Raw genomic sequence first — 56,853 nt, forward strand, 5'->3', positions numbered from 1 at the left:
GCAACTAATCCTGGAAACCGTTTCCAGGCACGTGAAGGATGATAAAATCATCAGGAGGCATCATGTGGCCTCACCAAGGAGAAGTTACGCTTGACCAACTTGATAAACGTCTACAATGCAATGGCTGGTCTCATAGATGAGGTGAGAGCAGTGGCTGTTGTCTACCTGGTCTTCAGGAAGACTTTCAACACTGTCTCCCATAAGATCTTCCTAGAGAAGCTGTTTATGTATGAGTTGGATGAGCAGTGAGGTGGGTTGTCCACTGGCTGAACATCTGCAAATTTTCCAGTGCCACCAAACTGGGAGGAGCAGCTGAGACACCAAAGGGCCCTGTAGCCACCCAGAGGAACCTCAACAGGCTGGAGATACGGGCTGACAGAAGTCTCATGTGCTTCTACCAAAGGAAGCGCAAAGTCCTTCCCATGGGGAGGGACAACTGCCAGGATCAGGACAGGATGGAGACACCTGGCTGGAAAGGATCTCTGTAGAAAAGGTCCCAGTGGACACCAAGTTGCCCATGAACCAGGAGCCCTTGCCGCAAAGGTGGCTCATGGCGGAGGGAGGTGGTCCTTCCCCTCTTTTCTGCTGAGGCCACACCTGGAGGACTGAGTCACAGTACGAGAAAGACATGAACATACTGGAGAGACCCCAGGGAAGATAATGAAGAGCCTGGAGCATCTGGTTGTGTGGCTGGTTTGAGCTTCCGTGATCATGGGTCTACCTTTGAGAAGCCCTTGGGAGCTGATGAGATTCACCTGACCAAGTGGGTCTTCACCAACAAGCTGGCCAGACTTCAGGAGAGCTTTAAACTCTCCTTCTCCTTTGGGAAGGGCCACCAAGATGATGATGTGACTGGACCATCTTCTCCTAGGGGGAGAGGCTGAGGGCACTGGGATGGTCCAGCTTGGAGAAGACACTGGGGGAGATCCCATCAATGTCTATAAATACCTGTAGGGTGTGGAGAGCATGGAGGCTTGGGCATGGACTTCCTTCCCCAGGAACACGGAGGGAAGGAGCTCACCACACAAGTCAAACCCTTGGGGACACTGGGGCACACTGGGACCACTGGGGGCAGCTCCAGGCAGGGTGGCCTTTCTTGGCACTGGCCAGTTGTAGAGACCAGTGTGGGGAGGCTCAGGCTTCCAGCTCCTCCAACGCCGCCTCTCTGGAGGCCCCTTGAGCCCCATGGTGGCCCCTAGAAGGTCCAGTCACACCCATGACACGAGGTTGGTCCCCTCCACCACCATTTTGGGAACAACTCGAAACCAAGATGGGTTCTTGAGCGTTTAATGATGCGGGAAGGGACAGGAGGGACAAGGCAGGATGAAGGCCACCAACGATGGGCACAGGACACATAGAAGCACCCCTTGGCCAGCACTGGGGAGGTAGAGGGGCTCCATCACCTCGCACACCACTGGGGCTGCCAGGGGGCAGAGCTGGCCATCTGAGGACAGAGATAGTGGTGTTGGGAATGTGTCCACAGGGATATTTTCCAGGTTCCTGCTGTGGTTTGGCAGGGTTGGTGGGGAGGGGATGCTCGGGGTTCTCATGGGGGCAGTGGTGGGTCCAGGTGAGAGCTTCTCACCCAAGTTCAGGCAGTGGGAGAGCAGGATTTGTGGGGTTCAGCGGCTCAAGCTGCTCCAGGAGAGCTGGGATTAGGGGACAGATGTTTCTTCTGTGACCATGGGGACAAGCCACCAGCAGGGTCATTGTGAGAAGGGGGCTAATGTCTGCCTTGGGCTGGCCTCTCCTGGCTGTGGGCAGGGACATTGATCTTGCTGGTCTTCGCAGCCGTCCTCCAGACGGAGAGGATGTTCTTGACAGGAATGTCTGGGTCCAGGGCATCTGTGATGGTGGCCACAGAGGTGGCAGGGACTTGGTTGTCTTCCAGGAAGAATTTAAAGGCGTCCTTCAGCCTGTGGGTGAGGTAGAGTGGGGGATGTGAGTGGGTGGAGATGGGATGGATGTCCCACCACCCTCAGCCACGAGCCATGGCTGTCAACAATAAGAACTGTCTTAATCAAGGTTGCTGGTCAATGGTGGCTCTCAATGGTGGCCTAGATTGCTGGTTAACAATGGCCAACGCCTCCTGCAAGAGGTCACACCAGTATGTCCAGCAGCATCAGGAATCAATGGGGCAGCTGCTGGTTGGGCATCAGCTCTCTTCCCATCAGGGGTGATGCCACCTTGGGACGAGCATCTCCAAAGACAGAGATCCACTAACACGCAACCAGACGAGGCCTTGAGCAACCTGCCTGGGGCAGGATTTGGACCAGAGACCTTCCGAGGTCCCTCCCCAACCAAACCCTTGCAGGAAGCTGCAACTTCTGCCACCGCTCTGGTTGTCCCAGGATATGATCTGGACTTACTCATATTCAGGCTCAAATCTGGACAGTGCCACCATAATCATCTCGTGAAGCTCAAGGAGGAAGATGTCGAGGTTGGTGTTGGACAGTGCAGAGGCCAGGGCTTTTGCTTCCCTTGCATCCAGCTCTTCTTGGAACTGCCTGGGTACCAGGCAGAAGGGATCCTGCAAAGACCACCACAACCCTCTCGTGTCTTTGAACCTCGTATCAGGGCCAGAGAGCTTCCAAGACATGAGCCAGTCTTGAAAGTGCCCAGGAGGAGTGGATTATCTTCAGGCTGGGCCAGAGACCTTGACTTTCCCCAGGGAAGGGAGAGGGATGTCAAAAGTGCTGCTTGGCTGCAGTGATGTGGGTTTCCTTTCTCCTCCCAGGGGAGCAAGCCCTATCTACTCCCGCAACCTCCTCGCCCTCACCTGGTTCATTTGTACCAACAGCATGGACCTGCGAGCTGCCAGGACCTGCCACAGTGACAGGAGGTGCTTCAGACGAGTGTTGGGCACCACCTGAAGAAGGACAGAGGCACAGGCATTCAGCTCCTTGGAAAGGTCATATCCACACTCAACTTCAGCATGTCCTGCAGGACACATTGGGCCACCAAAATCCCCTGATGGCTGCACCTCAACTGCCCAGTTCAAGCATCCAGGCCAGCTCATCTACCAACCCTTGGCTCCCACATCACCGGTGTCCCCCACAGAGGTGCTCTGGGATGTCCACAGTGCCTAAGGTGTTCCCCAAGGTGTTGGTGGCCCCAGCATGAAGACCTGGCACCACTCAGCCAAGCTTTTAAACCCACATAGGTGCCCAGGACCTCTTTGCTCTGAGCAGGGAACCCCCAAACCTTCATGGACACCAGATCTGGGGACCTTAGAGTATGTGAAGGTGGTGGGAGCCACAGGGGACGTGAAGCCCTGCCCAGAGTGGCAGGCGTGGCCATCAAGGGGAGAACATGAGGGTCCCATTACCCACTTGCCCCTCACCCACCGGCACGTCGTGGAATTGTTTTGCATCAGCATCCATCCTTAGGTCCTGCTGGACGTACTCGGACAGCAGGCGCTCCGGGTCACCACCTGTCACTGCCAGGAATTCAGCAGCCACCTTCAGGGTGGCCAGGGCCTTGGAGAGGGCATTGACTGAGCGGGCCTCTTCCATGATGCGCTTCTGCTGGTTGACACTGAGCGGCTCCTGGCAGTAAGAAGGGCATAGAAGTGACCCAGAGAGGGCTGGGACCACCACAACATGATGCCCTCCCAACCTGCTTGTCCCCCCCAGCGCAGGAGAACTGGGTCCTGCTAGGTGTCCAGCCTCCTGATTGAGGTGGCCATGGGTCTTCCCACATGTCTGCCCGGTCTCTGTGCGCCCATTGTGTCATGGGACTTGAAAGGAGACCTCAGAGTCTGGATGGAGGAGAAGACCAGCAACCCATTTCCTACCTGGAACAGCTGGTTCCTGACTTTCATCTTGGTGGCCTGGAGGGTCCTAACATTGTTGAGGGCGATGGATGGAGCCGTCTGGAAAGGGTTTGGAACAGATGGTTAGGAACATGCCTGGTGCCACTTAATGGGGGCCAGCAGAGAAGCTCAGCTGGGCACATGTGAGCCCATGGGATGTCCCCGAGGGTTCTGCAGGAGGTGATTGATGGCCTCCTGGGGCCACTGTGGGGTTGTGGAGATCAAGGGGTGTCCAGACGGCTGGAGGAAGGCATGTCCGTGAAGGAGGACCTGGGGAACTTGCAGCCTCACCTCCGTCTCCAGCAAGGTGATAAAGTCCTCTTGGGAGCTATTCCCAAGGACCAAAAAGGTCCTGGGAACAGCCAGCATGGACTGATCTCCACCTTTAGGAGTGCACGCACACACCAGTTGCTGCAGGACAGCCTGGTTCTAGTGTCCTCAAGTCCTCTTTTCCCACCAGCTCCAGGCTTCATTTTCACAGAAGGGAGACCAACAACCCCAGCCAAAGATGTGCTCCTCCAAGGTGATTCAGAGTCCCACGTGGGACCATACGTAGCCCTGAAACATGCCTCTTGAAGTTCTTTGGACAGCTACCAACTCCTCCCTCATTCTCAAAGAAACAAGGGTGGCTTCCCCTTCCCAAAAGACAGGGCTGTAGGTCTTCACGCTACCTTTCAGGCCACCATTTCATGACCACAGAAGTGGTTTCTGGCCATGGCAGTCCTTCAAAACCCGAGGAACAGAGACAGATGCACAACAGGCATCTGCCAATGCCTTCAGTTGAGTCTGCTGACTCCCGAAAGGCACATAGAAGAGGCTGGGAAGAGACCCCAACCCTACCGCTGAACTGGGACAAGCCAACCTGGCCGCTGCTGAGCTCACCTGAGCCTTGATGATGGGCTTTCCGCTGATGAAGCGATGAACCACTTGCCGCTGCAGCATTTGGAAGTCAAAGTAGGTTGTCTTGGTGCCATCTTCATCTATCTCGTACTGCAAGTTGGCGAGCGCCATGGTTACCAGATCACTCTTGGTTATGGCCAGTACCGAGGAGGGCTTCACCTCTTCTGCGGAGATGGATCTGGGAGAGAAAAGGTTGCTCTGTGTGGTTACAGAAACTCTGGCCTCGTCCTACCCTGCCATCAAGGACCTGCTTTGCTGAACACCAAGCCACCAGGACCTTGTAATGGCATTGCCTGGCCACCACAGCTCCCTGCAAACCCCACACCAGCCCTGAAAACCTTTCATGGAAACTTTATGGAGGCTGAAGGAGATGGAGAAGCCCTGGGGCAAGTGGCTCCAGACCCACCGTTGCCTCTCCCTGGTCACCCGCGCGGCTGTGTCAATGCAGCTGTTTTGCAGCTGGATGAGGAACGTGGTCACCAGATGGCTGATAGATGGTTGGGTGGGGAGGAGATGAAGGACAGCGGTGTTGGTGTTGATGTTGTTCGGCGAGAGGTCCAGCAGGATGGTGATGCCTATAAAAGAGTTGAATGGTCTTCCACTGGATCCCAGGGGAAATTCACCCTTTCATTGGAAGGGTTTTTTATTAGCTTTTGTATTTTCAGGAGGGTTTTTAATTTGTTTTTAGGTGGTGGAAATCGAGCAATCTCAGCACGTTTGTGAGGAAGGGCAGCTGCAGAAGTAGCTCAGCTTGCGAGCATCTCTAGAAGAAATGACCAAGGAAAGAGGGACATGACATCCCTCTTTCTTCCCAGAAGACGAGCACGTACCTGAGCTGGATGGGTTCATTTTAATATTGCTCCAAACTTTCCGTATGGTCTCTATAGCTCTGCTGAAAGCCAAACGCTGGTCCTCTGTGGGCACAGAGAGAGGAGAAAATGGCCCTGTCAAAGCATCCTCCCAGGAGACATGTTATGTCAAAGGATGTCTCCAACCGACATATCATTGGACATGTCACAGCAAACCATGCTCTGAGCTGGCTCAAGCTGGGCTGTGTTGGACCACGTGTGACATCAATCAACCAGGCACCGTGACTTAGGAGCTGAAAAGCCTGTCTCACCCATCCTGCTTGCTCATGGTGGAAGAACTTCGCCAAGCCCCAAATGCCCCAGGAGAAAGAATCTGCCCTGGATCCATCTCGATTCCTCAGACCCCCACCCTCCCCTAAATTCCCTCCCCAAACTGCTCCCGCAGAGGCACGCTCAGCCTTGATGGGCCGCTCTTGTGTTGGCCGAGTTGGCTCCATCACACAAACTGTGGCAGCAGCTTCTCAGCGGAGCATCTGTGTGCTGAGGGGTGGCTAATGCCTGTGTCCTGGGCATGATGGAATTTCATATGGCACCTGAAAGTTCAGGCTGGTCCAGGAATTGCCGGACTGTGTAGTCTTCCCCTTTATGGCTGCTTTGGAAGAAGTGGATCAGGGCATTCTGCAGACGGAAAATGTCGGGCAGGTGTCGGACATGTTGGATGTTCTCAAGCTGGAAAAGAAAATTCAGTGTGATTCAAGGGACAGGAATCCCATTTGGCACCACAGGGTAACCTGGAGGAGGACTTGTCTTGCTTGGATGCTCCAAAGAAACATGGAGGGGGGAAAAATTACCCCAGTGCCCCATGGACACCAACCAGGCTGAATCTAATCCATTTGCTTTGGTAGTGAGGGGATGTTCCTAAAGCCAACCTTTGACAGGAGTTCCAGTAGAATGGGGTACGGGTTTCCAGTGCCCTCTCCAACTTCCTGCTGTAGGAAATGCATCAAGGTCTGGATGGTCGTCTTCTGTTCAAATCTCCACATGCAGGGCTGGTTGATCAACCCCTGACTCGGCAGGTCTTGGAAAGGTAGTGTCTGGCCAGAAGCTATTTTCAGGAGAAGGCTGGAGCCATGAGGACCTTCACTCATCCTCTGCTCCTTGACAGAATTAAGGCTCTGCTCCAGTTCCTGCAAGAACCCAAGGGTCATTAGGAGCCACCCCTCCTTACCAAAGCAGCCTGAGGGGATTCATGGGGTCTTAGGGCAAAGAAAAGCAATGAGGACTCTGGAGATGTGGGGAGCATGGTGAGAACTTGACACCAAAGAGACAAGAACAGAACTGTCCGGGGAGAAACCCACAGGTGATTTTCTCCAAGGGAAGAAACACAACTGGTTTCCAAGGAGGATCTGAATCGGCATATAAAAAGCATCCAAGAAGCCAGCTCTCTGCAGGACACCACACCAGGACTAGGTCCTGATCCAAAACTGAGGGGACAAATCTCTTTTCTTGGACGTGGGAACACCTTGACCTCAGCAGATATGTCTGGGCATGGACATGACCACCAGCAAAGCAGCACTTTGGGTACATGATACCTGTGAGCAGCAGCTGGCCACAAGCATACCTAGCAGATATGTTTGGACATGGACGCGACCACCAGCAAAGCAGCACTTTGGGTACATGATAGCTGCGAGCAGCAGCTGGCCACAAGTGTACCTGGAAGAAGGGCTGAGCCAGGGCTTTGAAAGAGGTTTCCCATTCTTCTCGGTCCTTTTTCTCATGCAGGATGCTCAAGGCTACACTCTTGTCTGTAGAAGACACAATGGAATACGTGAGCTTTTACCCTGTAGACCCTGGGGAAGCCTGGAGTTCTGTTGTGTTCCTTGACGGCAAGGAGTAAGATGATGTAGAAATAAGAGGGACCAAGGGATGACACAGATGCCTACTTGGAGCAAACTATCTCCTAGTCTGCTCATGCCCTCAAGCTGGTCTGGGCTGAGTGCTTTGGATGAGCTCACTGCCCTCATGGTCCTCCCTGTCCTCTCACCAGTTTCCTGGGATGGAGACTGTCCCGGGAAGGAGGAACCAATGACACCGGTCCCGGATAAAACCCAACCACTGCAAGCCTGCTGGTGACCTCCCAGAGCTTCCCAGCATCCCCCTACCTGCTGGGTTGTCATTGCTCAGGTGCTGTAGAAACAGATGGACAGTCAACACAGCATCCTCCGTGTTCCTGCTGAGCGCCTCTGCCAGGCACGCCATGTCTTTCTGAAGGTGGCCCCAGAAGAACTCTTCCACATCCTCCGGTTCCTCTTTCATCAGGTCTAGAATTGCCTGTGAGACAGGGCAGGTTCCTCCGTTAGGCTCTCAAGAAGATCTCCTCCTCCCAAGCTAGGCTGAGCCATCACGGCATGGTGGTTGCTCACCTTTTTGTCAGCATGGACCCCTAGAAGGAGGGATGAATGGAGCAGAGCTCTCGCAAGACTGACACAGGCGGGTGACAGGCACCTCTCCAGCTCATTCCTCTGTGAGAGAGGGCTCTCCAGGATGTACCCTTTCTCCGTTTTGTCCTTGGTGCTGCGTTCAGAAAGAGCAATTACCCACCACGTCTTTTGTTAGGTTCCATGGTGGGACCACGGGACGCAGAGACCTTTTCTTTGGCCAGCCGCGGCATTTTCCCTGTGCCCATAGCTCTGCGGGAGGGATGGGTGGACAGTTGAAGCCCTCCGGGGCTGCGGAGCTGGGAGGGTGGACTTACATTTCCTTCTGCGTGAAGCCTGTCTCAGGTTTGTGGTTGGTTCCCCCAACGGTGGCACCACACTTGCATTTCTTCACTTCCATGGGAAGTCCACACTGCATTGGGACAAGAAGGTTGGAAGCCCACCCAGGTGCTGAAGGTATCTAGCAAAAGCTGAGGGCACCCAGGGGGTTTACATGTCCTCCTGGACTTTGGCTTTCTACATGGGAACATTGCAACAGCTAACGAGCAGCAGGAGGGGACGTGTGTCTATGAGCAAACATCTCCAGGCCGACCTGATTCTTCCTACCATTGGCAGGACACATCTAGGCATCAATTTGGGTAACCAAGAGAGTAACCAAGACCTGGAAGCACCCGCTTTGCTCCACTGCTCCCGTGGGGAGATACAAGTCCCAGCTCCACTTAGCTTAGTGCCTCGCTGGGGGAAGACCCCAGCCAGCTTGGAGAAGAGCCAGCTGGCTTGGAGAAGAACCCAGCTGGCTTCTGAGCCTTGCAGCTAAAGGACCACTTGGCACGGAGGTGACATTGGAGTCCACATTAGGAGGGGAACAGAGCAGCAGGAGGAGCACCTACACTTGCCACCCAGTAGAAACAGCTGGCCCAAGAGGCCAAGATGTATGATTCTATGTGTTTCAAGATGGTGCAAAGGTGACGGGCAACTCTGGGAGCCAGAAGAAGACCCGAGAAGCTCATCCCAAGCCTGTCTTTTTCCCATGCAGGTGACAGAGATGCAATGAGAAACGCAAGACAGAGTTGCAAAGACCACCAGCCAGAAGGGGACACTTACATCGGTGACAATCCAGTACGAGCCACACTGACAAGCTACGTGTGAAAGAGGAGATGGTTAGTCAGTCGTCTCCCACAACAACCTACATGATGGCCAGATGCTCACCAAGAGGGTGACAGGCCTGGCTTCCACCTCCCGGCATCCAGCCCCACCATGTGCCTCTCCCAGAGCCTGTCAAAAAGGGACCCAAAATTGCTCCACCAAGGTGGAGGTCAAGAAGGACTCAACAGAAGGACAGAGATGGCCTTCAGGAGTCTTTAATCCCTTCCCTCCACCCCCTGGCCAGTCTCAGGCGGCTCCTGGTGGGTCCCCCACATGCACGGGCGGAGAAACATTCCCCCAGTACTTACTCCAAATCTTCTCTCTTGCACCAATTTTCCAGTTCTCCACATCAAAAAGCAGGTCTCCAGGCATGGTGGGAAGGTAAGACCCCTTGGAAAGGAACCGCGATACAAAGTGAGGTGTGGGGCAACCATCTTCCTGGCTCACATCACACCTATCCAAGGAACAATTCTGCTTCTAAAGCAAACAGTGGGGAGGAAGGGTCCTCCTGCACAGCCACTGTCACTGGGGAGAAAGTTCTGGTGAGGGAATGGGGACTAAGTGAGGGAGCAAGGTACATCAGTCAGGGAGACGTGAGGCTGGAGTCACCAGATGTGAGGAAAGTCCCCAAAAGTCCTAATTATTTATGAGTTTTGATTCTGGAAACTGAATGCCCCATGGGCCAAACACGGCCTTGGTGGGAAGGGAGAGGATCTAGAGGTGGCTGTTGCTTTCACTTCCAAGAAAAGCAGCATGATGTCCTGGTTGCTTCCTGCAGCCCTCAAAGAAGCGGAACAACTCAGGCATGGACAGACCTGAGGGGAAGCCCAGCTCAGGAATGAGTGTCTTCATCATCATCTGAGTGACGGAAGACCTTTGGCAGAAGGAGGATGCTCAGGCTGGCCTTCAAACCACCTAATCTCCACCAATAAAGCTCTGCCAGGTCCTCAGCTCCCCTCGAGTCAGAAGACAGATGGGCTTTTCCCAAAGACCATACATCTATCTCATCCACTTTTGAAGAAGACCAGGCTGGATGGTCGCAGTTACTTCTCAGCCCAAGGAACAAGAAGGAAGAGGAACATTGATCTACAAAGCAACAATCTGACCGAAACAAAGCCTATCTGCCAGGAGACCTTGCGCTCGGACTGTGGGGTGGAGAGAGCTGTGCATCTCGGCCTCGTGACTCACCTTCACCACTTCAGGCTTGAAGCAGATGTTCTTGAGGAGCTGAGTGATGTGGCCTGGATACAAGGCCAGACTGAGCGCAGTGTGGAAGACCACCTCCAGCAGGCCTGGGTCTTCACTGTCACCCAAAGCATCCATGATCTTCTTCAGTTTGTCTTCCAGCAGCTCATCTGGGATAGGTGGCAAGTGGAGGATGTTCTCCATTTGTCTCATGACAGACTACAAAAGTTGAACAAAACAGATGTAAGTGAAGGCAACTGGCATGGCACCTCCCTGTGAGGAGTCTTCTGGCTTCACCGCTGAGCTTCAGTGTTCATGCTAAGTCCCATTTGTGTCCCCTGACAGCAGGGAGCTGCCGCAGCCCTCCGTCAGCACAGACGGAAACCTGTTTCCAAGAGGTTTCAGACCAAATAACAGTTCCAGACCAACCAACGATTCCAGACGAAAAACCATGGAAACCTTCTGTTATAGAGACGATGGATACTCACAGTCAAGCTCTGATTTTCAGTGGAATCTTTGGGTTTTAGCTGCTTTTGTGCTTTGTCCAGCACTGAAAACATCAGTGTTGTATTTGACCAGGTGCTTCTATCCTGAAAAACACAGATGGACATTGCTATTGCTATCCTAAGAAGCAAGTGGAAGGGCATGAAGAGGAGGTTGACTACACCTTACGGGGGCCTGTTGTTCTCCTCAACTGGAAGGGAGCCGCGTGAGTCAATTTAAGAAGGCTTGAGCTCGGCAAATCCTACCCTCCTCAACTCAGCTTTGGCACAAGGCTCTCAAGAAATAACCCACCTGCGAAATTTCTACTCCTTGGGGTAAAATCCACTTCTCCACCTGGAGGATCTTCCACATAGAGGCTAGCCCATAGATGTCACAGAGGTTTCTGATGAGGAACACCTGAGGCCATGGAGTTGGAGCCTGCACCACCAGCTTCTTCATTGCATTCACCAGGTCTTGCTCTTTCTCATTCCCCTCTGTGGCAGGCGCATTGGGATCTGCAGCTGGAAAGAAGGTTTTTCATTAGGCCAAGTCCCCAGTGGTGGAACGTCACATGTGTCCTTCACCAACACAGCTCCTACAGCTCTTTAGGTTGCAGTAGGATCTAGGTTGCAGGAGGATCTTCTCCCCACAGGCTGGAACATGGCTTCAAGCCAAGGTACAGAGGGTGCCTTAATACGTAGAGAAATACTTGGAGAACACAGTGCATTTGGGGACTGAAGACTTAGGAAGTTTGTCCAAAACAACTTCCATTTTCATAAAAACAGTCATTTTCCAGCCAATCCCTCCAAAACTAGACCTTCTGGGGGCTTGTTCTAGACCTCCTTAGGGGTAGGCACAGTTCTTCTGCTACACTAAGCAAAAGGACTCACCGGAAAGCATCCGTCTGCCAAGCACGGTGGCCACGTGCCTGATGGAGAGCCGGAGCTGGGCAATGAACTGGAGGGTGTTAATCCTCGAGACCTCGGGCTTGCAGAAAGCAGCCAGGTCTGCGGTGGAGAGGCAGTTTTCAGCAAGCTGGCTGACGTCTTCTTCAGAAGAAGGATACATAAAATCCTGCTCGAGAGAGGGGAACAATTTTTAAGAGTCTGAAGGTGGGTTATAACTGAGCAGCTCCTTGCGCCTTCTCGTCATCTTTCAGGTGAGCTCCTCCTTTGGCTCCTCACCCATAAAAAGATGTGGAGGGGGGATAATTAATGTGATTAATATGTTTTAGCTGGGGTGGTAGCTCCAAGTTATGGTGTTTGTTGGGATTCCCAGTGCATCCCAACAGGCACTCACCTCCAAACAGTGCACCACCATGAAGTAGAAGTGGTCCACGTGACTTTGGTTGGATAGTATCTTTTCCTCCATCTGGGACAGGTATTCTTCCAAGTGAACCTTGACGTTGTTGAACCTGTGGCAGAAAAGGACACAGACCATTGGCCTCCACGTGGCCGAGGGGTTCAGCAATGGGGTTTGGGAGCAACCTCGGGGCTGACCCGCATCGCAGCAGCAGCTTCAGGAGGGAGGACTGGATGGTAGGACTGCTGTCCATGCACTCTTCGAAGGGTGACAACTCACTTTTTGGCTTGTACACTAGGAAGGAAGGATGACACCCGTTATTTGACTTCCAAGAGTGCAAGGTCAGAGCCAGGTAGTGGAATCAGGCTCTTTTACCCTTTTTCCCTGCCTGATGCTCAGGGTTGGGTTTGCAAGCCACAAACTGTATCAGTCGCTGAATGATTTTGGCAGACGGTGCCTCTCTGTCTCCCAAAAAGTACATGGTGATGAACTCAACGAAGAAGGAATTGCATTTCCTCCTGAATTTGTTGTGACAGGCAACAGCTTCCCTGCAGGGAAGAAGAAAACCGAGACTCATGGTCAACCTCCAATCAAGGAAAGAAACAGCGTCCCTCTCTCTGCAGAGAACAGGACACAAACCAGGGAGATGATATGGCCATTTGTTCAGGCACCACAGAATCATGGAATCATAGAATGGTTCGGGTTGGAAGGGACCTTAAAGATCATCCAGTTCCAACCCCACTGCCCTGGGCAGGAACACCTCCCACTAGACCTGGTTGATCAACGTCCCGTCCAACCTGCCCTTGAACACATCCAGGGATGGGACAGCCACAGCTTCTCTGGGCAACCTGGGCCAGGGGCTCACCACCCTCACAGCAAAGAATTTCTTCCTAATATCTCATCTAAATCTCCATTCTTTCAGTTTAAAACCGTTCCCCCTTGTCCTATTGCTCCACTCCCTGATCCAGAGTCCCTCCCCAGCTTTCCTGGAGCCCCTTTAGGTACTGGAAGGGGCTCAAAGGTCTCCCCAGAGCCTTCTCTTCTCCAGGCTGAACTCCCTCCAACTCTCTCAGGCTGTCCTCACAGCAGAGGAGCTCCAGCCCAGCATCTTCTATCCCAATATTTAAAATGAAGGCACTTGAGACAGGCAGTTTTTTTGCCAGCACTGGGATACCTCGTGGCCTCTGAAGCTGTGGGTCTGTAATCCTCTGGGAATTCCTCTTTGCAGATCTTACACTGCTTGTTTGCCCACTCCAGGATGCAGGCAGTGCAGAAGATGTGGCCGCAGGGCAGCTCCGCCGGGTCAGTGATCTCCCGCAGGCAGCTCTTGCATTCCTTCACACCCTTCCTGAGGGACACCACCAAAAGAAGAGGCAGCTCAGTGTTGCTGCCAGATTTGAGGAAGGGGCGTGGGTGAGCTTCTGCCTAATGTCCACCTCGGGGTGGGGCTGAAGCTGGATGGGCACTTTTGCCTAGCCTCCCTGGTGAGGGGTGACCCACCACTGCTTCAAGAATCAGCTTTCCCCTACCCTTTACAAACATCACATCGATGGAGAAGGACCCTGAACTCAACTGGTTTTCAGCTCGGACTTACACCAGATACACAACATCGGCATTCTCATTGCATTTCTTCAGCACTTTTGTCACCAAATCAAAAGTCTTCTCCGGCTCAAATCCTGGGGTTGCATAGAGGCGCTGCAAAAAACCAAACATACAGGGTAAGTTCAGCAGAAACATCTCTCTGGTACATGGAGGATGTCACCACTGCAGGGACACAGGGTTGGACAGCAGAATTAAGCAGATCCATGCATGGATGTCTCTGTGAGGACCTCTGAGGGCAAATGACCTGGATCAGCTCTTTAAATTCTCAAGGAAGCCTTCCTTGATCTCAAATCCTCATTTTGGATTCTGAATCCAAATACTGTTTGTCTCTTGGATGGTGTTTCCAGCCTCTTCCCATCTCTAAGCCCTCCCTACAGCTGGGACCAGAGGTCTCCTGGAAGAGAAGAGCCCTCCCAAGCTTCACAGCCACGAGCTTCCCCAGGAAACACCTACGTTCCAGAGGAAGATGAACTGCTTCACCACAAGCCTCAGGAGTTTCTCCTCTATTTGTGTCTCGTTGTGCAGCAGGTGGTCAATCAACATGTAGACAATGTTGGTGCAGGTCCAGCGATGTCTGTAAAACACACACCCCGAAGGCTGCCACTTTGGTTGGGCCACAGACCTCCCGAGGTCCCTTCCCACCGGTATTTCTGTGACTCAACCCAGGTAGTGTGTGGTCACTTGAAGACACAAGACCTTCTGAGATAGCATTAGAGGGAGAAAGAGATGGCATGGTCCTGTCTGCGCTGCGTGTTTCAACGCACCTTGGGCCAAACAAACTGCCAACCTGTTTCTGGGTGTTCTCTCTGGAGGGACCAACTTCTCCCACTCCAGAAAGCATTTTTGCACCATCAAGCAGGCAAGGAGAAAGTCCACTGAAACTAAGCAATTTGATCACGGTGAAATATTCACTGCTTTTTTGGGTTTTTTTTGGAGCCACTTTGCCACCGTGTTTGTGATAACAAGGAAGGACCAGGAGGGAACGGATAGTTGGAGGACTTCTGACCTCCAGCTCCTCAAGAGGAGGGTGCCTTCAGCTCACCTGACCCTCAGACATCAAGAAGTTTGCTTGCGGTACTGTCAAAAGAGAGTGACTGAACTTACAACACGTTCTCCAGGAGCTGCTTCTTCTTCTGGTAGAACCAAAGCTGGTAGTTGTCCAGACTGATCCACTCCACCCAGGGCTTAATGGACTTGACACTTTTGAGCCATGCCACGCAGGCATCAAAAGGTAAAAGTCCATTTTCGGAGGGCTGCACTTTCTTCAGGAGAACGTTCAAGGCGTCAAGAGTGACAAACTGAAAAGACAGTTGCAAAGAGAGAGAAAAAGAGTCGAGTTAAAGAACTGAGCTCGCTGGCGGGTGGCACAGAGGGAAGGGCTATCACGCGACTAGATGCTGGTATAGCTTTTGGAGGAGTTGATAGGGCTAAGTCAAAATGAAATGGACTTTTACAGGTGAAGTTCTGGCATCTGTAAAGCAGGAAGGGCTTTAATGAACCTCCCTGCGCCTTGGAGAAAGAAGGATCTTGGAGTCAACATGGGGAGTTCTCGAGAAACCTCAGTGTGCTGCCCCAAGCCATAAGCATCTTAGCAGGGATGTGGACATCTCCACGCGGACGTGGCAAGCTAAGGAGCTGCAGCCCACCACAACAAATCCCACCCACCTCTCAGGCCAAAGTGTCCAAGAGGACTTCAACGTGATATCCAGAGTGACAGAAACATAAGGATGTCTTACTAATTAACTAGTATGTAATTAAATGATGTAAGTTGTGAAGACCACCATGTTGAAATGCAGTAGAGGAAGGGTTAGAGGGCAAACACGGCTCTCTGCTCACCATCTCTGGGGGGTTCTTCTCATACATTGCCTGCAGCTCACCGATGACAGTGTCATTGCTTTTTGCTATGTCGACAAAGAGCTGATAATCGTCTTGGAGGTAGAAATATTCCATGTGAAGCCAAATTGGGGAGAAGCCCATCTCCCCCCTGCCCACGGAGGAGCAGAGTTGTTCTGCACTGGCTAGGAAAACCCTTGAGAGAATCTACAGGTAAAACAAATGACATTATTTCTCCTTAAAGCAAACAGCAAGGGGACAAAGGTGGGACACTCAGCATTGCTGTGCTATCCCATATGAAGTTTGCCCGTCAAAAAAGAGTTCTTAAAGCAGAATTAAGACCAAACGTTCATAACATTTGAGGAGCAGCCACAGAGCAGTGCAAGGGAGGACTTATCAAGAACATCAGATTTGGCCAGGAAGGACAGAATTAGGGCCAAAGCCAACGCCAGTTGGAGATGGTGCTCTACCCAGCCCTGCCCACCTCATAGACAGGGAGATCTTGCCCGGGAAAAGCCATCCTGAGAAAGTCATTGGCGTAATAGCGTAGCACGTCTGGGTGGCTGCCATCTGGCATCAAGATGTTCTTGATGAAGCTTTGGTAGAACCTGGCCACTTCCTCCGTTGGCTTCTCAGGCTGATCTGGAAGGGACAGCAAAGAGAGTTATGGTGGCTTAGCGGAAAATGGGAGATCCTCGTTAAGACTGAGGTGGACGTGTAGCCAAGAGCATGGCTGAAGAGGCACAATGCCTCCATTGGAAGAGGAGATATAATGCAGCAGAGGTGCACAGCGTAGTTCTGGGTCATTTGAATGAGGAACACAGCCCCCATGGTTCCTCCTCCTAAGGATATGGATTTTTGGCAGCTTTGCTGGATTAAAGCTGCCCCTGGAAAGTCTGATGTTACCTTTCATGTGATAGACTTTCTCCCATATGTCGTCCAGGTAGGCTTTCAAAACCCAACTGAAGGGGAACTGGCAGAAGAGGGAGGTGTTGGGGTCTTCCGTCATCGATAACACAGGAATCCTAGCATCTGCCGCCCTTGAATTCAAACAGCACAGAGAGAAGCATGAAATTGTGCGATAGACCATAGGTGTCCAGGCATGGACCACCTCGGTTCCCAACTCCCACTGACGTGTATTCCCGTTTTAAAGGAGATGAATTTGGTGGGAAAGTCAGGGAAAACCAGGCAAGAGTAGGGAAGGAGCCAATTTTGCTGACAGCTTAAAACAACAGGGAAATTCTGGTGCCAGCAATTTGACACCCAAGACCTTCCATGGCTTGGTTATAAACGTCTTCACCTCAAGCGTGAGCTACCGCTACACTAGGAACGTTGGCTTTTACTCTCCGAAGGAAAACCACCTCACTGTACATTTAAGCCCTGCCTCTTACTTCCAGGTGTATTTAATTTTTAGGAATGTTTCTTCTTGGAACATCTGGAGCCACAGTTCTGCCAGCGGAGAGCCTTGAGAGACATGATCCAGGTTGTTGTTGGCATCCACCACGGCGAGAATTTGGGCAAAGACATTCGCCACAATGTCTTCCAGGTGCACCCAGAGCGCTTGCCTGAAAAAGGAGATGACAGCTCATGGCATCACTTCCCTGCCTCCCACCAAGAAACACTCCGCTGCCCAGGGGACAGCATAGGTCCTGAAGAACCACAAGTCAACCAGAACAATTCAGCTGCTTCTGAAGAAGCCAAATGTGGACATCCAGGCTTGATGCTAACTGTCCTTGTCTATCTCACAGTCAACCAATGTTGTTTGCTCCCAGAAAAGCCCTTTCAGAAGAAGCTTCCTCAAAATCAACAGTGCTTTTAATTATTTTTTTTTTTTTGCCTTTGAGACTGACTATGACCTTTCACCAAGCCCCTGCCTTGTTCTAGGCTGGTAAAAAAAAACCACCACCATATATTTAGACACTTCTTGGTTGGCACATCTTGGTCTTTTTGAGGCAAGGTGCCTCACACTTCACGCAGAGCAGTTTTAGGAACAGAAATACTTGGCATTAGGAAGGTAGCTCACAGCCAGCACTACCTGAATGATGTGTCTTCCAGGATGAATTCAGTACACAGCGCCCTGCGGAAAATCCATGCCCTTGGCTCTTGGATGGGTTTCTCTCGTTCTTGTAGGAGGTAACAAATTCTCTTCTTCAGGATGGTCATAAAGTGACTGGAAACTAATCAAAAAATAGCACGGGTTAAAAATCTCCTGGCACCTGTCTCCAAGCAGGAGGCTCCATCAAAAACCTGCAAGGGATTTTGGTTTCCACAGTTTTCCACTCAAAAATCACACCACCTCTTTATTTTTTTATTAGTCCTATGCAGAAATCAACTTCCATTGGCAAATGACATCTGTCTGGGATCGTCTACCAAGGTCTGCACCAAAGCTTTGTGGTTTAGTACAGATTCTGATCATGAACGTGAGGGGCTGTGCAGGGAGGTGAAGGAGGCCCCATGCCACCTCACCCTCTGTCTCTTGGGTCCTTCCTCACCCACCTGGGCTTTGAGGGACACCGGAACTGCCTGTTAACCTGTCTGTTGTCTTCTTCTTGCCATACAGTGCAAGGAGCCACTTCTAGCTCTCTCTACTCACTCTTACCACTGCTCTGAGCATGGAAAAGCAAGTTGTGAAGGATCTTGATTCTCTCCATTGGACGTTGGCTGTTGTCCTTTTTGTCCTCCAGCTGGATCACAGCCTTCTGGATGCTGCCTTTGATCATTGCGTCCACGTTGAGAAACTGTGGCTGGAAAAGACTGGAGGTCAGTTGGTTGCTTGGTGCTACTTTATTGTCATTTGCCTGGAGACGCTTACCCTGGGACATCATCTTCTCCAGAACTCAGCACAGTGGGCTCCAAGGTCTGTACCCATCTGACCACCCCAACAAACCCTGGTTGAGTCAGTCCCCAGGGCGTGGAGAGCTCCTGCTCTCCCTGGTAAGGGACACTGCTTTGTTGATGGTGACAAAAGGCTCCTGGTCTTGTGCTAGTCGCTCATGGAGGCCTGGGAGACCACCACCCTACTTCAGTCTCACGATGGAAGACCTGCAGCTATTACGCACAACAAGGCACCAGCCCAAGCAAGGACTTTTAAAAGCAGATCCCACAGTGTCTGTTGAAACCCAAACCAGTTCTTGCGTTATGGCCAGAAACTAAAATGAGGAGAAAAAAGGAAAAAAAAACCACATACATTTTTCTCTGGGTAAAGACCCGCCTCGGTGAGTCTTCCCAGGGCAGCAGAATCCTCCGGAGAACCTGAAATCACAATCAACCACATAACAGCTGTCAAAACCCCAACAAGAGACACTTTCATCCACAGGAGGTGGCGGCAGTGCCTTGACAACCAACAGGGAGAAATAAAGCAGCGCTTGGGGCGGAGGCCACCCAACTGCTGGGTGGCAGCTTCTTGATGACATGAGACCCTCAGGCTTGGAGAGAAATTTGCTGGCCACCTTTAAGCAAGAATATGGATTCAAGGAGCCACCCAGAGTTGGCTTGCAATGATGAATCAAGCCATTTCTGTCCTGTTTGCCCAAGCATCTAGTCGAAGAACAGGGGTCAACAAGCGTGTGTTGACCCCGTATGAAAGTCTCCAGCGGCACAGCTCATTTGCCATTGCTAACTGCTGCTCCATGGTCACAGTTGGCCCATCAGGAGGCAAAAGCTGCATTGCTATGAACTCAGAAGCAGTAAGTGCTCCTGGGACCCACAGCTTGGGACCTGCTGGATCCATCTGCATTCCCATCCACAGGTGAGACATCATAAGACGGGGCAGCAGGTTTGTGGAAGGGATAGCAGCAGGGAGATGGAGGGTTTATGGTGAGAGACTTCTTACCTGTTGGGAGTTGCTGCAGAGAGCTGCTGGTGAAAATCTCGGCAATGGTCATTTTGGAGAGCTGGCCAAGATTGGCCTTAAAGTTCTCTGGGGGCATCAGGTCATCCAAGTGGATGGACTTCCACTCGCCTGGAGAGGCAAGAGAATGGGTCAGTCCATCCGCTCTCTTTTGGTGCATTGGCCATTTGGAAAACCAGCGAGCTTGGCTACTCAGATTTACCAGCCAACCAGGGCAGGAAGACAGCGAGAGATGGAGGATCCATCACTTCACATGTCTTCTCTGCAGGTCATCTTCCCCTCCCACTCTTTTCTTGACACAAAGAAGTGAGTGGAACCTTACCACTGTCAAAAGCCAGGTAGCTGCAGCCCCCCAGCACCCGTGGGACTTTAGTGATCAGCACAAGATGCAGCAGATGGGGGCTGGCCGACCTCCGTCGCTCGTCTGTGATGCAGTACCTGGAAGCACCACCAGGAGGTCAGAGCTGGTGAACTCCAAACTCGTTTGAGTGATCTCTCCAAGCAACAACTGCACCTCCTCCTTCTACATGCCCTTCCAGGGCTCCATCTCCCTTCCCATGAAAGGTTGCAGTCATCTGAATTGGCTTACTTGGGTGGATGCCACCCTGAGAAGACATTCTTTCTGGCCACGGTTGGTAGAATCTGCTACCAGCACAGGGGCAAAGGAGAAAACAGAGTCCAGAGCACAGCCCAGGTCAGGTCTCAGAGGGTAAAAAACAGGACAAAAGGCAGCACAGGATTCTGGGAAGTACATTGTGCCTGGAGGAAGGAAGAAAGAAAGAAAGGAGGAGGAATAAAGAAAGGAAGAGGAAGAAAGAAAGGAGGAAGAAAGATGGGAGGAAGGAGGGAGGAAGAGGATGAAGAAGGTGGAGGAGGAGGAAGAAGGAGGAGGAAAAAGGAGGGGGAAGGACAACGAAGGATGACAAAGGAGAAGAAAGAAGGATGAAGGATGACAGAGGACAAAGGAAAGCTGCTTACTTGGCACATGCCAGCAGTCTTTTGCTGCTCTGTGGCTCATCGAAATGAAACTGAACAAGGAGCAATCTTGCTTCTTGTGGGTCTCTGAAGAAATTCCTACAATGAAACAGCCTCTTTAATGCTTTCTCCTAATAAAGTCTCACCCCACCCCACCCCAAAGCACTGTGAGAAGTGGAATTCACCTGCAGGGTTAAAGAAAAGAAATACCAGAGCCCACCTGAGGTCCTGGCGGAAAGCGTGTTCAGTGTCAAACTGGCTTAGGAAAAGGCAGTGGATTGTGTCCGGCAGACCGAATGTCTTCCTCAGCACTTCTAAATCCTTCTGGTTTAGTAGCCTGGTGTGAGTAGAAACCTGCAGGAAAAAGGGAAATCAAAACTGGTTTTCCTGCTGCCTCAAATGGGCGGGATCCTGCAGGGCATCTTCATTGGGGCTTGGGTTCATCTACAGGCAACTGGAAGGTGCTTTGAGTAGCTCAGCCTGAGCCAGAGAAGGTCAGATCCCATCTGCCTCCCGAGGAAGGGTAGAGTCTACCCTGGCTGCAGAAGACCATGGAGGCAAGGAAGGTGGCCATAAGCCCATCATTGTCCTGGCCTAACCAAGATGTTGGGGGCACCGCAGAATCATACAATGGTTTCGGTTGGAAGGGACCTTAAAGATCATCTAGGTCCAACCCCTTTGCCATGGGCAGGGACACGTTCCACTAGGCCGGGTTACTCAGAGCCCCATCCAACCTGGCCTTGCTCACTTGGAAAACAAACAGCACCCTTGGGTACTTTACAGCCAAGCATGAGTACCTGCAGGCACAGTCCGCTGGTGCTCACATCCTTCTTCTGCTGGTTCATCATCTCACTCAAGAGGCTGGCCAGGCTGTTGTGCTTCTGCTGGATGAAATACAGGTCCTGGATCTGCGTAGCATCCTTCAGAGCGGAGTACTTGAGGCGTAGGATGGCATCAGGAGTGGCACACTCCACCAGTTTGCTTGTGGCAGTGGAGAAGATTTGTTCTCCATAGGGTTCATAGCCTCCCCAGTGGGTGTGTTGGGAGCACTCCAGCGCGATGGTGGCGGACGTGTCATCGCTGAAGCCGATGAAGACATCGTGTTCCTTGGGAGCGAGCGTGTGGGACCAGACCCTGAACAAATCAGGGTTCTCAATGTAGACAAACCGACTGGCCCACCTTTCCAGGTCCTGCTTCAGGTCTTGCTGTTGCCAGTTGAGGATAGTGTTCATGTCCAAGCAATGTTTCTCCAGACGGCTCAGCAGAGGGGTGGGGAACTGTGTGTAGACCACTTTCTTCTCCTCTATAACAATCAGCCGGAATTCCTCCTTCACGCGGCTCTTCACCCTATGAGTGCCAAGGCCCAGGTCAACGTAGTAATTGCCCCCCAGGCTGACGACACATTGGTTGAGAGCATCATAAAGGCTCTCATACAGGTTCTGTATGTTGAGGAGGACAACAGGCCTGCCTATCTCCATGCAAATTTTCACCCTGTTCACTGAGCGGCACACCTGGGAATAATCCTGGTCCCGTGGGAAACCAGAGCCGAATATAATGTCACAGTTGCTGGTGTCTATCAGATGCGTCATCTGGATGATCTGAAAGGCAGCGTTGTTGGTCGTCAGCAACAGGAGATAACGAGATGTGAATGCCGCTTGCTCTTTGTCCATGTTTTCCTCCAACAGACGGATGCAGCTGGTTTCCACCGCAGAGTTGAGACGTAGCTCACTGGTGCAGTTACGGAAGATTTCCAGAGGACGGATATCTCTGGAGCCTCCAAAGTTTCTCTGGATGGCCTTGATGAGGAGCTCATCTCGAGAACCGCGCTTCATATTCTGTGTGTAGGACACGATCATTTTGATTAAGCTGTAGAAGTCACGAAGCCCAAAAAACTCTGTTTTCTGCATTTTCAGCACATTGCAGTAGAAGTTTGCCAGAATGGGGAACAAATGCTTGATTTTTTCAAGGTGAGGTTGGTCAGCACAGATGCCTTCAGCAGTCTTCACCAGCTCTTTCTCACTAGGTTCGGTCCGAAAGACAAGGAGGCCCCTGTTCATTTTGGCAGGGTCCAAGGCCCAGTTGGAGATGCCCACAAAGCCAACTTTTTTGTAAGCCTCTGGCGTCTCGTCATCAACGCAGCCATCTTCCAGAAGAGGATGCAGCGTCTTCAACGGCATATCAGGTGAGTCTTCTGCAAGACCGATCTCATCCAGCAGGACCACGGATGCAAACTCATTCAGGTTCTTGCCCTTCTGGAACTGAGCGCATTGTCGGAAAGTGAAGATGATACCTTCTGGTTTCGAGTGGGGGCTGCACTGGAAGGAGACCAGCTGGATCTCTTTGCACCTTTTGAACAATGGGCTTCTGGACAATGTACCTTCCATGGCATCTACAGCAATGGTTTTGGATAGAGATTTGGAGCTTCCCGGCTTGCCAACCAGAAAGAGCGGCACCCGGAGGTCCATACAGACAACCATCATGAAGATGTTCTCCCTCAGAGCATCGTTGCAGGCTGTGGCCTTAGGAATGGAGAGGTTATCAAGAAATACCTCCTGGCACAACTCAATCTCTTGCTTTAGCCAGGACGCAGGGACCGAGAAGCATTTTGCAATCTCCTCCAGGTACTCTTGGCGGCTCTCCAGAGACACGTAATAGCAGGCCCCCACCGAAAGGACCAAAGCCCTTTGTGCATCATTTAAGGTTGGCTCCTCTTCCTCCTCATGCCGCCTCTTCTCATCAATCTCATGGAAAAGCAGGTCTCTCAACTCATAAAACCAGAGCACTATTTTCATGCAGCGGTCTATATCCCGGAGGCTGGCGACTCTGCATTCGTCCTTCCTCTCTCTCAGGAACTTCTGGGAGGCTGAAATGACGTTGGTGAAGACATCCAGGTTTCCCTCAGGGATCTGGGTCTCCACGGTGGACTTCACAATCTCCCTGATGTACAGGCTTTGCGTCTTCTCGTTCAGCTCCCCAAAATCCCAGACCAGAGGTAATAAACTGGGAGGAAGGGGCTGCACCCGATACACCAACTGCCGCAAAGGAATGTAACCCAGCTTCTCCAGGGTGTCTTCACTCCGGACTCGGTATCCCAAGCCAGCTTTCTCCAGTTTCTCAATGGCCTCCTTGCTGTGTCTTTTGTAAGGGTTGCAAGCGGCCACCACTTTTAAGCGGCCAGTGGAAATCGGCTTTCCGTTGACGCTGTGGTCACACAGCACTTCTTTGATGGCGAAGATGGCCTCCGAGGTGTTGGCTTCGTCGAAGAAGAGCACTGTGTCTATGTTGTGCTCTTCTTCATTGGTGCGTGCCAGCTCAATGGCCTGCCTTACCTTCTTCTGGATGGTCTTGGAGGTGGTGCCGCCATGAACACGCACCACCATCATATTCCGAATGGTCTTGCCTGCGTTTTGCAGGTTGCACATGAACTGCACCAGCTTCGTCTTCCCACAGCCAGTTTCACCCATGATGATCACGGGGATGCCACACTGGAACCGCAGGTGAATAGCCAACATCTTCATGGTGTTGTCCAGAGTCAGCTGGTATGAAGCATCTGGATCTTCCTGGCATTTCACACCAAAGACTCTGCAGAGGGCCTCCAACTGCTCGGTTCTGGATAAGGTTTCAAATTTCTTATTGAAAGGGACATTTTGCAGTGCCAAGGTCCTGTATAAATTCCTGCTCATAACCGCCCTCTCCAAAACAGCCTCGGAATAAGCATCAATAGCGTCAAAGTTCTGGTTGATATGGAAACCCAAAAATTCCATGGAATCATCCTCAGCGTGGAAGACTATATAAGGGTGAGACTGTTGTTCCCACTTGTGTCTTAGTTGGTACTCTCTCAAAACATTGTCCATCTCCTTCCACTCCTCACTTGGCACACTTTCGTCGGACACATTGAGGGAAGGCATGGCAAAGTCCTTGGACATGGCGATCATGAATTTAATGACAAATGTTTTGAAGCCAGAGAACTCCCCTCCGACCACTGTACTGCAGAAGACCGACTTCTCACACTTTTTTAGCTGGAAATTCAAGAAGCGCGTGAAGTTGCTGAGCTCAGTCCAGGAGGGGTTGCTTCTCTGGCAGAACTCCATCAAGCAGGCCAGGCATTCTTTCTCTGTCCCTTCGATCCTCCCAGGGACAAAAGTGAAACGGTCGAGGTTTTCCTTCTGTTTGTATCTGCTGAGGTATTGGTAGGACCTTTGGAAAACTTCGCTATTTAGCTTGTCCCGGTCAAACTGTTCCTCCCTCAATCCCTCAGGAGGGACAGAGCTGGGATCTTCCAGCAAGTTGAGCACCCGCCGTGGTGATACACACTTCACAGTAGGAAAAAGATCCAAAAAATTTTCTTCCATTTCAACAGACATCTAAAAGCAAGAGGACACAAAACCACCACAAGGAATGTTTCCCATCTTCCCACATTTGCCTAAAACCCATTTTTATTTCCCCCCTGGTCACAAATGGTTCAGCAAGCTGGGAAAAAATGCAGAAATGCCAAGATTTCTCCAAGCCTTTGTGGGGATTGAAATCCCTACAACCATTAAGATCTGTCTTGCCCAGTGTCTTGTCTTGGGTTGGGTGATCTTGTTACCTTCTCCTACACTTTCTCCTGTTCCACTAAACCTTTTTGGAGATGGAGGGACCTGAACTCAGCCAATATCCAAGGTATGGTGAGGAACCATAGACGGAAGAATCTAGGGTGCATTTCACATGTTTGGTAACTCTAAAGCGTGGCTTGGGTGCAAATTAGCTTTAAAAACATGTGTGAGGTTCAAGTTACAGGAAAACTGGGATGAAAAAACTCCCTTTTTCCCTCCAAAACTCAGTTCAGGGCCTGATGTTTCACTTTGAGGAGAGGCACATTTGCCCTGATTGCTTCTGCATAGGTGAGACATTGCCTCACTGGAGAGACAGACCCTAAATTGTGCATCGCTTCTGGCAGAGACATCAGAGTTTAGCAGGTTCACTCATGCTCAGCCCGAGCGCAGACTCCCCAAAATACCTCTTGCTTCCTTGTAGTGCTAACACCTTTCCCTTTCACCAGGTACTCGATCAAGTAAAGATGAGAGGGTTTGCACTTCCAGACTAAGCCGTCAGGACTCTGGATGTGCCGCAGGATGCACAGGTCAATCAGCAGCCGGTAGAGACCCTTCGATACCTGTCAGGGAAAAAAAAAACACAACCCCCCCGCGAAATTAAAATTGATGGAGAAGTCTGTCACAACACACTCGCTGCTCTGACTGGGCTGGATTTGAGTTTCCACCTCCTTCTCTTCTTCCCTGTGTGTAGGGTCTTCTGTGTTTCCCCACCTCTTCCTCTCCACTTTTATATCCAGGCACTCACCACTGGAGACACATCAATGTGGAAGATGGTGGGCTGAATTTCAGTCAAGGATTCCTTGATGGAGAAGAGCTCCTCCACGAAGAACTGGAAATCGATCTCCGACTCCATCAGCCTAATGGTTTTGTGAAGTGGTAGTGTGCCACCCAGCTGGGCACGGACCTTTCTGATGGTATTGTCCACAAAGAGAGACTTCCCTAAGGAGTGGAAAAAAACAGCCATCAATCACCTACCCTTGCATGCGACCCAAACCAAGGAAATCTCTCCCCAAAAGCACGTTGTGCCACCTTGCCTCCTTGGTTTAAAGTCCAACTCAAAATACGACTCCCCAGAAACTTACCCATTCCCGCTCGCTCCGAAAAGACGAACTTCACGTTCTGCTGATAGGGCTCTTCAAAAGCTTGAGCGACTGGGGCTGTCCCGCTCGGCACTTTGAGGTGCATCTTCAGGTAGGTCTGGATCTCTGTCTTGGAGTAGCAGGGGAAAGTCATCTTGTAGGCATCAAAGGCTGTGATAACATAGGAATTGTGAGCTTTGGCATTGCAGAAGATGATGAATCTGTAGTTAGGAATGCTGGAAGAGTGCACCAGGCGGAAGAAGTGGGACTCGAGTTGTTTGGAAACTTTATAAACTAATCTATCAGCACCCAGCAAGCAGTAGATCTTCTGGTCTTGGGAACCTGGGAAAAGAGCTCTCCTGACAAGCAGCTCCACCTCCTCCTCCTCCGTGTTGGGTGTGCACACCAGGACCTCATCGTACGATGGGAGAGGCGCCATCTTAGTGTGTCGGTAGACAAATAACATGTTGGGTAACATTTCCTCTTCCTTACACATGATGAGAAGTGGTTTCCCCGCTTCAAAGCCTACGGGTAAACTTCTCTCGACACGCGTGCTTTCTAGAGCGGCCAAGTGCTTCAGCGTCTCCCCAAAAACATCCAAGCCTATGTATTTATCAGACACCAGGCCAGCGAATTTCTTACAGTAGGCGTCCCAGAGCAGATTCACCTTGTCGTAAATAGACGGCAAGCTCTCAAAGGCAGTGGCCAACTCATCGTGCGCCAGGGTGCTGAAGGAAACCTGGTCGACATCTCTGCTGCCAGTCTGGAATTTCCGCCTCTTCTGCAGGAAGGTTTCTCTCGTCTCGTCGTACAACTTGCTGAGCTCTTCAACCACCTCCTTGTCGTCACCTTGCTCAAAGGCGAAATCCATGAGCATTTGCTCTGTGATGGGGGAGTTGGACAGGCAGCTCTGCAAGGCTGCCTTTGCCACTGACTCATCATAGCCCGATTCGGCCAAGCTTTTGATGAGCTGGGGAAAACGAATGATGTAATCGTTCCAGGTAACTGATTCCTCGCCTCCTGCTGACACATTCACAGAGTCCAGGGGAGTCATCAGTGCATCCTCCAGGGCTTTTTTGATATCTTCATCATTGATGTCATGCTTGATGATGGAAAGCATGATGAGCACCTGCGGTTCTACAATGCCTTTCTGGGCTCGGGCCAGCTGGCTGCATAAATAGAAGAGCTGGTGTGCAGTGAACAGGTTGAGGTGATAGTAGGTGTCCCTTTGAGTCTCCAGGTACTTCTTCCACTCTACCAGGCAATGCTCCATCACTTTAGAGAGGCTATCCAGCTCCTCCAGGAGGGGTCTTGTGCTCTGAACAAGGATTCCGGCAATTCCAAACTCTGTGTAGACCTTCACATGTTGTTGGGGGTTGCAGTAGATATCAGCCTTCCAGTTGATGAAGAGGATATTGCCAATGCTGAGAAGCTCCAGGTACAACTTTCCAATTGTTTCAACTTTTTCCAGTATCTGTAACAGGCCAAAGACACAACAGGGAAATGGATCATGTACTGCAGCATGTTCTCAACAGCTTCCAAACACTGATGAGGTCACACTGTCCTCCTGAGATCTATACAGCTCTGCTGTGAGCTCCCCAGAACAAGCAAGACATGGATGTACTGGAGAGAGTCCAAGGAAGATAATGAGGGGACTGGACCATGTGGCTGCAGGGCTGGTGCCATACTCAAGGTTTGGGCTTCTACGATCATGGACCCATCTTTGAGAAGTTGGATCTACCTTTGAGAAGCCGGATCTACCCTTGAGAATCTGGATCTACCCTTGAGAGGCTGGATCTGCCCTTGAGAATCCAGGTCTACCCTTGAGAAGCTGAGTCTGTTGGGAGATGAAGAGATTCACCAGACCAACTGGGACAACTGTGTCTTCACCAAGAAGCTGGCCAGGCCTCTACAGGGAGCTTTAGGCTAGACCTAGGGAAGGGGATGGAGTTTTGAGCAACAGAGAAGAGCCAGGGGCTGCTGGTGTATTAGGAACTAACAGGGAAATACCTGTGGAATGTCTCAAGGGAATTAGGGCATGTTCCTCTAAAAAGGACAAGTTGGGAGCTTTGGGGTGAAATTAGAAGTCAAGCCAAGAAAAAAAACCTTGTGTTTGGTGTCATGGTTTGGGCCAGATTGGTCAATGAGAATGACAGATGCTCTCCCCTACCTCTCAGGTAGGAGAGGAGGAGGAGAGATAAAGAGATTTATGAGTTTAGAAGGAACTAAATTACTTTAAGTTCTTTAGGTATGCCCAGAGAGGTGGTGGAAGCTCCATCCCTGGAGACATTCAAGGCCAGGCTTGATGAGGCTCTGAGCAATCTGATCTAGTTAAAGATGTCCCTGCTTACTGCAAGGGGGTTGGACAAGGTGACCTTTAAAGGTCCCTTCCAACCCAACACATTCTATGATTCTATAACTCTATATGTAAGAAATCAGGCAAAGAAGGCAGGAGACCAGCATGGCTGAGTAAAGACCTCCTGGTCAAACTACAGTGTAAGAAGGGAATGCACAGCCAGTGGAAGCAGGGACGTGTATCCTGGGAAGACTACAGGGATGCTGCCCAGATGCATAGGGAGGGGATGAGGAAAGCTAAGGAACAGTTGGAGCTGAGTTTGGTAAGGGGTGTGAAGAATGAGAAGGGGCTTCTACAGGTACTTTGGCTAGGAAAAGAAGATTAATGAAAATGTAGCCCCTGGTATATAAGACAGGAGAGCTGGTGTCAACCAACATGGAAAAGACCGAGATATTCAATTTTTTGCATGTTTTCAGTGGTAATCTCTCTTCTTGCATCTCTCAAGCCCTTGAACATCATGGCAGAGGCTGGGGGAATGAAGTCCCGTCGCAGGAGATCAGGTATGAAATCAACTGAAGAATTTGAATGTACTTAAGTCCATGGGATTCTACTCCGCTCTGGTGAGACCCCACCCGGAGCACTGCATCCAGCTCTGGGGTCCCCAGCACAAGAATATGAGCCAGCAGTGTGCCCAGGTGGCCACGAAGGCCAACAGCATCCTGGCCTGTATACGAGGGCAGTGACCATCTCATATATAAAGGGGGCTTATAAGAAAGGTGGAGAGAGATCTTGATGCCCCATCCCTGGAAGTGTTCAAGGCCAGTTTGGATGGGGCTTTGAGCAACCTGAACTGGTGGAAGGTGTCCCTGCCCATGGCAGGGGGTTGGAACTAGATGATCTTTAAGGTCCTTTCCAACCCAAACCATTCTATGAGTCCCTCCATAATGAAGTACAAAGATCTTGGATGGTCTGTTGGGCACCACAAGTGAAGAACAATGCTTAGGCAAGCAAATCCCACCCCTGCAGCTTGGGAAGTGGGCATCATCCTAGAACAATGCCTCTGCTCCTGAAAGGCCAGAACTGTAGGTCATGGATGTGTCTCCTGGAAAGAATTCCAGCAAAATCCCAAGCTGCTTCTCAGGCAGATGATGATGCTATGCTGTGTCTTACCTCCAGGAAACGGTTTGCCTCCTCTCTGCCCTGCTCAACCTTGGTGGCAATCAACATAAGCTTGTTCTGGAGCTCCGTCAGCTGAGACAAACTGTATTTCTTGTCCTTCTGGTCTGCTGGAGATGTGCTCTCCTCGCTGTCATTCAGCAGTCGCAATGAGACACAGTCTTCGAGAGTAGCCTGGAAAGCAGAGAAGACAACCAACATCCCCACATGGCCTTTCACATAGCTTTGAGTTGAAAGGCTGCACATCAGGGCTTTACATGTGTTGTACCACGTCCTTTGGAGAAAAGAAAAGTCCGTTTTCCACTGAAAATACTCGAGATTCAGCACAAAATCGGTGGTACTAGTTGCAAACCCAACTGGAGATCTAGTGGCAATCTGGCATGCTCATCGGAAATTGATTTCAAGAAAGATCTTTTCCCCCAGTGGCACTAAAAAAAATACAACTGGACAAGAAAGCCTCTTGGAGACCCTTTACCTTGAATTTCAGAGGTGCTGAGATGGTAAAAATCCCATTGTTGTTGATGCTTCTGGCTTGAGAGATCGAAGAACGCTCCACAGAGCCATGAGAGTCATGAACCATCTGTATCCATTCTCGATTGTCACAGGAATCTTTCTGTGAAAGAAGAACCAAAGGAAAATCCTGTAACCAGATGGAAGGATGCTGAGCACCACCCTCCCACCCCAAATTTCATGCAGGTGGGGTTTCTATTAACATTTCTTCTGAGGATAGAGTTTCCCATGGCTTCTGAGGAGACACAGACCCAGAGCTGGACCTCTCTAACACCCCAGAGCATTGGCATGTGGTGAAGCTCTTGCTCGTTGCTCTGGTTTTGGTGGGGAGCAGAGCGTAAGGCTCAGCTACAGCCTGGGGCACCAACACCAGGGATTCTCTTAAAGCAAAGTTTTTCTATCAAATTCTGAAACAGGTTCTGGAGTCTTCCAGCCTTGGAGATGCTCAAAACCCAATTGGACACGGCCATGAGCTACCTGCCCTACCTGACCCCATTTAGACATGACAATCTCCAGAAGTCCCTTCCAACCTCAACTATTCCGTGATCCTAAATTGTAGACTCCTGAACTCATCTCCTCCTCTTCACAACACCTACTGGCTCCTCTCTGGTTGCCCACACACACGTGGAAGGTTATTTGACATGTTCCACCAGGTTTCCACTCCAAAAAGAGCACAGCCTTTGCCCAGGTCCTGCCAGGCCCACATGGATGTCCTGGGGAAACCATCTTAACTGGCGTCAGACACCTACATGTGAGCAATTCGGCCAGACAGCAAGCATGCAAGTGACTTTTGGACACGGGACTTGAGGACTCACCAGCTTCTTGGGAAGATTCTTGTCTTTCACGATGGCTTCTCTGATGAAAGACAGAGCTTCAGAGAATTCCTTGAACCCGGCTGTGGGACTAAGGTCTAACACAATGGGGGCAGAAGCAGCCATGGCATCACGGAAGAACCTCACTCTGTCGATATCCATGTCGTTTTCACCAGCAGAAATCGATGCCAGATCCACAAATACGGGGATTTCCGTCTTGTCTTGAGGGTGGGAAATAATGAAAAAAGACAAATAAGAGAAAAAGTTGAGGAGTTTCTCTCCTCTTGTTCATGTAACGCTGTGCTGGACATGGGGCAGACTAAGTGGTCTCCCTCTGCTGCTATATCTGATGACTTCCTTCCTTCCAGCCCACCTTTTATTATGGTCTTGATCCAGGAGGTAAAACCTTTCCTTGCACAGTCCAGAAGTACCCTCAAAAAGTCCAAGACTCCCTGGGGAATTTCACTCAAACTGTTTTTCACCTTCATCAAGTCTTGGGTCATAAAATCGAGGCGCTTATTCTTGAATTCCTGCTCTTCCTGGAAAAAAAAAATAATAAAAATCAGTATGTGTCTGTTGGGAAGAGAAGAAGCTCAGTTCTGCCTCCTCCTCCCTGGGTAAGATGAGATCTTGGCCTCAAACTGCTCTTAAGTCTGCTCTTAAATTCGTCCCCATGGGCCTCCAGGATGAGTAGGAAGAGGCAACTGGAATTCCTTCAGCTGATCCCTCAAGTTTAATTGAAGGGGAAGGAATCACACCTCATAGGACTTCATTATAAACTACCACATGGACCTGTCTACCTGGATTTTCAACCAATACAGATGGCCATGTGTCTCCTACGTACGTATTTCGTCAGGTCGCTGAGAATCCGGAAATCGCCCTCCAGCCGAAGCATCTGCTGCAGATCATCGATCATCTTGGCAGTGTTGACCACTTTTGAGAGGGTCAGGTAGTTTTCAATCCTCTCCACCGCATCTGCCATCCAGCCAGCTTTTCCATTCCTTGGCCCTTCACTGTCCTCCAGGATTTTAAACTCCTCCAGGAGTTGATCCTTCTTTCCCAGCAGGTTCTTGAACGAGCTCTCCACAGTGCCGAGGGTGATGGAGAAGTCTTTGAGGGACAGGTAGGTTTTCTGAAGGTCAGCAATGGCTGGCTTATAAATTTTTTCTTGAACATCTTCTATGGAGAAAATGTGATCTTCAGGTGTGGTGGCTTTGGTTTGCTCTGCTCTCATCTTCCACAGCCTACGGAAACATTGGCTTTTCTCCACGATGTCAAGTTTTTGCATCATGTTGCTATAAATGTCGAGGACATGCGGTTCCATTTGACTCATGCCATCGATGGAGAACTTCTTCACTGACATCTGATCTTTAAAACTCTCGTTGTCCATGATGCTTTTCTCCACGGTACTTCTATCCACTAAAAACCAGGTGGGAACAAGAAGGAAATCACATCGCTTGTCTCTCCACCTGATGTCAACAGGTTCCCTCATCGTGTTTTTCTCCCACCCACTGTGAGACTCTGTATTTTAGGAGACATCTCCCCACTCAGCAGCCACAGAAGGAGCTCCATTAACCCAACCGGTACCTTTTATCATGTCCTCTATGGCACGGCACAGGCGGAGAAAGGAGCACCTTTGCTTCTTCAGCTCTTCCAGTTGCTCAAACTCCTGCTTCCTGACCTCCAGCACTTTTGTTATACACTGGGAGAAAGAGGAATCTGGAAAAAAAAAAGACCCAGACATGAAGGAGAACCTCTTAGAAAGAGAAGAGCTGAAAGGAACAGAACTTCTGCCATCAAAAAAAAAAAAAAAAAGTGTGTTTCAGTTTGCAGAAAGCCTGCAACCTTTTCCCAATGCCGTGTTGCCAAAACCACCAGAAATATCAATAAAGTCTATTCTCGGAGCGGAATTTGGAGGACTTGCCCCGCAAAACACCAAAAATATCAATAAAGTTTATTCTTGGAGCAGAATTTGGAGGATCTGCCTCCAAAAGTGCCAAAAATATCGATAAAGCGTATTCTCGGAACACAGTTTGGAGGACTTGCCCCCTTTTCCTCTGGGTTTGAATCGAATGGAGATGGAGTTTGCCATGGGCCTGAAGGCAAGGCCTGTAACCAGGAAGCTGCACCACCGCGATCCTTGAAATAAATTCCACAAACACCCCAAAACTTTAACTGCATTAAAATAATATCCCAGCGTTTTCACCCCTTCCTGCTTCTGAAATTGCTTAAAATCCCCTCGGTGACCAACTATTGCATTTTTGCTTTTGTTTTTTGGACTCCCATTGCGGATAATTTTCAGGGTTTTTTTGCATTTTATCCAGTAGATTTATCTCCTGTTGGCCACATAACTATGAAAACGTGAAACTCCGAAACCCCAAACTTACCACAGATGCACAGGATCTTCTTAAACTGCTCCCCATACTCTAAGATGTTAGAGAGGATACTGCAGGGAACATCTCCAGAGAGAACGCAGTGTCCCACGAAGCTGGAGAGCTTGTACACCTGGGAAAGGAGGTCTTGCGCACTGTCACTGAGCTGAACTGGAAACTTGCGCTTCGATTCTTCTGTAAAATAAATGAAGTTTGGTGAAAGACAGACAGCAATTTCTCTCCTCTATTTCTTTTGAAGCCAGACCCTCAGGAAGAGCCAGCAGCTTCCAGTTTGCAGGGCTCCATCAACCCACCAGTGTGCAGGACAGATGTCTGGTTGCCTTCTAGCTCAACCATCAAAACCAGCACCTTGGTGAAATCCCAGATTTCCTTTGGGAATTCCAGGTATCTCCCTATGCCTGAAACAAACTGTGGGGACCACGTAGGAAACCACAGGCCACCTAGGAAACCATGGGGGCCACCTAGGAAACCATGGGCCTCCTAGGAGATTGCACCTGAGGTTGGGCAGCCAGTTCGGGTGGATGTGGAGGGCTTTCAAGAGGGCCTGGGTGACAGGAGAGGGTGCTGGGTGGCTTTGTTCTGGCCAAGGGGAGGTGAAGGGACAATCCCACCACAGCCAGCAGCTACTATGGGAAGGGCAGCTGTGGAGACACCAAGCCCAGGGTCTTTTTAATGGTGCCAGGAAGTTGTAGCAGGGAAAAACATCCACCTCTGGAAAAGTTAGAAATCTGGTAATTTTTAAAAATGAGAGCAGGAAAAAATAAGAAGTAAAAGAATTGTTGACTATACCAATGAGAAGAATCGAGAAGGAAAATATAAAACACTTTTCAAAAGTTTAAAAATTCCAAATCATTATTTTCGCTTTCAGATTTTTGTATCATCTGAAATTAAACTTCAAATTTCCTTTCCTATTAAAAACCCCCAAACCTAAAGACCCAACCCAGCTAGCTCGTACTACACTGTTTGCTAGAATTCACCTCCCATTATTCTTTAGGAATACCCCAAAATAGGAAGCTTTCTAAAAGTTTGATGAATTGATGATAAAAATGAAGCCTGCAAGAGATACATCCAAATCTGAAGCTGGAAGGGGGTGAAGGGCCGAGAAATTAACCCAAGAAATAGAGCAAGCATATGCAGACAGAAAGTATCTAATTTTCACTAAATATGTTCCAGAGATCAGAAGTCATCATTTCCTACTTTTATTTGTTCTTAAATAAATCCACTTGATCAAGCTGTAACGCCTTTCCTGTCGTATTTTAAACTATTGGAGTTTTAGGCTTCCCTAAAAAAACAAACTTAATGATGGAGAGTTGTACAGAAATGCACTTTCCAGTCCTTTTACAAAACTCACAGCACAAACCTGCTCTTCGTCTCCTCACTTCAAGAAATAGCGACACATTCTGAACCACAACGAGAAACAGTTGGATGCAAAACCATCTCCCAATCAAAGAAGGGCCAATACTGGCTTTGTCTAACCATGGAAACCCTCCAAGCGCGGTGATGCCACCACCTCACTCTTGTCCTAACGCTTAACCGTCTTTGCTCTGGACATGCTCTGGATCCATAATGTCCTTCCTCTCAACAACTCAACAACTTTGTTGAACATGCAATGAAGCAGCATTGCAATGGGATAAAGAAATCAAGACGTTTCTCTATTCCTGGAATGAATCTCCATTTTTTCTAGCATGGAAGATTATGCTTCCCCCCCCCCCATCTCATTTTTTGTTGTCAACAAGATCGGAAGGTCCCTGTGAAAAGACCTGGTCTTCCCATCTATCTTCACTTACAACTCTAGAGCTTCTCCCAAGAAAAGCCCTCAGGGGATACTCACGGACAGCAGAAATGAGATCGCAGACCACGGGAGTGCTGAGCAGGTTTGCAAGAACGGGGCCAGTGCTCTCATCAAAGGTTTTGATGCTTCCCAGCCTATTCACCTCCCAACACATTTTCTCCACAAGAACGGAAAGCACTGTCACTGCAGATGGTTTGCTCATCTTGAGGAACACATGTATCCTGGATTTTAGAATGGATTCCTAGAAGGATGAGAAATTTCTCCTCTTTAGGGGCTTTGTGCACTCATGACTGTTTCCAAAAAACCCTTCCCTGCATCACAGAACTTCCCCAACCCAGGAGGTTTTCACTCCTCCTTGGAGTTTCCTGAGCAGAGACACACGTTGCCGGGAAGCAGTTGCTCAGCAAAACCTGTGAGCACAAAATTCACCCACACCAATTTAAATCTCAGAATCACAGAATAGTTTGGGTTGGAAGGGATCTTAAAGATCACCCAGTCCCAACCCCCCATGCCCTGGGCATGGACACCTCCCACTAGACAGGTTGCTCAAAGCCCCGTCCAACCTGGCCTTGAACACCTCCAGGGATGGGTTGGATGGGTCCCGTTCTGGGTGCCGGGATTGGGCTTATAAAAAAGTTATGATGGCACAGAGTGGGGGCCAACAAGGGCTGCAGAAAATTTGCTCTTAAGTTGCGTTTTTGTTTTCCCCAGTCAATGGTTGAAGTGCTGCTGCTTAGTTATCTCTGCAGACAGCTAATGAGGTGCCTCCAGAGGGGGAATATGTAAGGCAGGGGATGTCAGGAGGATGAATCATAAAATCAACTAGGTTGGAAGAGACTTTTTAGAGGGATCCCTGCTGCTCCAACAGGATTAGAAGAGTTGGCAAAGCGGGACATAGAAACCTCCAGCAACCCAAGGAGGGGTGGTGGCTCTCCTACCTTGCTTTTATCAAGGGCTCTGATCCACTGGATGATGTAATTTGTAAAGCAGCTCTCCAGCTCTGCATGGTAGTTCTTCTCCATCATCAGGAAAGCCTCACAGAAGTCCATGAGGTGTTTGTCATTAACCTACGGCAAGGAAAAGCTGAAGAGGCAGCTGCTTTCTGGTTCCTTACCAGTCTGCTCGAGTTCCAACACCAAAATGGTGACTGAGGCAAAACCCAGGGTGGCAAAGACCAGGAGCATCATCCCCCACCAACTGGAGGGTCTCCATGACTCACTTTCTTCAGCCAATTCTCAAACATGTTGCAGATCAAGCTCCGCCACTCCTTGGTCCACTCTGTGCAGAGGATCTCAACTGAAAGCAGCTGCTGCCACATCTAACAGAGGAAGAGTCAAACCCACCAGCTGACCTTGAGGAACACCCAGATCACCCAAGGGTGGTGGCTCACATTGGTCTCTGGGTCTCATCACTCACCTCAACTTTCTTCAGGAAGGATTTCTTCTCTGTGGGTGCCTTGTGAAAGCATCTCTCGAGCCATGGCATGGTGAAACGTGAAAAATCTTGAAACATTCCCGGTGAAGTAAACTGCTGGAATTCCTTGAGAAACCGAAGAAAAGAGTGAGCCAGAAGCTCTGGGCTCTCCTAGCCTACAAACAGGAGGCCAAGCCCTCGTGGCAGAAGCCACAGAGCTTGTTCTCACCTTGTTGGCTTGGAGCAAATCCTCTTTGCTCACAAACATCCCCAGTAGCTGCAGCATTATCATCATGGAGCTGAATGACACTGATTTCGTTGGTTCCACCAAGAAACGCTTCAGCAAGACGTACACGAAATTCAGGCACTGCAAGATCTCGTCCTCATTTGTGGTCTTCAGTGGCTGCTTTGAAGACCCCAACGGGCACCTATGGATGCGGGAAAGGACCAAACACTTGCAGTTGCTTTTCCAGTCACTACCTGACCACAGCCACCATCTGCAGCTGGGAGACTTGGGCAGGTACATAGGACACCACCCTTGTGAGTCTCCATGCTCTCCAGCCACGGTGGGGTTAAAGACATCAAAAATTAATGGGCAAATTGTGGCATCCACCCTTTTTCTGCTCAGCCAGGGCTCTATCCACCTCTCCCCAGACCTTTTCCAGAGGTGTCACAACACCTGTCCTCTCACAAAGCCCCCACTCACAAGTCTTTGAACCAGGAGACCATTCCAGTGGTGACACTTTCCAAAGCCACGTTCAAAGACTCTTCCTGAAAAAGAGGACAGAAACACATTAAGGACAAAAGTAAGAAGGCTTCTGCTCCCACACCTGAGGAGCTTCACCACTAAAACACTCAAGTGTGAAGTTTGCTGGCAAGATTAAAGGGATTTTTTTTCTCTGGTCAACAGGATTTCTACGCTTAAGTCCTTCAGTCCTGCTGAAAATCTCTGTAGGAATCAAGGACACCTTCTAACCCACGTTTAAACAGCCCCACCACTCCCTGCAGAGCAGAAGGTCTTCCACCAGTCAGTTGTCCTTACAGGCACTTGGGACAAGTCTGCACTGAAGTCCAGGATGCGCTCGTACAAGGTCTGCAAGAGCAGCTGGGGTGGAAGGCGAATGGCAGGCAAAGGGTCCCTGGTGAAGTTCCTCATGGCCACCATCTCCATCACCTTCTTTGCCAGTGGAGAACATCTTTTAATCAAGGTCTTGTGAGTGTCTATCATCCTCAGGACTTTCCTAGGAAAGCAGGTCAAGAACATCAGGTGGACTTTGAAGGACCAGGAGGCATGTTGGTGGTGTTTGAGATGGCCCCATGACTGGTAGACACAGTGGTGACCTACAGTCAGGGTGGCTGGGGGCTGGAAGGAGGAGCTGGTGTTTGTCAGTGAGTGACTCTACACATCAAAGCAGGATTTTTTTTGGAAATTCGTCTGCTTTAAGGTCATGAAGACAAAAATCAGGGTTTGGCTTGACCTTGACAGGCTGGAAGAGTGAAGCCGAGCCAACCTCATGAAGTTTAACAAGGCCAAGTGCGAGGTCCTGCACCTGGGCCAGGGCAACAGTTTTAAACTAAAAGAGGGAGGTTTTGGATCAGACTTCAGGAAGAAAAGTTGCATGATGAGGGTGGTGAGACACTGGAATGGGCTGCCCAGAGAGGCTGTCTGTGCCTCATCATTGGAAGTGTTCAAGGTCAGGTCAGATGGGGTTTTGAGGGACGTGATCTAGTGGAAGATCCTAGAATGGGTTGGGTTGGAAGTGGCCTTCACAGACTGCCTAGTCCAATCCCCCTTCAAAGATCGTCTAGTCCAACCTCCCTGCCACGGACAGGGATGTTTTCCCCATCCTTGGAAGAGTTCAAGGTCAAGTTGGACAGGGTTTTGAGCAACCTGATCTACTGGAAGATCATAGAATGGGTTGGGTTGGGTTTGGGTTGGGAAGGACCTTCAAGGATCATCCCTGCTGTGGACAGGGACATATTCCCCATCGATGGCAGTGGTCAAGGACAGGTTGGATGGGGCTTTGAGTAACATGATCTACTGGAAAGTGTCCCTGCCCATGGCAGAGGGGTTGGACTGGATGATCTTTGAAGGTCCCTTCCAACCCATTCTCTCCTCAGAACTTCTCCCATCCAGCTCTCTGGATGAGACCACACGGCACCTGGTTACATCCTGCCCCTGAGGACCACCCACGCCCCCCAGGGCAGGGGACACAGCATGCCAAGGAGAAGGGGCAGCTCCTTGAGATGCCACCAAACAGAAGGAATGAAAAGTGTTTTGAAGAGCAGGACAGTTTGTTACCCTGATGCTATCTTGGCCTTTCAGACCCACCTTTGCTTGTCTTCATCATTCCACAGCTTTTTGAAGACTTCTGGAGGAGGTTCACATGGGACAAAGGGGTCCTTCTCCGTCTCCTTGATCGCGTAGAGCAGCGGGACCAGCCAGATCCACAAGGTGCCATCAGTGTTCATGAGACACACTTTCTTCAGAGTCAGGAAGTATTTGCTGCAAAAAAAAGTCCAAAAAAGTCAAACTTCACATAACCAAGCTCTGGGATGCCAGTGGGAGATATGTGCCAACATGAGATGGAGTCTTTTCCTACAACTGATGATAGGATCCATCCTGCCTGAAAAGAGCTCGGATTGAGACACCTCCAGGGGACTATCGGTATCAGAGATAACGGATGCTCTTTGATGTGCCCAGGGTCCCCAAGATGGACTCCACCAGGCTGGAAGCCACTACCCCAGGTTTATGCATCCTCAAAGACCCCTCAGGGTGGCACATGGCACCCAAAGTGATATGTGGGGACAACTGAGCTGAGCCTTGGACCTCCAAAGGCGCCATTGCTCTGAGCAAGCAGGTTGACAAATAGAAATTACCTTTTTCCTCTTAGTTTTTTGTATTTTTTTTCAAAGAACTTGATGTCCTCAAGGTGCTTCTCAACCTTGGCGATGGACTTCTGGCTGAGGGAAATGTTGTAGCGAATCGAGATGTGAAAGGCAAACAGGAGCTTCAGAAGTTTCCGTTTCTCAGTCTTCAGGCGCTCAATGATGTCTTTTATGAAGGCTCTGATATTGTCTCCCACCTGGACAACAAGAACAAGGAGAAGGTCTTTCACCGGCCTGGACAAGAGGTGTATTTTCTCCAAGAACAGCCTGGTCCAGGGAGGTGGAAGATGCTGCTGCCATGGGGCACCTTGTGGGGCACCTCCCTAGGGAGAACTTATTTATTCCTGGTTCCACACTTCCATCCAGGAAGGTCCTAGGTTCTAAATACACTGGGCATGGGAACGCTCTCAGCTTCACCCCAAGAAGCCATCGCCCAAAATGAGGGACATCATTTTGCCAGCTCAAGAGGTTTTGGTGGATGCTTACCGCTTCCACATCCGAAGTACAGGGTATCTGAAAGTATTCTCCTTTCTCGGCATCCCCAACAGAGATGTTGGTGCTCTCCTTGTACCTGTCCAGTTTTCTCTCTATATCGTCCACGGAATTCCAGGAGGTGGCGGAACCAAAGAAATTGCATTCCAGGTACTCCATCTGCATCTTGCACCTGGGCACCTTCTTCCCGGAAAATGGGTGGGACAAGGTTTTCCAGGTGTTGCTGCTGCTGTTGGGGAAACTGCATTCAACCTGTTCAAAGAAGGTCCACGTTCCTACGGCGGGGGGAAAAAGGAAGAGTTTGGGAACGAAAGTCAGTGACACAGCAGAAGGTTGTTCCACCATTCAGCAAGACCTGGACAAGCTAGAGAGGTGGGAAGAGAAGAACCTCATGAAATTCAAAAAAGGGTCCTACACCTGGGGAGGAATAACCCCATGCACTGTTACAGGTTGGGGGTTGACCTGCTGGAAAGCAGCTCTGCAGAGAAGGACCTGGGAGTCCTGGGGGACAACAAGTTGACCATGAGGCAGAAATGTGCCCTTGCGGCCAAGAAGACCAATGGTTTGCTGGGATGCATCAAAAAGAGCATGGCCAGCAGGTTGAGGGAGGTCATCCTCCCCCTCTACTCTGCCCTGGTGAGGCCACATCCTGAGTAGCGTGTCCAGTTCTGGGCCATCCAGTTCAAGAAGGACAGGGAACTACTGTAGAGAGTCCAGCAGAGAACTACAAAGATGATCAAGGGACTAGCACAGCTCTTATGAGGAAAGGCTGAGAGACCTGGGTCTGCTTAGCCTGGAGAAGAGAAGACTGAGAGGGGACCTCATCAATGATGGCCATCACTATTGCGTCTGGTCATGACTTCGGGGTAAATAAGAACGCTTACCGTCCGCTTTGATCTCCGTTTTGGGTACATTCACCACACGATAGAATTGAGTGTTTCTGTACTTGAAGGTCTCCGGGATGTCGGAGTTCTCCAGAGAAATGTGCTCTAATTCACACTCTCTCTCTTGGCTGTAGGTGTTAATGAGGGCGTATTTATAAAAGATGAGGCCTTGTTGCAGGCGAGAAAGGGGGATCCTGGCGCTGCCCACGATCACTTTCTCTCTGGAAGAGGAAGAGAAGGAGCTTGTTGGCTTGGGGTTGACCTTGATGGCCAACGGTCAAGTTTTGATGGTCAGTGGTCAAGCCAACATTCAAGTTTTGGCCCATCCAACAAGACATTGTTGGTCTTTGAAAGGTCAGAGAGAAACCCACAGCCTGGTTCATCAGCCAGCGGACTAATTAAATCAACCAGCCCAGGTCAGATTCTCGCACGGGGCTGAAAGTTCCTGGCCCCAACAAAAATGGCACCTCCATCTCCATTTGGGAGTTCACCTCCACCCTCTGTAGGAACCTGCAAGCAAGGTCCTTCAGCCCAGAGCTGGATCTCCTGCAGGAGAACCATGGTGGAAGCACCTCCTCATTGGAAATTCAACCATTTTTTTTTTTTTTTCACCTTTTCTCCATGTTGGCGAATTCTTCGCAGTGGCCGGGCTGTTTGTAGAAGACAACGCAGATCTTGGATCGTTCATCGAGTTTGGAATGTTCTGCCAGCACAGCAACAAACTCCAGGGTCATCATGTCTTGTGGGGGGTGATGTCCACCAAAGAGATAAGGGTTGGGCTCGCAGCTGTTGGAAAAGAGGTGGTGGGTCTCCACCGCGTCCTCCCACCACCATCCCCCTTCCCCGTCTTCACCTGCCCCACCACTCACGTCCACTTCAGCTGGCTCCTGGTTGGCATTCTTGGAGGTTGCGCGTCCCCTGCGTCGTCACCTCCTGCCCTGTTGAAGAACGCTTGGTTACTCTGAGGTCTTCCTCTGCAGGAAGAGGATGTGGAAAGACACCGTGGGTGTCCCCCTACACTGACCAACAGGTGGGATTTGAGGGGAAAAGGGACCTAATGATGCCCAAGCTGTATCTCCTCCTTCCCCTGGGGAGCTGCTGGACCTCTAGCAGTCCAGATCCAACCTCAAAACCTTCAGTGATGACATCCCTCTCTGCAACAAACCTGCTGGAAGGTCCTGGGCCTTCTCTGATCTCCTGGATATCTGCAAGTGAGGAGAAAGCATCGATTAACACCTCCAAAGAAGGTGGCAAGCCAAGGAAAGGTAGAAACTGGGGTGTGCCAGGGAGAGTGGGGCTCCTCGCAGCTTGGGCATGGTCTTCTTGGAAGAAGAACTCCAAGCCACTCTAGGAGTGAGGTCTTCACCGTCCTCCTAATCTCCACCAGCACTCGGGCACAGCCCTGTAGAGGACAGGGATGGGCAGAGAGGCTGGCAGGGTGAGGGTGGCTCATTACATCTTCTTCCCCATCCTCTTCCCTCAACAGCTCCCAAGAGAAGCCCAGGAGGCTTTTGGGTGCGGTGTCACCAAGAGCTTCCACCTCCCAACCAGCTCTTATCACCCAGGGCCGCTCCTGACACAACTCGGCACCTAGTTTGTCCTCAAGAGAACAGGACGTAACTAAGGAAACACCCTCAGTGGTACCTGGGCGGTTGAGGTTCCCCTGCGTTGTCATCTCCGCTCTCCTGACGTGACCTGGGACCTTCCCCTGGAGAAAAGAAAAATGGGAAGAGTTGAAGGAACAACAAAAAAAATGAAGTTCAAAAGCTGAGAGCTCAAAAGACTGGGGAGACAAAGAGCCGGGCAGGGGCTTCTTCTGCCTGTAGCACTTGTAGAACATTGAGCTCCAAAATCCAGGCCAATGATGCTGTCCTGGCATGGACAACTCAACCCTTGTCCTCCAAGAACTTTGGCCATGAGCTTCAAAAGCCACCGTGGACTCACTGGACTCCGGAGTTGCTCTCGCATTCCCAATGCTCCCTTTGGATGGACACCGGCATTCTGGTAGTTCTCCATCTCCACCGAGGTGTGGTGGTGATCTGGGATCTGCTGGAGCTCAATCTCATCTCCTGATGGGACTGCGGGGGCCTGGGAAGGAGAAGAACGGAGTCCCTGCTCATCACAAGAGCTTTGGGAGGAACATTGGAGCCACCTCAGAGCACACCGTGGCCGTGGCTGGGGCTACGACTCCTTCAAGCCCAGAACCTGGCCAATGTGTGACCGCTTTGGCAAGGCCAAGCCCTCAGAGATGCCTGACCAACCCAAAGATTCCCCAGCAGGTCCCAAAACTCACATTCATATACATGCTTGGCTTAATAACCCCAACTTTTGGCTGAAATTGGGCCCTCTTTTTTAAAATTGACCTCCCCATTGGAGGACCAGGTGGAGGACTCCAACTTGGCCAACGATCTGCTCCACCTCCCCTCGTTCTCTACAACAAGAATGTAAAAATATGAGGAATCTGGGGGGGATTTAGGTTGTTTGTTTTTTTTAACTGAGGACCTGGTGCAGTGATTTCTGCCACGTCATTTTGTTTTCTTGAATTTCTCTCACTTTTCACTTCATTTTTTTCTCTCGACCTACAAGTTGCATTCCCTTTCATTTTTGCATAACAATGAATCCAGACAAAACCCGGAGTGGGAAGCGAAGCCAGTCGGCAGCCAGGCCGGAAACAAGAAGTTGCTCAGACCCCAAAATTGGACATTTTTGCTCCCAAAAATTAAAAAAAAACCCCAAATTACGAGTTCTGGAGGAGCTGGCCACGCCCACCTCATGTCTGCTGAGGGCTTCAGGGGCCTGATCCTGCCCGGAAGCTTCATCTCCTGCCAGCAGATCTGCTGGCTCTACAAAAGAATGAAGAAGAATGTGAGAGTGGATTTTCCTCAATTTTCCCAGATTTACACAGACTTACACAGATTTTCCCGGATTCCCATGAGGATCCCTACCTGGTTCGTCGCAGAGAAACCCCCAGGTGTCATCGTTGAGGTGGGATGCGTGGTGGCCCGTCACATCCTCCGGGGTGGCACCTGCATCCTGGTGTCCCGCCATGGGAATGGCGGGGGGGACCCGGGGTGACATCACAGGTGGGACAACGTCACCGTCGTCCCCTGCCTGGGGTCCCCCCTCGTCCCCCCGGGGGGAGGCGAAGTCAACACCAGGTTCCTGGGAAGGGTCCATGGTGGCAGGTGGGACCTGGGGGGGGGATGGGGGGGATGATGTAGGCAGCTTTTGGGCTCAGAAACAGGGATTTAGGGAGGTTTTGGGCTGAGAAACAGCAATTTAGGGACCTTTTGGGCCAAGAACCAGCGATTTAGGGAGCTTCAGGGCTCAGAAATGTCAATGTAGTGATCGTTTTGGGCTCAGAGAGAGTGATTTATGGAGCTTTTGGGCTGAGAAACACTGATTTAGGAACATTTTCGGCTCAGAAAAAATGATGTAGGGGTATTTGGGGCTCAGAAACAGCAAGTTGGGGAGCTTTGGAGCTCAGAAACAGTGACTCAAGGAGCTCTTGGGCTAAGAAACAGCCATTTAGAGAGCTTTTGGGCTCAGGAACACAGATTTGAGGCTCAGAAGCACCAATTTAGGGAGCTTTTGGGCTCAGAAACAGCAGTTTAGGGAGCTTTGGGCTCCAAAGCAGCGATTTAGGGAGCTTTCGGAGCTGAGAAACACCAATTTAGGGAGCTTTGGGGCTCAGAAAGAGCAGCTGTGGAGGTTTTGGGCTGAGAAACACCAATTTACAAAGCTTTTGGGCTAAGAGAAAGCAATTTAGGGAACTTTTGGGCTGAGAAACAGCTATGTAGGGAGCTTTGGAGCTCCAAAACAGCGATTTAGGGAGCTTTTGGGCTGAGAAACAGGGATTTAGGGAGCTTTGGGGCTGAGAAAGAGCAATTTGAGGAGCTTTTGGGCTCAGAAGCATTGATTTAAGGAGGTTTTGGGCTGAGAAGCAGCGATTCAGGGCCCTTTTGGGCTAAGAAAGCCGGATTTGGAGAGCAGCAGCAGCAGCAGCAGCGGGGTGGGGGGGGGGGGGGCAGTGAGAGCCAGAAGGTGCCACTTACCGGGCAGGAGGTGGCCGGCCCAGGGGCTACTTCACTCTGATCTTCCTCGCTGAGGTTTTCCTCACGGTGGGCTTCCTCGCTCTGCGCTCGCCCAGCCCCCACCCCCCGGCACCACTTCCTTTCTTATTTTTGTCATTATTTCTCGGAAAGGAAATGAAAAGTGAAAGCAGAAGGGCCGCAAGCGGGGTGGGAGTGGCCGAGAGGAGGTGGTAGCATGGACATAGCCCCGGTGAGGAGGGGAAGCGGCTGGCTGGCCTCCTGGCAGGGTTTGGTGGCCCACCCACCATCCGGTGGTGGTCATGGGGGTCAGTGGTGGCCATCGGGAAGTCAGTGGAGCCCCCAGCGAGGTGGTTGTGGCCATGGGGGGTCGGTGTAGCTGCTGGACAGGCAGTGGTGGCCATGGAGAGGTCAGCGGTGGCCACTGGGGGGTTGGTGGTGGCCATGGAGGGGGCAACAGTGGCCATGGGGTAGTTGGTGGTGGCTACGGGATGGTTGGTGGTGGCCATGGAGAGGTCACTGGTGGCCGTGGGGGAGTAAGTAGTGTCCACAGGGAAGTCAGTGGTGGCCACGGGGCAGTCGGTGGTGTCCATGGGTGGGTCGGTGGTGGCCATGGAGGGTCCGTGGAGCCGCCAGCAAGGCAGTAGTGTCCATGAAGGGGGCAGTGGTGGCCACGGGGAAGGCAGTGCTGGCCATGAGGGAGTTGGTGGTGGCCATGGAGAGGGCAACGGTGGCCATGGAGGGGGCAACAGTGGCCATGGGGGAGTTGGTGGTGGCTACAGGGCGGTTGGTGGTGGCCATGGAAGGGGCACTGGTGGCCATGGAAGGGGTGGCGTGGTGGTCATGGGGAGGTCAGTGGTGGCCATGGGGGGGTTGGTGGTGGCCACGGGGGGGTTGGTGGTGGCCACGGGGGAGTTGGTGGTGGCCACGGGGTGGTATGTGGTAGCCATGTGCAAGTCGGTGGAGCCCCTGGAGAGGCAGTGGTGGCTACGGGGGGGCCAGTGGTAGCCACAGAGGGGATGGTGGAGCCCCTCCACCAATAGCCCTGCCCCTCATGGCCACACCCCTTTAATGCATGGCCACGACCCCTTCCCTCACAGCCACGCCCCTTCCCCACTGCACCCGATCGAGAGGAACTGGTCGCACTGGTGAAGAACTAGGAGCACAGGGACCATTCTGGGGGCATTGGGGGAGTGAGGGAGTCGTACTGGGAGCACTGGGAGAGCACTGGGAGCACTGGGGGGAGTAAGGAAATCTTACTGGGAGCACTGGGACCGCATTGGGAGCACTGGGGCGAACCAGAGAGTCATATTGGGAGCACTGGGACCGCAATGGGAGCGCTGGGGGCAACCACTGAGTCATACTGAGAGCAGTGGAACCATACTGGGAGCACTGTGGGGAACCAGAGAGTCATACTAGGGGCACTGAGACCGCACTGGGAGCACTGGGGGGAGTCAGGGAGTCATACGGGGAGCACTAGGACCATACAAGGAGCACTGGGGGGAAACAGAGAGTCATACTAGGGGCACTGGGACCATACTGGGAGCACTGGGGGGAGTCAGGGAGTCATACTGGGAGCACTGGGATTATGCTGGGAACACTGGGGGAGTAAAGAAGTCATACTGGGAGCACTGGGACCACACTGGGAGCACTGGGGGGAGTCAGGGAGTCATACTGGGAGCACTGGGACCGGAATTGGAGCACTGGGGGGCAGTAAGTGAGTCATACTGAGAGCACTGGGAGCACTGGGGGGAGTGAGGGAGTCATACTGGGAGCACTGGGAGCACTGGGGGGAGTGAGGGAGTCATACTGGGAGCACTGGGACAGCACTGGGAGGACTCAGGGAGTCATACTGGGAGAATTGGGACAGCACTGGGAGCACTGGGGGGAGTCAGGGAGTCGTACTGGGAGCACTGGGGGGAACCAGAGAGTAATACTGTGAGCACTGGGACCGCACTGGGAGCACTGGGGGTAGACAGGGAATCATACTGGGAGAACTGGGACCGCACTGGGAGCCCTGCGGGGAGTCAGGGAGTCGTACTGGGAGCACTGGGACCACACTGGGAGCCCTGTGGGGAGTCAGGGAGTCATACTGGGAGCACTGGGACCGCACTGGGAGGACTCAGGGAGTCATACTGGGAGTACTGGGATCATACTGGGAGCACTGGGACCGCACTGGGAGCACTGGTGGGAGTCAGGGGGTCATACTGGGAGCACTGGGACGGCACTGGGAGCACTGGAGGTGGTCAGGGAGTCGTACTGGGAGCACCGAGACCGCACTGCGAGCACTGGGGGGAGACAGGGAGTCATACTGGGAGCACTGGGACCGCACTGGGATCGCTCTATGCTGGTCCATACTGGGATCACTGGCCCGTACTGGGATCACTGGTCCGCACAGGGCCGTACTCCATCTCCCATCATCCCCTGCGCCGGAAGTGGGCGCGGTTTCCGGCCGCGGTGGGCGTTGCCCTGTGACGCGCGGCAGCATGGCGGAGCTGGGGTCGCCGCGGGAGGTCGCGCAGGTCGGTTGGCCCGGGGACACCCTGGGGACACCCTGGGGGGGGGACGGGACACCGCTGAGACTCTCCCGGGACCCCCCGGCCCCCACCCGCCCGTGGGCGGCCCCCGCTACCGGGTCGCGCTCATCGCTCGGTCCCCCCCCGCCATGTCCGCGTGATCCCGCACCCGCTTCCGGGTCCCGCCACGGTTCTGGGTGTCCCCCCCATCCGAGGGTGCCCCCCCACTTTCTGGCTGCGCCCCCCCGAATATCTGGGTGCCTCCCCCCCATCTCTGTGTGCCCCCCCGAGTCTCTGGGTACCCCCTCCCCATCTCTGGCGTCCCCCTCCAGTTTCTGGGTGCCCCCCCATGGGTGACAGCCCCCCCAGTCTCTGGGCGACTCCTCCCATGGGTGCCCCCCCAGTCTCTGGGTGCCCTCCCCAACCCATGGGTACTGTCCCCCCGCAATGTCCGGGTGCCCCCCCTTGCCCAGGTGTCCTCTCTCATCTGGGTTTCACCACCACCACCCTCCCGCCGGGTGCCGCCACCCCTGAGTGCAGCCCCCCCACGCCCCCCCAGGAGGAGCTGCCGCCCCACGCCCTGCCCCGTCTCTGTCCTTCCTGGTGCCCGAACCCGAGGACCTGGAGGACCGTGACACCCGCCACAAGGTGGGTGCGGGCACAGGGGGGTGCAGGCAGGAGAGGGTCCAGGCAGGTGGGCGGCGGGCAGGAGGGGGTGCAGGCAGATGGTGGGGGCAGGTAGGACCTCCCCCCGACCTCCAGCTGTGGCAGGAGAATCATAGAATCATAGAATTGTTGAGGTTGGAAGGGACCTTTAAGATCATCGAGTCCAACCTTTAGCCTACCCTGACAAGAGCCACTTCTAAACCATGTCCCTCAGTGCCCCATCTACCCTTTTTTTAAACACCTCCAGAGATGGTGAATCCACCACCTCCCTGGGCAGCCTATTCCAATGTTTAATAACCCTTTCAGTGAAAAAATGTTTCCTAATATCTAATCTAAACCTCCCCTGACGTAACTTGAACCCGTTTCCCCTCGTCCTATCACTTCTCACCAGGGAGAAGAGGTCAGCCCCCATCTCTCTACAACCTCCTTTCAGGGAGTTGTAGAGGGTGATGAGGTCTCCCCTCAGCCTCCTCTTCTCCAGGCTAAACAACCCCAGCTCCCTTAGTCGTTCCTCATAAGGTTTGTCCTCCAGACCTCTCACCAGCTTTGTAGCCCTTCTCTGGACACGCTCCAACACCTCACTGTCCCTCTTGTAGCGAGGGGCCCAAAACTGAAGGCAGTACTCGAGGTGGGGCCTCACCAGTGCCGAGTACAGGGGGATGATCACTTCCCTAGTCCGGCTCACCACACTATTCCTGATACAGGCTAGGATGCTGTTGGCCTTCTTGGCCACCTGGGCACACTGCTGGCTCATATTCAGCCGGCTGTCAACCAACACTCCCAAGTCCTTTTCTGTCGAGCTGCTTTGAAGCCACTCTGCCCCAATCCTGTAGCGCTGCATGGGGTTGTTGTGACCCAAGTGCAGGACCCGGCACTTGGCCTTGTTGAACCTCATACCATTGGTCTCAGCCCATCGGTCCAGCCTGTCCAGATCCCTCTGCAGAGCCAACCTACCCTCAAGCAGATCAACGTGCCCGCCCAGTTTAGTGTCATCTGCGAACTTACTGAGGGTGCATTCGATCCCCTCATCCAGATCATTGATAAAGATATTAAAGAGAACCGGCCCCAGCACCGAGCCCTGGGGGACACCACTTGTGACTGGACACCAACTGGATTTACCTCCGTTTACCACCACTCTCTGGGCACGGCCGTCCACCCAGTTTTTTACCCAGCGAAGAGTACACCTGTCCAGGCCATGAGCAGCCAGTTTCTCCAGGAGAATGCTGTGGGAAACGGTGTCAAAAGCTTTGCAAACATCCAGGTAGACAACATCCACAGCTTTTCCCTCATCCACTAAGTGGGTCACCTTATCATAGAAGGATATTAGGTTTGATAGGCATGACCTGCCCTTCACAAACCCATGCTGACTGGGCCTGATCACCCTGTTCTCCTGCATGTGCCGTGCAATGGCACTGAGGAGGATCTGTTCCATGACCTTCCCAGGCACCTTCCCAAAGCTGCAGCAGGAGCTGGAGTTCCTGAAGGTGCAGGAGGAGCACGTCAAGGAGGAGCAGAAGAACCTGCAGAAGGAGCTCCTGTCCCTCCTGCTGCCACCCCTGTGTGCGCAGGGGTTACGGTGATCGTGACCTCGCACCCTCCTGCTGCTGCTGCTGCGTGCTCAGGAGTCCCGCTGTCACACGTGTGTGTGCTGTGTCCGGGCTTCTGCTGACGATGGTTCTTCCAAAAACCCCATATTGGGGTGGGGGCCAAATACTATTTTAATGGCATCATCTACTCAGGCACCCGTGACACCCCCCATGTTCCTGCTCCTGCCCTACCAGGTACGCGGGCAGCAGTGACTTCACCAGCTCCTACACAACCCATGGGCCTCTTCCTGGCCTGTCAGCTCAGCGGTCACAGGTGACCTTGCAAACACCTACACAAGATGGGGGCTTAGTCCTGCCCTACCAGCTTCTCAGGCACCTGGGACCTCAAAACACCCAGCACAAGACATGTTTCTCCTGGGCTCCTCAGGCACCAGTGACATGGCAGAGACATCCACAAGCCAGGTGACAGCTCCTGGCCTGTCGTCTGCGCAGGCACCAGTGACCTCCAGGCACCTACACAATCCCTAGGCCTGTTCCTGGCCCACTGGCTACTCAGGCATGAGTGACCTCATAAGCACAGATGCAGGGCGTGGGCATGCTCCTGGCCTGTCAGGTGTCCAGACATGAAGGGTCTCACCAAACCTACACGATCCGTGGGTCAGCTCATGGCCTGTCAGCTGAGCGGGACCTCACAGGAGCGTATCTGCCCGTTTGCCATGTACTTGCCGGTGAGGGATTCAGGCTGCAGTGACCTCACAGGCACCTACACGAGCTGTGCACCTGGGCCTGCCTTATCAGCTACTCAGCCAAGAGTGACATCCCAAGGACAAGCCCGAGCCATGTGTATCCTATCAGCTACACCAGCACCAGTGACCTCACCAGCCCCTACAGGAGCCCTGGCCTTGCTCCTGCTCTATCAGCTACTCAGGCACCAGAGACCTGACCCCCACATCTCCCCCTGCTTGCTGTCTGCTCACCTCTGAGATACGACTCCTCACAAGCTCCTGCACAGACCAGAAGCCTCCTCTTGGCCTGTTGGCTACTCAGGCAGCAGCTCCTCACAAGCACATACCAACCTATTTGCTGCGTGCTCGTCTTTTGGGGGGACCCAAGCCAGTACTGACCCCCCTCTCCGTCACTTGCTCACCCCTCCTAGAAGGGGGCCGTAGCCCCTGGGCATGTTCCAGCGTGTCCGTGCCCCACCACCTTTCGGGCACCCCTCCGCCCTCTTGAATTCCCCCCAGCCCACCCTGTCAGGGCTTGTTCTGCAGCCTGGTAAAGTGGGGGACCCCCACCCGGCCTTTTCCTTCTGCTTCCGTTCACATTTAAACTCTAATTCTTCACTACACTAAATCTTATTGAAGAAGGGTTCATTCAATTCAAAACTATAGCTCCATTTCAAATTTACAGTTATGCAAACTTTAGAAACAAAGATTATTAATTTAATTTCTATATGTTTATTAATGTTTACCCATGTAGAAATCTATACACATATACATAAGTACATATATAAAAATAATGGGTGCATTATTAAAAAAAAAAATTCATTAGTAGAATTATACACTTCCTTTCATAGATATATACAATATATGATTATATTGTCTATAAATATTCTATTTTTATATCCAAACGAGGCAGGCGGCCCATCCCAGGGGCTGCCTGAGAACACGCGGGTGTGACGGTGTCAGGAAATGGCCGTTAGCCAATCACGGAGCTGTGTGATCTTTAACCAAATGGCAGCTCCCTGCCAGGGAATGGCGGCATCTCAGCATAAAATGGCGGACAAACCACAATGGCGGCCCCCGTGCCTGTAGGGGAAGGGCCTTCCGGGTCCGATGCACTTCCGGGTCTACCCAGCCGGGGTGGCCGGTGCTGGCAGCCAATCAGAAGAGAGCAGAGGCCCGGTAGAGGAGAGGGGGCGGGACTTCCACCGGAAGCTGGTGGGCGGGGCAGCTGTCAGGCCACGTGGCCATCAAGAAGAAGGTGCAGGGCCCCAAACCTGAGGGCAAAGGCTCAGGGAGGCAGCGATGGGAACCAAAGGTGGTCAGTCACGCTGAGGGATGGAGGCGTGTGAGAGGGGGAGTGTTTATTCCGGCAAGGTCATCTGAGCGGGGACCTTGTTCATGGGGAAACGGGGAGAAAAAAGGGGAAAGCAGAAGCAGAGTGCACTGAGCCACAAACTTGAGAAAAGAACCATGGAGTCGATGGCAAGAAAGAGCTTTTGCCAGTCCCAGGAATTGGTGGGCCATCAAGAAAGTCCAGGTGGCACCTCCAGGAAGATCAAGTGGCCGTTTGAAATGAGAACGTTGTGAGTCAGAGGGAGCCTGGTCTGGGAGGGATGCGGGAATGAATAGAGCTGTGCAAAGCCCTGAGGGACATGCAGCGGAAGGGGGAGCAGGGAGGAACCAAGAGGGGGGAGGCAGAACACGGTGTAAAAGAGGCCAGTTGCATGTCAGACTGGATTGACCGGGAAAGGGATGGAGTTTTTAGGAAGAGAGAAGGGCCAGGGGCTGCTGGTGTGTTTGGAACCCACAGGGAAACGGCTGTGAAATGCTTCATAGGATTTGGGGTGTGTTCCTCTAAAGAAGTTGTCATGGTCAGTGGTCCAGCTGAAGTGCCTCTGTACCAACACACGCAGCCTGGGGAACAAAGAGGAGGAGCTGAGCACCCTTGTGCAGCTGGAATCCTCACGGCTGGGGTTTGCTACAGGCCACCCGAGCAAGAGGAGCCTTTTGACGAAGCGTTCTTACTTCACCTGCAGGAAGCACCACACTCAGAGGCTGAGATCTACTGGGGGACTCCAGTCACCCTGGCAGCTGCTGGAAGAACATCCCATGAAGCTGTAAGCAGTGCAGGAGACTCATGGAGTGTGTTGACGCAGGGATTGAGAGCAGCCCTGCAGAGAAGGGCGTGAGGATGCTGGGGCTGGAGTAACTGAACATGAGCTGGATACGTGCGCTGGCAGCCCCAAACCATTTTGTGATTCTATGATGCGATGTCTCTATGACCTACACCCAAGGGAGCACATGCCAGTGGTGGTTACCCAGCGGATGTTACTCCAAACCTGAAGTGATCTCAATAAGCTGAGTTTCCCACAACAGGACACTCCTAGGAGTAGCTGCTGGCACTTGTGCTCCCTCAAATTCATCTCATCGCACACAAGAAATGTGTATTCATAAGTCTGTGATGCAAGAACAAACTTCTGATGCAGTCATTTTGTGTCCCTCCATGGAGGGACAGACCAGCTCTCTGAGCTGAGGTGAGTGGCTGCTGCTGCAGCTGTGAGGGGCTGGTTGGTGACAATTACCCTGGGGCAGGTTCCCCGGGGTGTCCAGGGACCGTGGCACAGAGCAGGTCCTGCTCTGCTGGTCCTTCCTGTCTCTCCAGAAGGCCTGGCTGTGTGAGAACACTGCTGTGTGCACCCAGCCTTCGCACTCACACAGCTGAGCTCTGCACTGGTGTTTTCCTCTCCCGAGCACTTCCCAGCTCAGCCCAGGCAAAGCCAAAGCTGCGTGTGTAAGCAAAGCAAAATAAAGCATTCATTCACTGCTTGATTTTCTGCTGCTGCCTTTATTTTGTTTGAAGTATAGAGGGAGTCTGGCCTCTCATGTACATCAGGTCATTGGAAAGAAAGAACATCTGAAAGCTTAAGAAGTGAGATTAGGAAAAACATTATCACAAGCCTAAAATAAGAGCAAGAGATGAAAAAGAGAAACAGTGAAAGAGAAAGAGAGGAAAGAAAGCAAGGAAGGTTGAAATGAAAAAAGAAGGAAGAAAAAGAAAAAAAGAAGGAAAGAAACAAGAAGGAAAGAAGGAAAGAAAGAAAGAAAGAAAGAAAGAAAGGGCGGGAGGGAAGAAGGGAGGAAGGAAGAAGGTTCTGAACAAAAGGTCTTCCTACTGTTTTCTGTGAATATAATTGGAGTTATATGAAAAGACAGTTACCTCATTGATGCTGAAATACAGTATATTGCAATAGTTTCCTCAGGGCATCCCTGAGCTCCTGGTTCCTCATGCTGTAGATGAGGGGGTTCACTGCTGGAGGCACCACCGAGTACAGAAATGACACCAATAGGTCTAGATCTGGGGAAGAGATGGAGGGGGGCTTCAGGTAGGCAAACTTGCCAAAAATGATAAAGAGGGAGACCACGGCCAGGGGAGGGAGGCACATGGAAAAGGCTTTGTGCCGTCCCTGTTCAGAGGGGATCCTCAGCGCAGCCCTGAAGATCTGCACATAGGACACCACAATGAAAACAGAACCCACAAAAGAAATAACGGCATTACACAGAATAAGCCCAACTTCTTTGAGGTAGTCTGATTGTGAGCAGGAGAGCTTGAGGATCTGGGGGATTTCACAGAAGAACTGGTCTAGGCCATTGCCTTGGCAGAGAGGTATTGAAAATGTATTGGCAGTGTGCAGCAGAGCAGTGAGAAAGCCACCGCCCCAGGCAGCTGCTGCCATGTGGACACAAGCTCTGCTGCCCAGGAGGGACCCATAGTGCAGGGGTCTGCAGATGGCAACATACCGGTTGTAGGCAAAACTCTGCTGACATCAAGAAGGCAAAGAAAAAGACCTGGGAAACACATCCTGAGAAGGAGATGGCCCTGGTGTCCCAGAGGGAGTTGGCCATGGCTTTGGGCAGAGTGGTGGAGATGCAGCCCAGGTCGAGGAGGGAGAGGCTGAGGAGGAAGAAGTACATGGGGGTGTGGAGGCGGTGGTCACAGGCTACGGCAGTGATGATGAGGCCATTGCCCAGGAGGGCAGCCAGGTAGATGCCCAGGAAGAGGCAGAAGTGCAAGAGCTGCAGCTCCCGCGTGTCTGCGAATGCCAGGAGGAGGAAGTGGGTGATGGAGCTGCCGTTGGACATCGCATCCCTTTGTTCCCGAGGTACTGCCAAAGGAGGAAAGCACACTCACAAGTCAGGACAGCTCTGAGAAAATCTCTTCCCATTGCCTGCCCTTCCAAACCCAAGCCCCGAAAACACACTTTGCCTGTGTCCTTTTTTGCGGGAGCTTTCTGCATTGCCCTTGTTGGAGCTCTCATTGTTGCTGGCCAAGTGTGCCGTGAGGAGCAGAGCTCTGCTTGTGGGCTCCCAAGGAGTCATCCCTGCTCCACAGCAGCGGGGATTTGGGAAAGGGGTTACAGCTTCTGCCATTCACTAGTTACCTCATCTGTAATCCACTTGTAACACAGAGGAGCTGCTCAGCATATTCCTGCAGGAAAACCTCAAGGAAACTCCTGGTTGTCCTAATGCTGCAGTGACATGAGCAGAGCCAGCTCACCTGTGAGCCTTGTTGGGGGGGAAAGACCACGCAGCTCTTCACTCACTCCCCCCACACTCACTGAGAAGGAAAGGGAGAAGAGGGAGAAAAAGGAATAAAAATCTCATGTGTTGGGATACAGACAGTTTGATAGACCAGTAACGTGAAAGAAAACAACAATCATTGTAAAATAATATAGGAAACCAGGAGTGATGCAGTACAATTGCTTACCCCCAGATGCCCATCCTGAGCAGCGAACACGGATTCCTGCCGCCTGGCCAACCCCCATTTCTGTACTGAGCAGGACCAGCCCAAGGCATTTTAATGCCCTCTCTGGTGGTTTTGGTGCTGAGCTCATGAAGCTCAGACACAGGGGAAGCTGATGAAACCTCTCCAGAAGTCCACGTCAGATGCAAACTCCAAAGTTTCTTGGAGCGTTAATGGGTCCCACTGAGGGCCATTACTGCCAAAGGCTCCTGGGGACTCATTCGAGGGAAAACTGGAGGCAGTGAGGGCAGGTAGGCAAAGGCAATGGAGAGGTGTCTCTGACGCTGGCTAATGCTGAATGTGTGAGAGGAAGGGAAAGGGCCAAGCCCTGGCCTCCAGCCCCTGGGAAGGGAGATCCTGCCCCACAAGCAAAGCTCAGGGCTCTTCCTGGGGCATTGTGATGGGAGGACGTGCAATGCCAAGGGCAGAAAGACAGAATGACGGCTCCCGGGTGGGGAAGAGGAGGCGCTAAGGCCCTAGTGCTGTAAGCATAAGGCGTCTTCTGGTAGCCTTGGTGGCACAGACAACAGCCACAGCCAAGAGGAGAAAGACATAAGCACTGTTGGGGGCTTTCATCCTTGCCAACTCCCTTGATCGTCTCCACCACAGGCTGTGCTATGGTGTCCCACATCTGCTCCTCTTCCCCTGCAGGCTGCAGACATCCCCCCTGCTTCCCCGTCTTGCTCTCCCCTCAGCATCTCACTGCCTTTACTCATCTGTCTCCATCGTCCTTGGCTGTTCTTGAAACACAACGCCTTGGGCTGATCCCGACTCCCTCTGGGTGATCTGTTGCAGCACAGCACTGCCCTTGCAGTGGTATTTCTTTCTCCTGGTGTCCAGTCTCCACCTCCCAAGCTGCCCTTGCATTTTTTCTTTCTCCTGCTGTTTCCCACCAAAGGAAAGATCCATCGTCTGTGAAACAACCTTTCAACCAGGTTCAGGCTATTCCAGAGAATCCCAGGTCCCTCAGCCTCTCCACCAAGCACACATGCACTGGGCCCTAAAGGCCATCGTGGCAGACCTCCTCTGGACACTCTCCAGGTCCTCTCCACTTCTCCAAAATGGGGAGCCGCACACTGGGACACAGCTGTGTGCGTTGGGCCACAGCAGTGCTGAGTCAAAGGGGAAGGTGACTCAAGTTGCCTGGGGGGCACACGCTCCTCCTCCTGCAGCCCCGTAGGCAGCCGGCCTTGTTCATAGTGAGCGTGCACCACTGGCTCATGAGGCGTCCCTCAGGGTGCCCAGCCCCGTCTCCGCAGGGTCACTGCTCAGCACATCAGGTCCCAGCCTGTCCTGCTGCATTGGGGTTATTCTTCCCCGGGATGCAGGACTGGACACTTCTTGAAAAACTTCAAGAATTTCTGTTGGCCAAATCCCAGCGTCTCTCCAGCTGCCCCTGGACTCAAGCTCCCTTTGGTCAGCTGTTAATGTTTGTGTGCAGATGGTCACCCTGATGCTTGTTCCCCAGGGCTCGGTATTGGGGCCAGTTCACTTTAAGATTTTTATCAATGAACTGGATGAGGGGATCATGTGCACCCTCAGTAAGTTTGCAGATGACACCAAGTTGGGTGGGAGTGTCGATCTGCTTGAGGGTAGGAATACACTGCAGAGGGATCTGGAGAGGCTGGATCGATGGGCCAAGGCCAGTGGTATGAGGTTCAACAGGTCCAAGTGCCGGGTCCTGCACTTGGGTCACACCAACCCCATGCAGCTTTACAAGCCTGGGGAGGAGTGGCTGGAGAGCTGCCCTGCAGGAAAGGACCTGGGGGTGTTGGTCAACTGCCGGCTGAATATGAGCCAGCAGTGTGCCCAGGTGGCCAGGAAGGCCAACACGATTTTGTCCTGTATCAGGAACAGTGTGGTGAGCCGGAGTAGGGA

General features: G+C 51.8%; 1 protein-coding gene across 8 annotated transcripts; it reads right to left on the reverse strand.

The window, feature by feature from the left end:
• Positions 1-1,278: 1,278 nt before the first annotated feature.
• Positions 1,279-44,861, reverse strand: LOC134509688 (E3 ubiquitin-protein ligase rnf213-alpha-like). 8 transcript variants are annotated; one of them, XM_063322269.1, is made up of 68 exons: positions 44,724-44,861; positions 43,614-43,860; positions 43,438-43,511; positions 42,613-42,756; positions 42,313-42,376; positions 41,834-41,873; positions 41,538-41,606; positions 41,281-41,454; positions 40,669-40,889; positions 39,779-40,059; positions 39,284-39,489; positions 38,736-38,909; positions 37,446-37,644; positions 37,110-37,174; positions 36,633-36,831; positions 36,407-36,529; positions 36,210-36,308; positions 35,929-36,057; positions 35,030-35,231; positions 33,193-33,372; positions 32,393-32,524; positions 31,650-32,224; positions 31,179-31,344; positions 30,809-31,026; positions 29,959-30,096; positions 29,478-29,657; positions 26,015-27,485; positions 25,678-25,871; positions 25,337-25,492; positions 21,135-24,701; positions 20,558-20,691; positions 20,341-20,436; positions 19,685-19,800; positions 19,345-19,473; positions 18,700-18,764; positions 18,112-18,256; positions 17,548-17,689; positions 16,904-17,077; positions 16,419-16,552; positions 15,997-16,154; positions 15,516-15,719; positions 14,784-14,977; positions 14,133-14,253; positions 13,672-13,772; positions 13,252-13,425; positions 12,453-12,625; positions 12,275-12,371; positions 12,075-12,189; positions 11,666-11,849; positions 11,088-11,296; positions 10,781-10,882; positions 10,296-10,511; positions 9,416-9,497; positions 9,066-9,100; positions 8,279-8,373; positions 7,947-8,097; positions 7,686-7,854; positions 7,237-7,328; positions 6,453-6,710; positions 6,117-6,252; positions 5,545-5,628; positions 5,121-5,289; positions 4,697-4,892; positions 3,797-3,874; positions 3,348-3,548; positions 2,780-2,869; positions 2,370-2,530; positions 1,279-1,916 (listed from the first exon to the last, which is right to left on the reverse strand). In XM_063322269.1, the coding sequence occupies exons 2-68, from the start codon at positions 43,843-43,845 to the stop codon at positions 1,724-1,726; spliced, it is 15,045 nt and encodes a 5,014-aa protein (XP_063178339.1). In that variant the 5' UTR covers positions 43,846-43,860; positions 44,724-44,861; the 3' UTR covers positions 1,279-1,723. The 8 variants fall into 8 exon arrangements, with proteins under 8 accessions (XP_063178339.1, XP_063178340.1, XP_063178338.1 ...); XM_063322270.1 differs by having other exon boundaries at positions 11,088-11,290; positions 18,106-18,256; XM_063322268.1 differs by having other exon boundaries at positions 18,106-18,256.
• Positions 44,862-56,853: the final 11,992 nt, after the last annotated feature.

The sequence above is a fragment of the Chroicocephalus ridibundus genome, unplaced genomic scaffold (assembly GCF_963924245.1).
Source record: "Chroicocephalus ridibundus unplaced genomic scaffold, bChrRid1.1 SCAFFOLD_26, whole genome shotgun sequence".
In the NCBI taxonomy this organism is placed as follows: Eukaryota; Metazoa; Chordata; class Aves; order Charadriiformes; family Laridae; genus Chroicocephalus; species Chroicocephalus ridibundus.

What these genes read in the sequence shown, in the direction of transcription:
- LOC134509688 (XM_063322268.1), bottom strand. Translation starts at nt 43,845, where the DNA reads ATGGACCCTTCCCAGGAACCTGGTGTTGACTTCGCCTCCCCCCGGGGG. An exon ending in CTGGAAGACACATCATTCAG is followed by an intron (nt 17,078 to 17,547) that starts GTAGTGCTGGCT and finishes CTCCTTTTTCAG; the next exon opens with GCAAGCGCTCTGGGTGCACC. An exon ending in TGGCTCAGCCCTTCTTCCAG is followed by an intron (nt 6,711 to 7,236) that starts GTACACTTGTGG and finishes GGGTTCTTGCAG; the next exon opens with GAACTGGAGCAGAGCCTTAA.